Genomic DNA, 65,764 nt, shown 5'->3' on the forward strand with positions numbered 1-65,764 from the left:
GGTATATAATTAGTGCTGAAGGCATTCGACTTGATCTGGCTAAAGTGGCCGAGATTGTCAACTGGGAAGTACCTCAGACGGCTTATGACATTAGATCATTTGTGGGTATATGCCAGGCATATTCCACCCACATTGACAAGTTTTCTAATCTCTCGGCAGATTCACCGATCTGCTACTAAAGGGAGTGAAAACCAGAAGGCAAAAGATTCGAATGACTCCACGAGCATTGGAGGCACAGAACCTCAAGGTGGCTTTGTCAGAAGCGCCTTGTTTAGCCCTTGCCGCATGGGATGAACCATTTCAAGTGATCGCCGATGCGAGTAACATCGTAATTGGAGGTGTATTGCAACAGAATGGTCATCCAGTAGCTTACATGTCTCGTAAGTTACTGCCCGCCAAAAAAAACTACTCAGTCTATGTGAACTCCTAGGGGTTATACAGGCCTTGAAACATTGGAAACATTTCCTGTATGGCTGTGACTTCGAGGTTCGCACTGACCATCAAGCATTGCGCTGGATTCAAACGATGCCAAGTGCATAGTGGAGTGATCGACAACACCGCTGGAGTCAGATATTCCAGCAGTTCGGTGGTATGATTGAGTACCTTCCAGGAAAGGCCAATCCAGTGGCCGATGCGTCGAGCAGGAAGGGACAAGTATCTACGATTCAGACCACTAGACTTGACCTTGTTGGTACAGGACTAGAAGACATGAAGCACACGTACGTGAATTCCGAGGAATTCGGTACTCAGTGGAAACAGGCATTGGATGCCACAGGACCATGCCATGTTTTGATACGCGATGGTTGGCTTTTCTACAAAGGCCATGAAGTCATTTCGGGCAGCTCTTCTCCATGATGCCCATGACGCCATTACAGGTGGTCATAGGGGCATGAATTCGACTATGGAGAAATTAGAACGGCAATACTATTGGCCAAAGATGAGGCGTGATGTGTTTACATATGTACAACGCTGTGACATTTGTCAAAAGGTGAAAGCTCCTCGTGGTGGAAAGAAGATAGGGTTGTTACAGCCTTTGCCAATTCCTGAGGGTCGTTTCCAGGACATTTCGATGGACTTTGTCACAAATCTGCCTCCCAGTCCGAGTAAGCGTAATACGCAGTGCTTAACTATTGTTGATAGGTTTAGCAAATTTGTTATGCTTATTCCGTGCAGGGCCAATGTGACCGCCGAAGATGTTGCCCAGTTATTCATTCGGCATTGGTACCCGATTGGCGGGATTCCTAGAACCATAGTGTCAGACTGAGATGCCAAGTTTACCAGTCATTTTTGAAGGGCATTGTTTGATAATTTTGGTACTAAGTTGAGTTTTTCTAGTGCATTCCACCCACAGACAGATGGCCAGACAGAGATATACAACCAGTTGGCCTTTGATGTGCTGAAGTGTTATGTCCACGATCAGCAAGGTAAGTGAGAATCGTTTTTGCCTTTAGTTCAAGCTGTTTTGAATGACTCTTTTTCTTCAGCTATTGGCAGGACTCCATATGAGGCAGCGTTTGGAAGACCTTTCCAGTCATTGTTAACCAGGACTTCGTCTTCAGTACCGGCGGAGGCAAATAGAGTGACGGAGTCTTACCAGGAGATCCTAGAGTCAGTTAAAGACAGATTGGCTAAAGCGCAAGAGGCCTACACTCGATAGGCCAATAAAGACCGAAGGGATATGAAGTTTTCGGAAGGGGATTGGGTGTATCTTCGGATTATGAAGCAAAGATTGAAGCAGGTGCGCAAGCGATGCCCAAAGTTGTCTTTCACGAGCTTCGGACCATTTCCCATCCGGAAAAAGATTAATGAGGTGTCTATGCAGTTAAAGCTACCTCCGAGTTGGACTATGCGTGATGTATTTCATGTCAGTTGGCTAAAGCCATATGCAGGTCCACCCCCTTCAGAGGTCAAAGACGAAGCGGAACTAGACATTGTGGATGAAGCAGAAGTAATGGTTCCAGAACAGATCCTTCTGCACCATTTCAAGCATGGCTTAGGCCGAAGACTACGACAGTTCCTCACGAAGTTTCAGGACCGAGGAACTCATGAAGTGGTATGGCTCGACAAAGAATTTTTCGAAGACTATCCGACATTAGTGACGGATTATCTGGAGGCTATGCAGCTTTCGTCAAGTTAAGCAGAAGAGGATGTCACGTGCATTCCGCACTTGTATACCACGTAGACATTTCTGTACAGAAGGTGCAGGACCTAGGATGGTGAACTGGTCCCATGTGAGCCCAGTCTGGGACGAGTCAGCCAGGGATCCATCTCAGTCGTCCGAGGTCAGGTGTGCATTGTCCTGCACATGAGTCCAAGGTCAGTCCAAGGTCAGGTGTGCACTGTCCTGCACATGAAACAGTGCCAGTCTGCGCTGTGAGTCTCCCTCTAGAATGATGTCAGTGGTTTTGTGTATCTGGTATGGTACCAGATGCCAGATCACTGAGTAGACTATGTTTAGGACAAGGGGCCAGCCCATAGGGCTACCTCGGAGCTTAGTATGGGCATGGGAATGGTGTGAAACCATCCCCATGTGGGCCAGGAAGGCCCAAGCTGAACCCACCAGCCATGGAGGGGCTATAGGACAGCCCTAGGGCACAGATAAGGCAATCTCCAGAAGATTACAGCCTTTATATGGCTGTAGGGCATGTATGGGGCAGCCCATACAGGCTGCCTAGCTTTGGGATTGTGGGCAAAAGATTTGCCCAGCCCTTAAGAAGCAGGTGCCTGATGTCCAGCCAGCCAGGAAGTGATGCACAAGATTTATGGGAATTTTTCCAATTAATGGGATTTTTTAGCATTAAATGCTGAATATCCAGTCGTGGGACATATCTGATGCTGGCCGCCTACCCTTATGCTGGCCGACTGCCCCTGAAGGGTAGTATAAATAGAAGAGAGCCATAATCCCATCATTCATCTCAGTTTTCACCAAGTGCTCAAGCCAATCAAGGGCCAGTCAAGCCAAGGAGATTGCCAAGCAAAGGGGTGGACTTCTGAAGGTCAAGGGGGGCAGGGATTTTCCCAGCCAAGAAAGGTCAAGTTTTTTGTATTTGTTTTCAGATTTATATCATTCTAATAAAGCAAATACACCATCCGTGGTAGGGGCCCTACAGAGGGTAATTGGGACCCAATACTGTGTCCTCTCCATCTCCCCCCTTCTCTCTCTATTTTCTACGTTAATTACTGTGGGTATTGTTGTTGCTCGAGTCATTCTCAACTCAGGTTGCTGAATTTGCTTCCTTCTCCACAACACAAGTGCAGGTGGGGGGTTTGTCCTTTTGGGGAGTTGATGCTGAAAGCTCTTACCTTCTTTTGTATATTGATACAAACCTATTGTGGCGTCTTGTCATTGATTTTCTTTTAGGTAGCAATAATGTTATATTGCCTTGATAGTAGCCTTGTGCTCGCAGTAGGTCCTTTTGGATCCACTGTTGACAGTAGTCATAAGGCTTCTGCAAGTTCTTGACCTTCTGCCACTTTGTAGGTGGTGTCAATGGTTGACTTTTGAACTGGGTTCTCTCATGAGAACGTTCATCATTCATTGGTTCCTTCCTCTCAGGTTGACCCTTTGGGTGGGTATGTACTCTTGTATATTGGGCTTTGTGTACGCAATTTGAACACGATGAGTGTAGATTCTGGTTTCTGAAGTACCGCTTGTGCAGCGATTTGTTTGCCCTGATTTACCAAGGTCCATAATGGTATGGACATTACTTTTGTACTGATGGTTAGCGATGTTGTTCTGTCTTCCCATTGGATATTGCACTTGTTGGCATAGATCCAGGATCGTCCTAAGATCATTTCCTCTTCCATTGTACCTGCTGCAGGCATTACAAACACCTTTCCAACCAAGGGATTATTACTGATGGAAATGTTAACATTTAAATACCCAACGGTCTTTGTGGTTGTTAAGTGCACACTACGAACTTTTGCATCTATGTGTTCCAGGTTTGGTTTCCCTAAGGCTACCCAAGCATCATATGAGATTAGGTTATGGCTCGATCTTGTATCTATCAATGCAACACTTGTTGTAATACCCTTATTTGTTGTGAGTCCCAACTTGAGTCTTGCTAGTTCAATGTTTAGATCCTCTTTGTCCACCATGGTTATGGACGCCATATTGACATGAATCAGGTCCTTCTACATTTTAGCTTTTACTTGCCTAGCTTTAGCCTCGTCTTGCGCTTGCTGGATCTTTTCTTTTGCTAATTGCTTCTGTTTTTTTGAGAGGTGTCTCCTGGGTTAATGATCCAAAGTATTTTTTTAGTTTACTCCCATTGACATCGCCCTCCATTTGGATGTTGTCAATTGTCTCTATTCAGACAGACCCTTGAGGTGTGATTTCTGATACTACGCGGAATGGTCCCAGACCGCGGTATTTCAGTTTCTTTTTCCTGGCACTTCCCACACCATACATGAGGACAAGGTCCCCTGTTTTTAACTCTTTTTGCTTGAGGTTTCTATCAAAACAATGTTTTCTGCGTAACTTTTCAACCATGAATCCATGTGATGCTATCAACTAGGTTTCATCCAGTTTTTCCAAGTCAATTAGCCTTTCAGCTAATGCATTTTCAATTAGATGTTCTTGTATAGCAATTCTTAAGATGGGGACTAAGTATTCCATGGGCATAACTACTTCAACACCATAAGCTAGACGGAAAGGAGTATATCCTATTGCCACCTTATAGGATGTGTGGTAGGCCCAAAGAGCTGTTGTAAGCTTATGCTCCCAATCTGTTCGACTTGCTTCCACCGTTTTCGTCAGGATGGTACACAAACTCTTATTGGTACTTTCTACCTAACCGTTTGCTTGAGGGTAGTATGGTGAAGATTTACAATGGATTACCAAGAATCCTGCAAGCAATTGATTAATCACCTCATTACTGAAATGTGAGAAGCGGTCACTCACCAATTCCAATGGGCATCCGAATCGTGATATGATTTGCTCATATACAAATTTTACAGTTGTTCGTGCATCCGCTTTCTTAGAAGTTTTGGCCTCCGCCCACTTTGTGAAATAATCAATGGCTACGATTATGTAGTGGGCTTGTGATGGATGAGCCGTCGGACTTATAGGCCCCACAAAATCTATTTCCCATTTCTCAAATGGTTGCCTGACAATGATGGGGGTTAGTGGCATTTTGTCTCTTTTTTGCGAGATCGCGAAACGTTGGCATTCCTCGCATCTTTTGACGAACTCATTGGCATCCCCGAATAACGTGGGCCACCAGAGTCCCAGCAGCTTGGAGCACCTTTCAGGCTGTAATTTCTCTGGCAAAATGCCCACCTACTATCCCGAAATGAGACTCTTCCAGTATGGTCACAATTCATCCTCCCTTATGCATCGTCTGAGCACATTGTATTTGCCCAGTCTATACAACTCTCTGGCAATCAATTGATATGGTGCTACAAGCTTGATAAGCCTTCGCATCTTATCCTTATTTAAGGGTACATTCTGAGGGAAGCCATAAGCCAAATAATCTAAAATCTCTTCACTCCACTCCGGTACCATATCCAATTTGAATAGACAAGCATCAGGGAGGTCATCGTCTCAACACCAATTGCTGATTCTCCATTTGGCACTTTGGACAGGTGGTCGGCCGACACATGTTGTTTTCCCTTCCTTTTACCGTGACAGTAAAGTCAAATTCCAACAACAATAGTAGCCAACGTGTGATTCTTCCTGTGGTGCAAGGTTTATTCACTAGATATAGCAAAGCTTGATGGTCCACAAAAAATAGGGACAATCTTTGATCAGATGATCAATTCCACACTTAGTGTGCAAGTGAGCACTGGCATGTCATTGGATGTGGTCACCACTTGTTTGTTACCATATTATAGTAGTGATGTGTGTGAACACACTTAGGACCGCCGGGGCACTTTTTCCCTCACTAGGAGGTTTTTTCCCCCGTGCATTGTATATACGCCCATTATCTTCTAGGGCTTGTTATCTTTCATTTTTGGCACTCATAATACACTACTGTGTTGTGCTCAAGCTTCCTCATCTTCTTGAAGTTGTGTGTGCATTCCTGCAACCCTAATTCCAACAATTGGTATCAGAGCAGGCTTCCTCCTCCCGGGCAGCATCACCGGCACCTGCCGCTTCATCTCCTCCGATTGCAACGAGGTTTCACGAGCGTCTGCAGGTTAGTATATGCCGTGGGAGAGCCCGTAGGGCTAGGTTTTTTCAGAATTTTGATCTGGAGTCATTTCGCCCTCCGTTTTTGCATTCCAAGTACTGCGCAGGCAAAATCGTCCTACTGTGCAGATTTTCTGTCAAGATTAAAATCTGCAGGACAGGTGCCCATTCGTCTGTTTTGGGCTGTGCTACATAGCACAGGTCGATTTTATACAGGTTTACCTCTTACAGACAGCATTTACATCTAGTAGTACAGTCATTGGCCATGGCTGACAACAATGATGTATTCCGCATGTTGGCTGCTGAGGATAAGTTGGATGGCACCAACTATCCATTATGGGCATATATGATGCGACATGTATTGGTAGCAAAGGGGTTATGGAACATTGTGCAGGGTATTGATGCACGTCCTATTGTGGCTGGGAATGCTGCAAACACATCAGAAACAGGTACTGTTGATGATGGTGCAGGCACAAGTGCTGTAGCAGCTGTTCGAGAACCACCACTTTCAGCAGAGCAGATTCGTTGGGATGGTAGAGATGCGCAGGCTCATGCCTTGATTGCGCTGTCTGTCAAACGTACCATTATCCCACATATTCGCTCCTGCAGGACTTCTAAGGATGCTTGGGATGTACTTGCCACATTGTATCAGGCAAGAAATGAGGCTCGTGTTGCTTATCTCCGAAAACAGTTGGAGAATGAGCATATGAACGAAGGTGATTCTATGGATAGCTTTTTGACAAAGATCAAGGATTTCAAAGAGCAGCTCGTTTCTGCAGATGAAATCCTGTCAGACAGTTCACTTGTGCAGACTGTTTTGAATGGTCTACCAGATTCTTATCAGGGTTTTGCTTCCACTCTTCGCTTGATGATGAAAGGCAATCCCAATGCCTTATCATTTGAGGAGTTAGTTTCTGTTTTGCTGCAAGAAGACCAGTCAAGGCAAAACAGGAATAGTATGCGTGTCGCAGATCAAGCTTTCGGTGCTAGTCAGAGAAGCGGGAAAGGTAAAGCTGGCTTTTCTTCTAGTAAGCAGAAATCTGCAAATGCTGCGCAACCAAAGAAGGAAGACAAAGATGAGAAGAAGGGTGACAAACAGAAGACATTTTGCAAGTACTGTAAGGGAAATGATCATGTCATCAAAGCGTGTCCTAAGCTGGCTGCGAAAGAGGCTAAGAAGAAAGAGGCTGGTATGGCTGTTGCAGATGCCTCTCCTTCTAACAATGAATCTGCTAATGTTGTGCTAGATACAGAATGGGCATTCAATGCGCAGTGCAGTTATGACCCATCTTTGCATGACACATGTATGTCTGCAGTAGATTCAGATGTATGGTACTTTGACAGTGGTGCCACTAAGCATATCACCTCGCAGCGCAGTTTATTCACTTTCCTTGAGTCTGCTCCCACAGGGAATACTGTCACTTGTGCCAATAACTCCTCTTATCCCGTTAAAGGAGTTGGACAGATTGTGCTGAATGTTGCAAATGGCAACACCTTTACACTTTTTGATGCATTGTATGTGCCAGGGATCAAAAAGAATCTGCTGTCAGTCTCCGCATTTGCCAAAACAGGTTTGGTTGTAAAATTTGTGGATGACAGATGTACTGTTCATGATCTCTCTTGTGGTGACATCATTGTAGCATCTGGTTCACTATGTCGAGGGCTGTATAAGCTCAATATGGATGGCAAATGTGTAGAGGATTCAGCATGTGCTATTATGGATACGCAGGCTATTTCAAATGCAAAACTGTGGCATGCACGTTTTGGTCATCTGAATTTTGCAAGTTTGCTGCGCCTGCAGAAATCTGAAATGGTGTCTTCTTTGCCTAAGCTTGAGGCACCTGTCAAGCATGTTTGTGAGGGCTGCATATTGGGTAAAATGCAGCGTGCTTCCTTTCCCAAAGATGGATCAGTGAGAGCTGAACGCAGATTGCAGCTTGTTCACAGTGATGTTTGTGGTCCCATGCAAACTCCATCATTTGGAAACTACCTTTACTTCGTGACTTTCATTGATGATTTTACCAGGCATGCATGGGTATATCCTTTGAAGGCAAAGTCCGAAGTGTTTTTGTGCTTCAAACAGTTTTTGGTTATGGCTGAAAATGTGTCAGAAAGTAAGATGGGCACCCTCCGTTCAGATCGAGGGGGGGAGTATATGTCTTCAGAATTTAATGCATTTCTGGCTGAGCGTGGGATAAAACACCAATGTACAGTGCCGTATACACCACAGCAAAATGGTGTGGCTGAGAGAAAAAACAGGTCTCTCATGGAAATGGCAAGATGTATGGTTAAGAGTCAAAGTCTACCACATGGTTTTTGGCTTGAGGCTGTCATGTGTGCCACTTATGTACTAAACAGGTGTCCCACCAAAGCATTACAGGTTGTCACTCCATATGAGGCATGGCATGGCCGCAAGCCATCTGTTGGCCATTTACGTGTTTTTGGTTGCCTGGCATATGCATTAGTGCCTGTGCAACATCGCAGAAAATTGGATGACAAAGCTGTCAAATGTATTTTTGTTGGATATAGTGCTGAGAGCAAAGGCTATCGTTTGTATCATCCACAGACAAAGCGCATTTTGGTTAGCCGTGATGTTGTATTTGTGGAAGATGCAGTTCAGCCCTTGGTTTCATGTACTAAGGAGACAGATATCAGCTCACGTGATGTCTATGATACATTGTTGCCTCTTTTCAGTGGTGCACAGTCAAGTGCAATACCTCATGAGGCAGTTTTTCAGCCTATGCAGGTTTTAAATGATGGCACAGATCAGCCTATATCTGATGCAGATGTGCATGATGCACTTGAGGATGAGAGACAAGAGATTGAGGGCTCTAGGAATATGCCTAGATGGCTGGTGCAGACTTTGCGTGACAGCAAGTTGGATGCCCCTTTGTCTAGTCGCACTCGTTCTGGCTCTCATGGTGCCTCTTATGCGTCAGATTGTTATGCATTGGCTGTTTCTAGTATGTGCGATGAAAGTGAGCCTGTTTCATTTGATGAGGCACAAAGTTCAGAAAATTGGATGGCTGCTATGCAAGCAGAATACGATGCTATTATGAAGAATGGTACATGGTCTTTATGTGACTTGCCCCCTGGCAAGAAGGCCATTGGCACTAAGTGGGTATACAAATTGAAGCGTAAGCCTGATGGCACAGTGGATCGCCATAAGGCTAGGCTTGTTGCAAAAGGTTATGCTCAAGAGAAGGGCATTGATTTTGATGAGACTTTTGCTCCCACATGTCGTATGACCACTGTTCGTAGCATCTGTGCATTAGCAGCTCATAATGGTTGGAATGTACATCAGCTGGACATAAAGACTGCGTTCTTAAATGGAGATTTGCATGAGGAGGTGTATGTATCGCAGCCTCGTGGTTTTCTTCAAAGAGGGCAGGAAAACAAAGTGTGCAGGTTAAAAAAGGCTTTATATGGTTTAAAGCAAGCTCCACGAGCTTGGTATGAAAAAATACATGCATATTTGACTGCACATGGGTTTCAGAATAGTCCAACAGAAAGCACTTTGTATGCTAAACGTGTGGATGGTGTACATCTAATCATTGCTCTCTATGTCGATGACATGCTGCTCACAGGACCAAATGAGAGTCATATTGCTGATTTTAAGGCTGATTTGAATGCCTCTTTTGAGATGTCAGATTTGGGGCATTTGCATCATTATTTGGGGATACAATTTAAGCAGTGTGATGGAGGTATTGCTTTGTGTCAGACAAAGTATATTGAAACATTGTTGCGGAGATTTGGCCTTGAAGACTGCAAGCCTATTGCTACTCCAATGGAGACAGGTTTGAAGTTGAGTCTTCATGACGCTGGAGATCACTTTGATGTCACACTCTATCAGACAGCTGTTGGTTGCCTCATTTATGTATGCATTACGAGGCCAGACATTCAGTTTGCAGTCTCACAGGTGAGCAGATTTATGCATAGCCCAGGCATTAAGCATTGGCAGGCAGTGAAGCGTATCTTTCGCTATTTGAGTGGTACTCGGCATCTTGGGTTGTTTTATCCCAAGGGGGGATCATTGCCGCCAGATTTACATGCTTTTTCAGATTCTGACTGGGCTGGTTGTTATGACACACGCGTGTCCACGAGTGGTTTTTGCTTCATGCTTGGAAGCTCATGCATATCATGGTTGAGCAAGAAGCAGCCTACTGTGGCCACTTCTAGTTGTGAAGCTGAGTACAGGGCAGCTTTCACAGCTACGGTTGAGTGTGTGTGGCTCAGACGCCTTATGGCTGATTTGGGTGTTGGGCAGCCATCTGCCACCACCATCTTCACTGACAGTCAGAGCGCATTGGCAGTTGCGCGGAACCCAGTGTTCCATGCTCGTACGAAGCACATTGAGGTGCACTACCATTATGTCAGGGAGAGACTCTCTGCAGGAGAGATCAGTTTGGCTTATGTGCCAACACAGGATAACCTTGCAGACCTTTTCACAAAGGCTCTGCCTCGTGAGAAGTTCGAAGCTTTTCGCAAAGCTTTGGGCTTACTCCCTTTTGTGGATTCGTCCACATAGCTAGACACTTCCCTATACATGAGTGCTAGCTCTTGTTCACCGCATCACTCCAGGGGGGATTTGTTACCATATTATAGTAGTGATGTGTGTGAACACACTTAGGACCGCCGGGGCACTTTTTCCCTCACTAGGAGGTTTTTTCCCCCGTGCATTGTATATACGCCCATTATCTTCTAGGGCTTGTTATCTTTCATTTTTGGCACTCATAATACACTACTGTGTTGTGCTCAAGCTTCCTCATCTTCTTGAAGTTGTGTGTGCATTCCTGCAACCCTAATTCCAACATTGTTGTGGCTGGTGTGTATGAGTCATATTCTTATTTGGGCATTTAGCTACTCGATGTGGCCCACCACAGCCATAGCATTGTATAGGTTTGCTTCTCAGATTTGAGTTGATTTCCTTGCCCTTCGAGTGTACCGTGGTTTGAAACACAGGTACTGGCTTGTTATTCTGTAGGACATAATACTCTTGCGTGACATCACCCATATCCTCATAGTATTCCCTACTAAATTCTAGTTCCCATGCTAGTTCAATATCTTTTGATGGCTCTTTAATCACTACTTGATTGATCTTGGCCTGTGGTGGTACAATTGGTTAAGTAAATTCTGTCATTTTAGTTATAAAAATGGGCATTTTTCGCTTTGCAGAGTCAAAGAATTCTTCTATGTGGAGGATGATATAGAGTTTGGGAGGGAAGCGGCCATTCAGGCCAGGTTGAGGCACCCAATTGTAATACACCTTGTGTACATCGGTATGCATTTCCATAGGATAGCAAGAATTATGCAAAGGCTTCCCTAGAGCTTGTACATGCAGATCTCTATGGTAAAACTCCAACCCATTAGGGCAAAAAACGTTAAAAAAAAGGGGGTCATAGTTTAATCACTTGTACTGGATTTAGATTAATCTTTGGACCAATAGAAATGCGACATTCAACCATAAATATGACATTGGGTGTCATATCCACTTTTTACTAACTTCACTAGTTTTGGCTATTTTAGTTGGTTATCACCACTTTAATATGATACGGCGTGGCTATTTCAACGTCACTTTAGTGGGTTCCAACTTCAAGGGCACGTCCCCACGTGCCAAATGTCAGTAGTACTTCAAAAAATAAAAGTTTAAAATTTTAGTTCTCCCCAAAATGAGTAAATGCATTTGAAAGTCCCTAATCTACCGTGATTGCAGATTTTTCTAGTCATCTTTTTGTATAATTCTCTCCTCTATTCATCATCTAACAATGTCGAGACAACAATCTAACCTCAAGCGTACTCCTAATGCCATTTAATGTATCCTTCATAATGTTAAAGATGATTAGGGTGTGTGGAAAGGTATAAACTTCAAATTAAACGATTGGGTGACTATGCAACCATCATACAAAGGTTATCATAGGATAAAAAGGCAAAGAAGAGACTTAGAATATTACCATTGGAAGGGACGTATCTTGGAATTCAAGATAGAAAAATATGGGTGGAAGGCAAAGGTGCAACATGTGTACACGACAAGAGACATGCACATGCATCCTTCTACTCTAGCAAGCTCATTGTAAGATATATTTTTTAATTTTATTTATGTTCTTTATGATTCTATGGTTTATTTACATCATGTGTTGTATATGTGATAGATGTTTATCCATCAACAAGCATTGAGTGGCAAATTGTGGAGTCATTCACCGGGACTTTCGAAGCCATGCATGTTGATCTTGGAAAAGTATTATTTTTCGATCAACCATCTACTTTTTTCATTAATAAACAGATATTTTTACACAACGCTAAGTATATTGTCCCTACAAGACCAAAAGCTTATGGAAGACTGGAGAGTTTGGCTATACCAAGCCTAAATTCATTAGATTAGGACTTTCCAAACAAAGGTACTCTATTAGCATTTAAATCCAAGATTGTCTCGGATATTTAGAAGTCTACGAAAGTATGAAGGATTTCTAAGAGGATTAGGCTATCATGGTTTATACCTCTCCATGTATTTGTGGCATGTTTTCGAGAAGCAAACATGAAGAGGACAAAAGTAATGTGGCTATCTACACATATATCTGAGTCTCAATTGGATAATGCAGCTGGAGCAGAATGGAAAATGAGTGAAGTCATCCATAGGGGTGATCTTATAAAATATAATGCTTGCATTGATTCTGTGGTGATGGCATACAACATCTCTCGACAAACCTTGTACATTAGCTTAGAGTATAAACGATGGAAATAGAGTAGAGGGACTTAGATGCCATTGGATTCAGAGGAAAAATTTATGCAGTATGAACTAATGATCAACTTGAGTGATGATGACAATAGAGTCATTCCTATAAATGTAAAATGGACATTGAGGGATGTGCGTACATCCTTGGAATTTCTATTAGATGCCATACCATCAAACTACAAGTTTAAGGTAGATGGTATTATGGTGGGAAGAAGATCCGAAAATACTTTTAGTTGTATTAAATGTTTCACCTGTAATCTTGAAGTTTTCTTAATGCAATATAATTTTGCACCCATCTATCTTGTCTTGTCGATTCATTTTGTAGAATAGTTATTTAACATTATTAAGACAAGATGACTAATGTTAAATGAGAAACTAAACTCAATATTTATTTCACATATATATTTATTTTAATGGTATTTATACAAATTGGTTGCTTACAATGTATTTATACAAATTGGTTGCTTGCAATGTATGAGAAAAAAACAAACTATCTACTTTGGTGGGTTAGTGTCCATAGAAGCTTTGGCCTCTTCGCCTTCCTTGGTAGGCTTGGACTTCGATTTCTTGGATGTTTTCTCAGACGTGGCCTCTTTTTTCGTAGAATGTTTCTGTTTTCGAGAAGCCTTTCCCTTCTCCGTGTCTATCATTTTATTCTCTAAAGATGACCTGAATTTCAATGGAGACACTATGGTAAGTCCTTTCTTTTTCAATGGCTTCTTTGCCATCATAGGTGGGATTGATGGTGGTGGTGAATCTGATCTGTGGGAAGATCCACACGATTGTTGAGCATTAATCTGATTACCATTTCTCTCATCCACCAAATGTATGTGTCTATATAACATGAAGTTTTGAATTGCAAAAAATTATGATGAAAGTCTTAGTATATATTAGTAGGATATAAAAGTTAAAGAAAAATATATAAAATTTTCACAACTCTTTTTGATGTGTCTGTCGAAAATACTCACAACTACTCTTTTTGATATGTCTACTGGAAATTTTGATTGCATGTATCTCCATGTGTTTGCAACCACTCTCCATCCACATGAGCTTCCATTAGTTTGTAATGTAACCTATAGCAATGATAGTCCTTGTTTAGACTTTTAACTAAAGCTTTATTACAAACTTAAAAGTTATCATTGATATTATTATATCTTACATGCAAAATGAAAAACTATTGTGGAGTTTTATTGTCGAGGAGTGGAGGAGGATAGAGTGTTACTAATGTGCTTATTATGCGTTTAGATACCCTGCAAAATAACAAACCACATAAATTATTCAATCTAATACAAATTGAATCTTAAACATAATCTCTATTAAAATTAAAAACTTACAATTTGGCTTCTCCATGTGTATACCAAATATGGAATTCAAGAAATATGTCTTTCTTTTCCTTATATCAATTATAATTACACTCCAATGACTCTTACAAAATAAAGAAAAGAAAAGAAAAAACAATTGATAGAGATATATAAAAGGGCATAAAAAAAAGTAAAAAATATGTTCATTAGTCTAAAGAATGAATTTTATACAAGGCTCATATTTACAATTTCTGTTCTTATTAGTTTGAATTATATACAAGCCTCATATTTACAATGTCTATTCTCATTAGTTTGAATTATATACGGGTCATTGCAAGATGAGGTTATCTAGTTTTGTTCAGTGGACACCCTTGGATTTAGCCTAAAAACAAGCAATTTTATAAGAAGAATAGCTAATCTGTCCTAGTTAGCCAAGGAGTCTCACTTCAAGGTCTTCTAATGAAACATCACATGCAAAGTTGGGCAATTAAAAATATAATCCGATCGAATATCCAATAATTGCAAAGCCCCTTTTGTTTGCGCAAAAAATTTGTATATACCCGTGTCTCGCAAGTTTGGACAGGTATACTAAATGTGAGTAAATAGTCTATAACTTTTACATTATTAGTCATATGATATTCCCACTTTGCATATCATAAATTCACATAACATAGAACTTAAATTGATTTATCGAGTAATTTTTTTATGTGTTTTACTATTTTCTATATTATTTAAAAGGCTTTAGAATTGTTTAAAAATGTACTATTTTGTCCTCCTACCACATCTACCATTTAAAATGCTCAATTATGTGGATTTAGTGAGGATTGGATTGGAAAAGATTAGTGAAATGTGGATCTAACGGTTGGATTTTTGTAGATGTAATTTGTAAAATCTGTCATGACTGTTAGAGGCCCATTAAATCAATTGTAATTTAATTCTAAAAAATAAAATATCAATTGTAATTTAATTCTAAAAAATAAAATATTGAATCTTTTGATCTAAAAACTCTAGGGATCAATATAATTGTTACCATAAATTTATTTAAAAAAATTGACTTAATTTGAGTATGGGAGTTTCATTTTTAATCTTCCCAAGTGAAATTTTCCATATTGAGTCCACTCTCTTCTTTTCAAGTCTTAAACCATATTGTGTCCACTCTCCTATTTTCAAGTCTTAAACCAATCCTAGTGAGGTTTGGAAATATAGGCTTGGTAATATTCAAAGCTTAGAGATCATGCCATGTGTGAGCCTTGAGTGGGCACAAATCTTATATGTACATGCCACTTTATGTCCACATTAGGTTAGAGAGGATCCACATAAGCACCATGCCACCTCCACCCTCCATGTCAACGTGGTCAACCTAGTTAACTTCCCACCTCATCCTCATTAATGTCACATCTTCTTGTTACCTTTGCATGCCACCTCGCACTTAGTGACATGGCATGCCACATCATGGTGTCATGCATCATTCCAGATCACCCCTCCATATGTCAACCCATGTAGACATGACATCAGCCATAAATAGTGGCATATGTCAAGTAAATGCTACATGGCATGTACGCCTGACATGTGGCACCTCCATCCCACCTTCCCATTTTTTTGAAAAATATTATAAAAAATAAATTTTGAATTAATTTGATATAATTTTCAATCTTTAAAAAAAGAAAATTAAAATATAAAATTTTAAAGAATAAAATATATATAAACTTATACATATAAACCATTCTTCCAGCTTACTAAAATTGGTGCTGGGTTTTCTTACATACAGAGAGACTATAGGGTCTAACAAAAAAAAAGGATAATAGCCCTCTGGGGGTAGAGTGGCCAAAAGAAGCCTACAAAAAACAAATAAGAGAATAAATTAGGCATTTATCTTGAAAAAACAAATCAATAGATAAATTTTCAAAAAAGATAGCTTACATACTTGAGAGATATCAATATCGCATCATTTATTTCTCGATTTCTCTCTAACAGCATATATGTATCTAAAGGTGCTATATCAAGATATTTCTCGATTTCTCTCTAAAAGCATATATGTATCTAAAGGTGCTATATCAAGATACTCTGAACCATCAGCAAAATCTTTCACTTGAACAAGTTGTCCAGGTACCTTTTTTAAATCCTGAAGATTATTTTCCTCAAGGTCCATTAGCTCATCTCCCATCATTATTTCTTCATCAATTCTCCTTTCTTCCTTAGAAGACATTTGTTCTTTGCCCTTCTCAGTCTTTGCTTAATCTATAGTCCTAGTATCCCTATCATGCGTAACATCCTCAATCTTAATACCTATGTCCTTAGGTTTTCTAATTGGTGGTGGCAGATTCAAGATATTGAATGCCCTAGAGTCCGTCAATGGTATAAGATGCAATAACTTCTCAAATCTGTATCTTATAAGCCTCCAGGTGTGCATGTCCTTGTCCATAAGAGTTACCCTATGTGCATGGGCAGAACAAATGTAACTATCAATTAAAAAATATATAATGAAGTCTTTTGTAGCCTCTTGAAGGGCACATACTGCATTGCCAGCCCATCTCATCCCAAGCTTCCAATCATCACAAATCTGTCTTGCAACTCTTATGAAGGTAAGCTTAGGTATGAGTAACTCGATATGTTTCTGGACTTTCCTTATCTCTCTCAGGGCATTCATGTGTTGGTTAGTTCTTTTTAAAAAAAAACCTTTTGCTTTGATAATTTGTTTTCATTTGCTGCTGCTTTCTCTGCCAATGCTGGACTTGATCCAACCCTCCTTGCTATTTTATTTGTTCTAGCCATCTATGTCTTGTCAATCAAACACAAAATGAAATACGACTTTATATAAGAACCTGCCTTTGGATTCAAACATTCAAAATTAAAGGGTAAAACAAGAAGAACAAAAGATAATAGGCACATAATATATGTTCACTTTATATAAATATACAACATGGAAAGATAGTGCGATATGTGCAATATGCAACAATTGGATTTCTCATATCACGTTCGTCTGCGATATGTGCAATATGCAACAATTGGATTTCTCATATCACGTTCGTCTGCGATATGTGCAATATGCAACAATTGGATTTCTCATATCACGTTCGTCCTTCCATTTAGTATATTTTGACATAAAAAAGACAAATATAGGAAGCAGCAACAAGCAGCTATTTTGGCTCATGTAGTTCAAAGGATAGAGCATTCCTATGTATCGAAAAACTAATTGGGAAACACGCACGTGCACACACACACACACACACACACATACAAACACAACGTAGACGTCTTTTCTCTGCAAAGATGGGGTGCTTGAAAATAAGAAGCATTCAGTGATTCCATGCAGTGGGTACACGAGAGCAGAGACACCCATTATATATATGGCACATTAGCTTTGTGTCAAGGGTGTATTCTGGATAACAAGTGATGTGTCCTTGATTTTAGTAGGGTAATAAGGGCTAGAATACTTGTGTTTGATCTTCAACCTATCCAAAAGCTCCTGGAGAACATCTGCCCTAAACCAGGAGAGGTTGGAAAAAAGAAACACATAATTGATATTTAAGGTCTTATAGACTGGGACATTGTTGATCTCAGATACACCAAGTGATTTAGTGAATGGGTATGCAATGTAAACCTAGTACTTCTAAAGTAGTTCATGTAGGACCTCACAATATGGGAAGGACTCGAAACCCAAGAGGGCGAAGAAGGGGGTGCATGTGGCCGGTGCTTTGACTACGTACATGGTACACCGGGATGTAGAATCCTAGGGTTTGGAGATAAAAGGGCCAACATGTACATCATGCTCGTGTCCTATTCCTCCACCACAACCACCACTAGCAGCAGCAACTTCTGCAGCAGTGTAACGCTACGCGCGGTTGAGGACTGCACCCCCGCACCTCCTTTGTTTGTATAAAGAGAACTTTTCTCTTCCACATAGAAGCAAGATGTGTATTTTGCAATCCCACGCGGCATTCTTCCGTCACCTTACAACTTATTCATTGATGTGCTACATGCTACATGCTACATGCTTTTGCTAATATTTGTTTCGACCTCAACAAACTACCCGCATCAACTCCTCATCTCATGATACTCCCATCACCTCATACACCAATGGAAAGCTGCAAGTGGTGAGAAAGGCCCATGCTAGCTAGAAGAGCTTGGGAGAGCGACATAATATAAGATGCTATTGCAATAATACCACGACCGCTGATAATTTGAAAGTAGATATGGCTATACATAGGTTATGAAACCAAGTAAGGCAAGGAAAGCAAGAAAAGCATACCTTTTGGCCTGATGGAAGGACGATGCATAGAAGGAGTTATGATGTCTCAAGTTTACTGAAATCGTATCGTAGTTCTATTGAGACATGTGGTGTGGTCTTGGTGGTAGTTTTGAAGAGCAACGAGGACCTAGTGTAGGTGAAGAGAAATCAAAGAAAGATTGTGTGGTCTTGGTGGTAGTTTGAAAAGTAATTAGAAGCTGGTGTAGGTGAAGAGCAATCAAAGCTAAACCAGGAGAGCTTAGTGAAGGTGAAAAAGTGCAAAGAGCCGGTTGGTGCGCCTCGTCTTTCCACGTACGGGTAATTTTTTTAAAAAAATCCCCACCTATTTATAGAATATGTCTATTAAGCCATGTGGCAATACAAATTATGGAAATTGTACGTCGACACGTGTCGCCACGTGCATTCACACGTGCGAGAGTACGTGCACATGTGTATCCACACGTATGATAGTTACACATGTGCATTCACACGTGCGAGAGTATGTGCACATGTGCGACAACTACATGTGCACACATGATCCACACATGCGACAGCGACACACGTGTGATAACTGCACACATGCATTCACACATTCACATGTGTGAGAGTACGTGCACACATGTATCTGCACGTGCAACAACTACACAGCCCCTTGAGTTGCCCCAACTGCCCCTTGCCCCAGCTGCCCCACAATAGAAAAACAAAGCGACTATAGGGATCTTTTTGCCTTGGAGTTCACATTTCACTTCGTGTTTCCAACCTTCCCTGCCTACCTCTCCTAAGCCACCCACTTTTCACTTAGTTGTCCCACTTGCCCCCTCAACTACCCCCAGTAGTAGTTGTGTGTGCCCTAGGCTACCCCATCATTGGTAGAAAAATGGTGCGAGTAGAGGGAACCAGGTCGATTGGATTGTAGTAATCGCGCCATCTTTCTAACCTTTTCCTAAGCCACTCAAGGCTTAGCTCCTTTTGTGTGCCCCCTAAGCTGCACCCTTCCAGGGTTATTTACAAGTGCCGTTGGTTGGATCCAAAGTTTACTGAGTAGAAATGGGATCAAGTGATGAAGGTGTTCCTGTGTGATAGAGGAAACACTAGCAAAGAAACTTTTTGACTTTCTGCAGCTTGTAGGGGAACGAGATTTGTTTGAGTGTCCTATAGGGAGTGCTTCAATGTAAGATTTGACATGCGTTCAATGATTGATCACTTCAAGGAGTATTGCGAAGAAGAAATGCAAGCTTTCTTTACATTGATAGATGATAGTGCTATGCATATTGAAGGTATGAGGTTTTATCATCTTAGCATGTTGGCATAGACATCTTCAAAAAAGTCCAGGTTGCAAAAAAAGTATGATATACTTCTTGAGGATGTGAAAGTCACTATGGAGCAGTGTAGGTTACATAGTAGGAAATGCAGGCTTCTTCAGCATCATGTGGTTTTCCTTTTCTATTTGCATGCAAAATCAAGAATTGAGGATGCTGAAAAGAGCAGTCTTGATAGTTTCAATGTCTAGCCTCCTGTAGCATTTCTAGGGGACATTGAAAATCAAGAAGAAATGCATGATGTAGAAATGGTCCTGGTGGATATACTGAACAAGAAGAAATAATGAGCAGGGATTTTGATGCTGCAAATTTTTTAAGCAAGTTTAATTGTTCCAAAGGAAAAGGATGTTTCTATAGAGGTTTTAGAGAAGGAGATCATTCTCCCATGCCTAGCATCCTTTCCACTAAAGGACAATAAGAGTTTGTACTCCTGAAAGATATCCAAAAGTTCTTGAATTTAAGGGAGGACTATTGTCTTGCTTTAATAGCAGATGGATGTCAAATTGCATCAGATTTTTTAGATCCAAATAGCATTGATGAATTTTCAGTGCTTGATACAGAAGCAACATGTGGCAATTTCTTCGGTGCACCTAAGGCTATAGAAATGTTCATAAGAAAGATTGAAGAATAGGAAAACACTCTTCCCCATAGAAGAAGAATTTTTGGCTATTTAAGAAAGCATGGGAATCTCTAATATGGGAAGGGAGCAACCAAATATTCCATGCTCAGAAGGAGAGAGTCAATTGACTTGTGGGAGGATAGGCGACTTGTTGATGATGAGAATAAAAACTTATTTATAAGAATAAATTCATAACATTTTTTTAAAGATTTTTGCTATTGTAAAGTAATTTTTTTCTTTGTTTACAGCTTGAGATAGCAGATGAAGATGGATTCCTCAGTCAACGTGGAGATAAACAAACTTTTATATATTGGCAGAGACTGAGCCCTCAGCCACTATATTTTAAGGATACCTCTAGACATACTGATCATTTACTATTTAAAATATTCAGATGATCCACTCATTTCATTGATGGCCTTAAAGGTTTTGTCAGCATACTTAGGATATGGAAGGATACAAAAAAATGCAGAAAAGATAATGCTGATAGAGAAGTAGGAAGATATTTGTATTTTTGGATATGCAACAGGGCTGTGGGCATCGAGGGCAGGGTATTTTTTGTGTTATGCAGCATATGCAAAGGTAATTCCTGATTTGAATACCCATGCTCTTGGAGGCTCAATGCCAAAAGCCATTAAGGTATAGAGGTAAACTACCTGAAGAAGACGAGGCTAAACAATTATCTGAAGATGAGGGCAAACAACTGCCCAAAGAAAACCCTAAAAAGAAGGGGAGTCTCTTTGAGGAGACAAACAGTTGAAGGAAAAAAGAAGACTTTTTTAAAAGTCTTTTCCTATTGAGAACAAATTTTGTTACAATTTATGTCACCTTGACTTTTTCTCCTTCTCAATCATCATCCTGCATAAAGATACGCTTTATTTAGCCATGATGAGTGTTTATAATATATTGATGTTAATAATAGTGACTATTTTTGTGTGGTATAAACTAACCTATTTTTTAAGAATTTCATTGTATCGTTGCATTTTCCTTCGGTAAAATGTGTAGAAAAGCTCTCATAGTGCATTTGTTTTTGTTTTTTTCCCACCATGTCCAGTTGAACGAAAATAGTTGATACGTGCGACATAGTGTGAATTTTCCATGCCTTGAGTACTCCATGTAGCAAGAGGCTCTTAGCTCCTCACAAAGTATGGGTCATGTGCAAACAAAATATGTTTCACATATAAAAACACATATTAATAATTACTTTATTCAATGTACAAATTACATGAAGCAAAAAATCTTACTAGGTAGAAGGTTATGTCCTTGTTCCCCTAGGCAGTCACAATTGTTTCCACAAGCATCTTGATTGCTGTTTCAAACTGACTTGCGTAATTGCCTTTAGTTATTTGCTTACATCGTAAGAGTTTTATTAAATTATCAAGCTCTATCCAGACTCTCATACGACGCTTTGTCATCCTTGGATCACTAGCTTTGTTAGCTGTTGTAACTTGTTTGTTCTCATAGTTTGACAACAACCTCCTAGCTTTGGCTCCTCCCATTGACACATCTTCCAAAACATCACCAGTGGTACCTAATTGCTTGTCATCCTTTTTAAGTTGCACATATCCACCATGAAAGCCCATGTTAGAGAGTAAATCTCACATTGCTCTAAACATGCATCCGAAAGCTCTAATGGAAAAATGGAATGAACATAGTCAAGATGAGGCTTTAATAGTTATCCAGTATTCTAATTTCTGCATGTAAAGTACAAATGTGAAGTCTCTCTATCTTTATAGGAAGTATGGGATTCCAACTGGACTCCTTAGGCAAAATACATGGTTCACCCTTGAATTTGGCTATTTTTGTTGACTTTCCCTTACTCTTGGTCTTTGATTTCCCTTTAGCCTTGGTTTAGTCTTTATCACCAGTTACTTCCTTTGTCTTGTCTCTAGATGGAGGCTTCGTACAATCCATTGTAGGGTTATACCATTCTGGATTGTTCATGCATGCCATGCAATAGAGGAAGGGTTTGCACATCTAGGACCACCACACACCCCATACATGCACTTCAATGCTTTCAAGTCATTACTCATGTGCCACTCAACTGTAAAGTTTCCTACCCCATCCGCTGCCACAAGAGTGTCTCGCCTTTATTCTGAGCATCATTGATGCTTGGAATGTTTATGTGCCAAAACAATCATTTGAGAGTATCATGACTCTCATCTGGCACTTCAACTACCCCTATGTACCATAGTTCCATCTCTGATGGCTAGTCTTCCTTACCTTGGGCATAATTTAAAGCTTTGTTCATCAGCCCTATACTGATTCTTTCCATTTTTTTATGTTTGAGAATTTGTGCCTCATCAAGCTTGATTGAAAAAAAATAAGATTACCCTCACTGTCCTCTATTGTGCATTGCTAGAACTTCACCATGGCTTATTGGACCCTTCTAACATATGTAAATATGTTATCATACATGTCATACTTAAATATTGATTTCTTTTTTTTAAAAGGCTTCTATACAGTCATTAAACCACGAATGTGTTTGTATTCACCTATGAACCCTGGAATAGCCAAATTTTGTTGGTGTCGTGCCATTACTACAGTATGTGGTCGGGGTAAGCCGATCAGGCGAAGACGAGATGAGGATTCATACCTTGGATGAGTAGCTTTAATATGTCTCTATATCCCTTTTTGCTTATTGAAACCTTGTCACATGCCTCCACCACCTCATCAAGCTTGACCAAGTCACGAAAGTCATTGAAAACTTCCTTGACTACCGTCCTTCGAAGCCCTGCACACTACGAGAGCTTAAGCATTTCAATCATGTCATTGTTTTGATAGAAGACTTGATCATATAAATTCTATCTAGAGGATTATCCAAGCAGAAACCTCCCACACTATTCATGTAGCTTTGAGCAAGCCTCGTTTCTTCTTAGCACCCCCATGTGGGGCTAGGCATGTAACACTTTTAAACTATCTAAATCTCACTCTTAACACCCAAAAGGAGTGCTTTTTAGTTGGGTTTTTTTTGGAGTGCATGTTTCTCCAATTTTTGGTTAGTTTGTCTAAGCTCTGTTACCTCTTCCTGAGATGACTGAAGTAGCCTTTATAAACCATTTACATGTTGAGTTTGTGAGATTAAGATGTCTTCTAGTCCTTTAATAGATTGCTTGTACACACCAAGCATAGTTTCATTAGGAACTCAATGGAGTCTTCTTGGGCCCTTTTATTTGGCAGTTTAAGGGAGTCAAACCTTTTCTCTTAAGAAGAAACGTTTTCTAATTTGAAGCTTCAAAACGGCTACTTTATTCGAATTTGAATTTGGGGGGAAAAATGGAATTTAAAATCTAGCGGATAAAACCATATCATGTAACATATCTATGGAAAGCTCTTGATGCGTAGATCATGGATCTGTAATCTCTGCTCAGATCGGAGCTTGTATGTAGAAGTTATGGAGGTCCGAAAATTGTAAAATTGCCCCCTCCCCTTTTTGGGGGAAAAAGTGCACCCTTTGACCACTCTTACACCTCTCTTACAAACCAATGGTTTTTGCTTACATGGCGGGCTCCTATTTGTCGAAAAGTTAAACGTTTCCATAACCTCATGGCAAATTAAAGGGCCCAAGAAGACTCCATTGAGTTCCTAATGCAGCCATGTGTGCATGTTGATAATGAAAAATAGTATCTTGATTATTCAATCTTGAACAATATCCAAATAAGGCTTCTCTACCATCCCTAATGAATCGAACAAGATCATGGAAGGTGCTAAATGATGGAGGCTTACCAATTGATGGGTCAAGAGGGTATGACCTCCTTGAACCCACAAATCTACATGCTTCTTTCCTTCTGCATGTAGCCTTTGAGCTTCAGCCTCATCATGTAGAGCTTTGTGATGAATACTTCTCCACATGCAACATTCTTTATCAAGCACCAAGTTGATATGGTGTCTTTTCTTTAAGTGTCGATCAACCCTTGGAGTCTCCATAGCAATAAAAATGATCCAAAGAGAAAGCAAGAGATGGTGGGGAGAGAAAAAAGAGAGTAGAAAGAAAAGAGAGGGAAAAACTCACGTTATGCCCTATGGAAGAGAGAAGTATGTTATGTATTCAAATATTTGAAATAAGCTTATTTTAGAAAATGTGTACTAAAGTAGGTAAGACGGCCGCCAAAAGGATAGGTGAATCAAAGACACTGTAGATACGTGATGGATGGCATATTCAAGACACTCTTCTCTAAATATAGGTAAAAGAGATGCATTTAATATAGCTATTTGTCTCTACTATTAGTTAGATCACTTTGATTAAAAAAGTTAATCCAATCCTTACATGGCCCTTTTTTTAAAAAATTTTGGCCCTAATGAATGTATTGGGCGGTTCTTCCTACTTCTTGTTACTAGGAAAACAACCCATTTGGGCAACTCGAGAGCCTACTTTGGCTGATCACCATTCGCAGAGCTTAAAATCTTTTGACAAGATGTTAGAACAAGGAGGTAGACCATACAAAGGACCACTCTCATATCAAGCATGACAACATGCAAGCTTTCCTTCATAGAATCCCCGCTAGCTAAGAATGGCTCCAAGGCACTTTTTCTAGCAGTCACCAAGGGACTCAACTATCTTTCGGGTACCTTAATGATATCAGATTGCATCGGTCCAAAACCATAAAATGTCAGGTTTTTTTAAATGTTAGGTTTTTTTAGGATCATAATTGTTCAATCCATTTTGTCAATATCCTTGAGGATTATCCATAGTTTGTCTAATCAAAACTATGTATCTAAAAGCAAACTAAAAATAAATCGAAAATCTTATCCCAGTATGATTGAAAGCAACATACCCTGGTAATTGGAAGTAGATAATCCAAACAAAAAATAGAAACAACATAAGAGACCCGCACATGAAGAATACATACCCATACTAATTTATAAACCTATGTGTAGAACCACACATCACTAGGTAAGTGTTTATATCCAAAATAAGGACCGTAATATCAAAAGTGTATGTCAAAATATCAAGTACATAAGTTCTAAACTGGTAAATGTGAAGATTTATACATACTAGTTGTTGGCTTGGGGAGGAATCTTACACAAATCATTGGCTTGGAATAAGAAGAAGGGGAAGTAAATCTAGCATGACCATAGAGACCAAATTTGAACAAAAGATGCTAGCCTTGTTGGACACACTAGTGCTACTACACAACCTCATGTCTCATTTTACGACATGGTGTTCACTAGGTAGACAAACACTCACCCCTAGTCAAGAAAAGGTTAAAACTAAACCACTTTCCCCTATTACAGAAGAACTTTGTGTAGAATTGTGAAAAATTATATGTTTCTCTTGTCAGTATATGCCATGCATGTTCCTTCATCTTGGCCCATGCCATTTATATGTTTCACCTGCTAGTGCACATTCCGTCAGCAGATGCCATGCATGCTCCTTCATCTTGGCCCATGCCATTTAGCTAGCACATTCCTTATTTTAGCCATGCACATTCCTTCAGCTAGCTACGCATGTTCCTTCTTTTGGCAATGCATGTTGGTGGATGTTCCTTCAGCTAGCCATGCATATGCCTTTAGCTAGTCTTGCATGTTCGTTCAACTGGAGATGCATGTTCCTTCTGTTGTGTCCACACATATTCCTTCAGCTAGCCATGCATGTTCCACCTCTGTGAATGCACATTCACCCATCTGGTGGTCCACGATAATTTATTCATCTATGAATACACATTTTCCACCCTTTACACATGTTTGTTCCTCTACTATTGGCCTATGACACACGTGTGTTGCAACATGTAAATGCACATTCCTTCCTATAAACATAAATTTCCTCACAAGACCTATATAGAGTAGGTACCCCATGCCCATGTTTTCACTATTCTCTTTGTTTTTCTAGCCAAACTCTTGCTCACATACTTCACTTTCTTAGCCTTTTCACACCACTCTAGGGCTATGTCTTTTGAGTTATTTGATGGTCTCATCTGACCACCATCATAGGCTAAGTAATAACCCTTAACTTATACCTCTCTTTTGAGCCAATCAAATTGACTCCCTCAAAGAAGAGGAAGGTCTTTGAAGTGCACTGCCTAATGGAATACGTCATCTTAGCCAATGAAAGCTCCCCCCTAGGCCTAGCCCTACTTTATGAAATAGGTGGCCACATGATCCACATCAAGATCATGTCTTTCAATAAGGTGGAGCATAAGCTCACATGCCACATTATGTTGTGCTGCTATGACATTTCTTGTCGGCCAAAGGTGATGACCTTCCTAGATACATTGGGATCTATTTGAGAAGGAGCTTAAGGAAAACCCAAAGTTACAGTAGTTCAACTTTCCATGGATCCCCACTTTGAAGCCATCAAAGCTCCTTGATGAAGCTTGGATTTTGTGCATCACACGTAAATTTATCTAGCAATACAACCTATTGTGCCCAACCTAGATATCTTCAAGCTCATCATCACTCTTTTGGTCGAGTCTCCACTTTGGCACTGATATGACAAGGGACCCAAAGGCCTCACCTTTGACATTAACAAAGAACTCTTTGGACCTCCTACCTATCGATGTCCAGTCAAGACCCTGCACTTACGTGGTTCCGAACCACCTAATCCGCTCCAAAAGAGCAGCGGGACTAATGCAACTATGCCCAATGCAATGAGCCAATGCTAGAACGTTAAGCTACATGTCTACCTAAGCTCCGGGAGTTGATCATAACTACAAGCAAGTTAGTTCCTAGGTCTATCATGAATCTGGACAAGAGTCCACTTAACACAAGAGTAATTGTAGAATAGACAAAGCTATGCAAAGTGTGTAATATGCCCATCTTCAATAATAATATATGTCCACTTATTAGATGAAATTATGGTCCTTCTAATAATGTAAAAATAAACATTTTAACAATTGAGCTATTTCTACTTGGAATCTTAAAATTCTGAGTCCAAATTAAAAATCGACACGTGATTTTACCCTAATATAGGATTTTATAGCACTCAAAACAGACACCAAAATAAGCCTCTACGTAAATTTTTAGTTAAATTATATTAAACTTCCGACCTTAATAAATATTGATGAATAGACTACACCCCTGCGACCAAAAAAACACCCTGAATAATTTCATCAAAAAAAAATTTGGCGACTGTTAGACACGTCGAAAAAATTTCACCTTTTTTTTTGGTAGCCGTCGGGCGTGCCGGCACGCATATCGAGGTCGACACCCCAAAAAGGGATCCTCGCCCCAAAAGATACCTCCTTGGGAAACGTGCATCACAGGACCTTACCCTAGACCATACACATACCAAGGCGCCCACACACGGACAAAAAACCGACCGCTCTAGTGTATGGTCTCCATTGGTCGTCTCGCCACATGGACACCCATGCGACCACTGTCCTGGAAGGTACATGCGTATCCCACCTTTGGCCCACTTATTACATGCACCACTCTTTCCATAGACCCATGCAACCACATGCCTACATACTTTCATGTACATCATCCTTTCCACCCCTCTTTGCTCTCTCTTTACCCGTACCCGTACTTGTACCTGTACTCGTATCCGTACCCATACCCATACCCGTACTTGTACTAGGCCCTATATAAACCCCCCCCAACACTCCCCTCTATATGCCAAGTGGCGGCCAATCCTCTGAGTGGAGACTCTCCCCGAAAGCCCTCTACAACCAACCTCCTAGCAAGCCCTTTTTCAGCCAAGCTCCTTGGTAGCCTCCCACTCCTTGTGTTGTGGAGGGGGTGTCCTACACTGCTCTCTCTCTCTCTCTCTCCCCCGCTTGTGAATAGACTTAAGGAGAGAGCCCTTCTCCTCCCCCCAACCCTCTGGTTTTGTTTCCAGCTAGCCTTGCTCCTAGCTTAAGAACACTCTACTTTTTGCCCCCTATATAAAGAGACTTAAGCAAGCACCCTTTAGCTCTAAAGCGATGGTTTTCATGGAAGAGTCTTTTTCTCATAAAGTGAGCAAACGGACTCCAAACCGCAATGCTTCTAGAGAATTGAGTTCATGATTGCATGAGCTACAAGAGAGTGGACAATATGGCTCCTCCTCAAAGACGCCAAAATGTTACCTCGGGATGCGTGCACGACACAAGAGGGAATGCTCTGAACGCAGCCCTAGCTCTTCCCTTGGGAGTCCCTCATGGAGGCAATGGCTAGGTTAGCTTGATAATCATCTGAAAAGATGTTTTTGGGATTAATCTATAATGTTAGCATTAATTAAGAAAGATAAAGGATGCTACTTTTCCTTGTTTTGAAAGATAAAGAAAGATAAAGGATGCTACTTTTCCTTGTTTTGAAAATATCAAATTTCTTGTAGAATTGTTGCTTTCTCAAAAAGATAATGTGGTTTCTCGTATCTTATAAGGTTGGATTGAACTATTATGTTGCTATCTTGCTTAAATTAAAGTACTGGCACATCTTCTTCCCGCCTGACGCTAACCCCGTTTCTGTGATTATGTAGCCAGGCGGTGATGTTAGTGAGGCTCATCGGAGTTAGCCGAAGGTATCCCTTATACCATTAGGAAGTTGGAACTCACCGGTTTGGTGAGAGTTATGGATGCTTCCTAGTTCTATGGGCCCAGGCTAGTGTGGTAAATAAGCCCACCCTAACGTGTGTAGAAATTCCTGGTCCCGTAGGGATTGCCTAGTTTATGGAAATTTGAAGACCAAGTTCTAGATTATTGGTGGCGAAATAAAACTTAGAATAAGAGAGCCTAGATATGGCTATAATTGGATTTGAACCTTTGTAATTATTATTTTTAATTAAATCCCTTGTTTTCTAGCACTGTTGTATCCTTGTTTTAAGTTAAGTAGCTATTTTAATGAACACCGTGTAAGATCCCTAATTAATGAACTTGTTTATATATGTCACACAATGTGGTAGGATTAATTAGAAAACAAAAACGACGAGTGAGTTGGGTGGAAAGTGGGAGGGTGAAATGACAGCACCATTCTATGAATGGGTGGACCCGATCAGTTGGGTAGCTTTCCAACAATCGTACTACATTAGTCGGGTAGCTTTCCAAAAAAACTGGGCACCCCTGGGCAATTCTATTCTAGAGGACTAGGTCAGCGGTGCCGTACGTTGCTTCTAGGAATCAAGGATAGAGGTTGCCCAAGATAGGTCGGACACTCTATGGGTGATTCGATTTTTAGAATCATTTACAAGACCACGCTCCCCCTGCAAGATAGAGCTAGCTAGGTCTTACCTAGTACTCATATCCTCGTATCTCTACACGGTCGAGGTGTCCATGACTAGGAAATTCTTTCAAAGACTTAGTAGACTATCTTAAGGATTCTTCTTTTTAGATTCGGAACCTTACAATTGGTATCAGCAACAAGTTTTAGTTCCTAGGATTTGTTATTTAGGGTTGTTTTGAAGTATATGTTTTACCTCAATTAGATGTTACGTGATAAAATACCTTACTAGTACAACTTGGTTTGGTGAACAAATGATTGTAAAAGGAGGAAGACGTTTACTCCGGATTTCTAGTCTTCCAATGCATCTTCGAGACAGCTTGTCATTCCTCAAATTTCAAACTCTGCGATACGATGATGCAAATAATCGAGAAGTTATCCTCCCTCATCCCTTTCGTATCCAAAGAGAGTGGGGTAGAGACCACTTTTGGAATCGTGGGCCCAGGTACTTCATCATCCAAGTAGACCGAATTGGGAATCTCACCATCGATTTTAAGTAGGTTCATTGGATCGAGCAGCTAAAGATGGTCCGCTTATTTTGGTTCATGGGTACCCCTAGGCCCCAGACAATTACGTGACCATAGAAGGGAACCATATATCACAGAACCGTTGTCTGTATGACCAAGTAATACCAGCGCCGACCAAGTAGCTGTTATGGAATGCAATACAATCCATAGTCTACCTCCCTTACCATCAGTTTTCCATATCCTAAAAACCACGAGAGAACCCCCATATTTCACCTATGTGAACCGCTTAAGTCTTATGCCCTAGTTAAGCCTAAAAGTATTTTTTATGATAAATAAGACTAAATGCATTAGTCTCAAATCCTTGTAATCAACCTTATCCTTGTAAATATTTGAATTGAGAAATAAAATAATTTCAAGGTTTTACTTTTATATCATGAGTATAGTATAAAGTATAAGTCTTGTGATCCTAAATTTAATCTTGCAACCAATGATCTCCAAGTTGTTTACGAAATTAAACCTAGATCAAAAACCAATAAGGAAAATGGTTGTAGAGCTAGCTAATGGGAAGGAAGTAGTATCTCACCACTTTGTAGGAAACCTTGATTTTGAATTGGATAGTGAACAAACTCGTGGCCATTTTAGAGTCCTACCATAAGGCATTTATGATGGGATCCTTGGGATGGACTGGTTAGTTACACACAATGCTAGTATTCATTGTAACCAGGGAAGTCAAAGCAAAACATCTTCTCAAGGGAGCACGTAAGGGACAACAAGTTTTCCATGTCAAGCTCAACAAGGCTGTTGAACCCAGTAAAGAATTAGAACCCTCTTGACTCTAAGAATTCTCTGACATCTTTCCTGATAAGTTTATAGGACTACGAGCCCCTCGAGAATTCGACCATGAGATTGAGCTAATTCCTGGTGCTCAACTTGTCTCCAATCTGATACTAGCCATACCTTAAATCTATCTTAGAGAAAATCTTAGCTCCATGAAGCCTATCAAGAAGCTCGTCAATGCGAGGGATAGGGTACTTGTTCTTGATAGTTTCTTAATTTAGCCCTTGATAATCTATGTAGAGACAAAGAGTGCCATCCTTCTTCTTTTGGAAATGAATGGATGCTCCCCAAGGAGGGCTGATGGGGTGCACAAATCCTTGCTTAATGAGTTTGTCCACTTTCGATATCAAAAGTGCTATTTGGAAAATAGAGAAAGGGCACGTTCTCCTATGTTTATTAAATTTCAAGAAGGATTGTGCCAACTCTTCGCCATACTTTTACTTCGCTCACACAAACGAGCACGAAAATCCTATGACTTTATAAATGACATGTAACTCAGATTCAAATGTGGTAATGAATTTGGAATTATCTACCTTGCGATGTACTTTGAGATGTCCATTGATTCCTCACAACGTTGAATATAATCATAGGCTTGATATTTATGCTCGTAGAGATGCAAGCAATCGAGAGGATAAGAGTGCCCAAGCATTCTAGTTCTTTTTTGCAATCATGTTTATGTCATAAGCATGGATGAGCTAGAAAAGACATGCAAATTTGAAAACAAAGAAAAAGTCTCTTTATAATCATGTTTATGTCATAAACATGTATGAGTTAGAAAAGACATGTAACCTTGAAAACTAAGAAAAGGTCTCTTTGGTGAGGTGCTTAGACTAATAAGTTTTCACATAGTTTGTTTAGGAGCTTAAAGTAATATAGCTTAACCAAGATCTGGAAATTAACATCTCCTCTTAAAAACCTTACCTATTGGAATCAAAATCAATAAAGAGACCCAAAATGAGGGCTCATCAGCTTGAGAGGCCTCTTGAAGAGGGTGCTGTTAGAGTTGAGGGGTCGATGCATGCACTTAAGAAGCCTCAATCGAGGAAGTCGGGTGCCTCTGGGTAGAGGGCTTCTTCTTGTAAGGGAAGGGGTAATAACATCTCGGTCTCCAGTAAATACTGAGAGGTGTAAAGCAAGGTCTGCCACAGTTTGCAGAGCAGGCCTCCCCACGGTGGAGGGAGAAGCAGATTCACGTGCTGTAAGAGAGCCGGCTCGAGGCATCCACGATATCACCATCCTCAAGAGGCCTAAAGTAACTGGCTGTGAGTTTGAGGCCTAACCATGTGCAATGTACTATTTTTACCATATAAACATTATGATGAATTTAGAAATTCTTTTCTTTTTAAAAGAGGAGTGTATGTGTACCACCCTGATTTAAGTGATTTAAGTGGTGCATGTAAGTGAAAGATAAAGTGAGTACTTGAACACCACTAGATCCGTAGTTGAGTGGTTGGGAGGATATGCTAGACCTAGGATGATTGGATGTGGCTAGGCTCAGCCAATGGATCTAGGAATAATTATGGAAAGATAACATGGGTGACTCATTGGGTTAGAATCTATAGGTTCTTAGGAGGAATCTCCTACATTTCTCCTAGTTGAGCCTCAGGGAGTTGTTGGGATAGCTAATCATTGGGATAATTTAGGGGAGCCCCGAGTAAGTAACTTACCCTAGTAGAATAGATGATATTAATGGGTAGGGGTCTTACAGCTTATATCAGAGTATTGGTTTGATTTTTACCAAGGGAATATATTTTCTCATACAGATGGCCCGAAACCAAGATGCAACTAGACCTTGCATGTCAAGGAAACCATGGATTATCACTGAAGGATGATATAATAGTGTTTGCCTTCAATTATCCCACCTCCAAGAAATTTGAGGATTGTGCGAAAGTGGTAAAAAATTTTGAGGGATTTTTCTTCCCAACACCAGAAGAATAGAGACTCAAGTGGTGGATTGGACAGGTCAAGGAAACATCACCCTCACAATGATCTTAAGAAAGCTCGGGGTTGTGGATAAAGCAATTTTCTATGAGCCCCTAATCCATAACCTGCAATAGTACCAAAATATGTACAAAATCCTATTTGGCTTATACCTCAACAAAAGATTGTAGCACCTATGAGCATCTCTGCGTCAATCTATCGTGGTGTGTCACCTAATAGCTATCGCCGCACCATGAGAGATAGAGCTTGAGTTGGCAAGACTCTCTTGTACATAAATAATAAAATGTTTTGTTCCAAACATTGAGTTGGGATTCCTTTTGAAATTTATGTCCTCCGTTATTGAATCCAATATATGGCTCAAAACCAATCCCTCCGTACATGTTGTACTGGAGCACTTGACCACTAACAAGTTAAAGGCTACCAAATACTACGTGAAATGTAGGATACATTATTTTGCTCAACCCTATCAATATCCTTTTATGTGGATCCATAGGTGGGATTTGGACAAGGAGATGTTTATCTTAGAAATTGATTTGGGCTATCAACCATATTAGGCCACCAACTTAAAATTGTTTACGATCATGGAAGATTAGATTCAGCTAAAAAAAATGTAAAATTTATAGACTATGTTGTTACCCCCTTGGAGAATATCTTTCTAGGACTAATCACCGTACTTTATATCTACCCCATGCAAAATTTATAGACTATGTTGTTACTCCCTTGGAGAATATCTTCTAGGACTAATCACCATATTTTATATCTACCCCATGCAAAATTTATCTATCAAACTCCTTACTATTATTTTAGGTTGTTTGGTTCCCAAGGGTAAAAATTTAGTTCATGTAATAAACTCTTGAGATGAATAAGATATTTTTCCTTGCTTTATCTTAAGCAAAGATTATTATACCTAAAGCTTTACTATCAAGTTTATTTTTCTAGAGCAAGAAAAGAAGTGTTATGTTGTGATGATCTTCTCTTGACTATAATCTAAAAAATCATGAGTCGTCCCTATTGCAATACTGGACCCGCCAAGGAACCCCTTGATAATGATGTCAAGAAGGTGCTCCAAGGCCCAACCCTATCCATTCAAAGGAGAGGGGAAGAATTTAGGAGAATCAATGGAAATCTAGGATTGATTCCATGGATAAGTATTTTCACATAGCCGAGTTTAATGAGAGAAGCAAGATAGATTTTGCCTGACTAAAGATTGTTAGAGTAGCTCACACTGTGGATGGAGAAATTATTGTGATTCTAATTGCTTGGATCAAAATTAGCTAGGATGGGTGACATAAAACAGTATCTACACCAAAGGTTGTCCCTCATGAATTCATGACGACAAAACGAATAAATTCTTAGATTTAGCCTAAGAAGATAAACCATACCATCGGGCCTTTTCTACTCTCCTCGGATTTCCCACAACAATGGATGAAGTGGCCCTTCTAAATAAATTTATTCAAAAGCTTGATGAACATAGTTGCCAAGCGTTTCATGAAACGTGTTTCATAAACGTTTCATAAACATTTCTTTCATTTCCCAGACGTTTCATACAAAAGGGGAGGGGGGGGGAGGGAAGTATAGGCCCCAAAATTTATATACAAGTTTATAATATGTAAAAAATAAGTTGCCTTCCCTGCAAAACAATATTGCATCATTTACACATTAAAACATGTTTACAAGCTAAAACTAAAGAATCTAGGTGATCCAGTTATAGTGGGCACCCAACTGACCAATGGGCATAAATAAACTGGCAACATCAAGAATCAAGATCTGCATTCCATCATCAATAATGAATAATGGCAACTGCTCAATAATGGCACTCAAAGAGATCACAAAAAGTCTGAATCTTAAGCTGATACAAAAAAAAAAGAAAACTGACATCTGAAATACACAAAGTAAAGCATGCCGATAGATGCAATCATGCATGACAAACAATAAACTAGAGGAGCTTGATAGCCCCAAAGACTAGAGTCCTCAATCTAGAGTCTAGGCACTCAATCCTATCACTCTCAGAAGAGGACGATACTGCCTAAACTGTCGCACTCGTCTCAGCTACTACCTACTATACAAGTTACAACAAGAAGGCAATTAGTTGGAAGCTCAAAATTCAAACTTGGCATGTTCAATACCTCTCATTTGTCAAGAGAGTGCATCAGTTAAGAGCCTCTTCAATCTGGTCCATGAACTCGCACAAGAGTCCAAGAGTGCTGCCCTCCACGTCAGTCATGCGAAGAACACTATAGATTGGTTGAAGAGCGTTCAACAAAGCCTCTGCCTCCTTCCACACCAACTTTCTTGCTGCTATCTTTTCCATTCTTGTAGCTTGGCTTTGATGTTTGTAGACACCAGTTTGCATGAATCAATGCCTTCCCCCGGTTAAACCTGTGAAATGGGCCTTAACACGGATTATGGACCCTCCTGAGCAAACCCTACAAAAATTGCATTTCCACTTTGGGGTGCCTGAACCACCATATTTTAATAAAGGAGTGACATGGGCCCGCATGGCATCCTTAGTGCGAGGCATCTTGACAAAGGCAAGGCTGGATTGACAACCTGGCATGAAAACCCCCAAATTTCAAAATCTATATATATATACCTAGATGAATCCAGGAACATGCCCAAATTCACCTTTTAGGAACGTGCCTGTTATACTTCCAAACCCCCTCCACTAAATCCCAAGAGTTTCATTCAAATCCCAAGAGATGGGAAGGTTTAGTTCTAGGGAATGCTTCCAAACCCCCTCCACTAAATCATAAACAAAAATAGAGTTTCACTCAAATCCCAAGAGATATGAAGCTTTAGGCCAGAGAGAAGACCTTATTCCCGACCGCCAGATTCAGATATATATCCCTCTTATGACAATGAACAGCTTGATAGGCTCCACATGGAAAATAAATGTTCTTGATGTCAGCAACTAGGCTATCAAATCAGAGAGTGCCTAAACCCACCTAGAAATCAGGGGAAATTTTAGATGATTTTAAGTAAAAGAAGAATTCAGATAAATACAATTAAAACACCACATCAGCATATTCAGTCTTTGAAGGTTTACATCCTTGCCTTCACACACATACACTCACATACGCGCACACCCCTCAAATTGCAATAGCTGTGTGCAATGCCGAAGTCTATGTAAGAACTTGTACCACTTTTTCACCTATGTTGGTGGAAGCCAAAGATAGTCAATCCAAGTACAAAAGTGTTAACTATATTTCAGGATTGATCCCCTATGGCCCAAGGCATTAATTAATGTATTCAAGGAGAAGAACCAAAAATGGGTTTAAGCCATAAGAAGAAATTGGCCACCACTGCAACCCTTGGCTGTAGCTTCTGGATAACCTAAATGCGCAGCCAATCTTGGATGACATGTAGCAGTAAGAGTTCTTACAAAACCCTGGCAATCCAACCAGCACATGAACTTGGAAATATAACTATCCAAAACAAGAAGAACTCTACACTAGCACAAGAAGGGCATCCAAACATTCTCTCGGACGAGTACTTGGTGACATGGTGTGCATAGATGACATTAGGTTCTCACAAATAGGGGAAACTTTTAGAACCATATTCAACATGGGATATGTGAGAAAACAAAAAAACAAGATTGGCTCAGGAAGTTCATGTGATTACATACCAGGAATAGAATTTAAGGGTTAACAATACACAGTCTTGACTAGGCTTCAGGCTGGAATAAGCAATGATTGTAAGGCCTTCACAACAATGCTCATATTCGGGCGAAACTCTGCTTCATACTGCACACAAAGTTCTGCCAATGCTGCCATCTGCATCCACGTACACAAGACTGGTTAAGAGACAGAGAGAGTATGCACCTAGCCCTTAATAATGCTTCACTTTTGTCATATGCTTGGCCAAATGTTTATTTTCCTTCTATGGTCTTGTTATCACGGCACAACATTAAAAGAACTTGGGGAGTTGGAAAAGATGCCGTCTCTAAGAAAAGGGCTTTATGAAAGGTTTGAAACTTCCAAGTGTACAGTTTGTATGTGAGAAGCTTTAGGAAAGGCCACTATGAATCGATCTCTATGGGAAATCTAAAAACGTGGAAGGAGCAGCTTTTCAAATATAAAGTGGATAAAGTTTCTGAAGTACACAATATTTTGTACTGAAAAGTGGTTAGAATGAGTTTCAAAACAGCCAAAGACAAACTATGGATGGCAGTATGGAGTTCCATTGGCACACTTTGTCCAGACACACTCAAAGAGATGTCATCTTTAAGAGAGACACAAAGAGAGGCTTGCCAATAGTACGCTACACTTGGGAACTGGTCTACAAAGATCAGACTGACATGGAAACCCTACCCGCTCTAAAACAATCACCTCACCCAATCTTTCCACAAAGCTGCCCACAACAATCCATTCCTTATACTATCAAATCCACCACCTGTGGGCTCAACTGTGCAAAATGCATGGTCTGACGAATGCAAGACAATACGTAGACGTCACAATGAGCAAGCCTATCAAGGACATCCTTGTGCATGTGTCAAACAGAACAAGAATACAAATGCTTGGTCCAACACAAGGTGTATATTTGAGAAGCCAATGAGTGACTTCTTTCAAATACTATATAGCACTCTTAAGGATTTATGGTTAAGATTTCGAGTTCAAAAATCATCACCCCTTACAAACCCAATGATTTGGAAATTCCATACTGAGACTACAACATATCAAACCAGCCCATACCCATGGTCTTCTGCTACATCTTTTCTCTCCACATATCTATCACTGGAGTCATGGATAACTTTGAAAATGGAAGAGCTAAGGACCACAAAGAGCTTCAGTCACAGCTCTTTTATCATGGTTGCAAGACTACCTGTCTTAGCAAAGCTCTTTAATGAGGTTGTTTGCCATGGCTTTCTCATGTAGTGGACCACCAACAGGATTATCCCTACCCATTAAGGAGGAGACCCAATGGACCCACAAAATTACCACACTATTATGGTTGGGCACTTGACGGCCCAAAATCTATGGTACTTGAACCGTATGTGTCAAAACGTCCCAATGGAATGAAAACAGAAACCCCTGAAGTGTTCTGAAAATGGCAAAAGTGACAACAAAAATGGATCCCAATGTCATAAGGTTAGCTACATTCCATACATAGATGAGCAGGACCAAGTTGATGGATGTGCAAGGTTACAACACTTTAAGATACACCCACATGCCCTCTCATAAAACTCTCGGGGTCTGTCGTTGGTTAGCGTAAAACTGGGCACAATCCTGAACCCTCTTTACACTTTCCCTTGCAACTTTCAACATGTCCTGCATCATATCTTGCCAGAAATCCACTGCTAATTGCAACTTGACCCCCCTGTAGCCCTATGGCAATGGGCAACTTCGGCTAATTGTACACAAGTATAAATGGGCTAAAACCAATAGCCACATACTTACTACTCTTATAAGCAAATTCCATCTGTGGAAGATACTTTTCCCACTCAAACTATCTCTTGGAGACATACGCCCTCAGCATATCGTCCATAGTTTGGTTCGTCCTCTCCGTATGACCATTCAACTTGGGATGATCCTAAGATGACATGCTCAAGCATGTTTCCAACTTGGAAAACACTGATTGCCATAATTGTGCAATGAATTTGGGATCCCAGTCATTGACAATCTCCTCATGCAGTCCATAAAGCTTATACAAGTGCTCTACAAAGAGCTAAGACAACTCGTGACTCTTTACCGTCGACTTGATAGGGATGAATCTAGCCATCTTCATCAATCTGTCAACTATGACCAAAACTGAATCTAGCCCCTACTTATCCGGGGTAATCCAACTACAAAATCCATCAAGACACTCTACCACTTATTCTCAAGACACTCTACCACTTATTCTCAAGAAGCAACCACCCTCCAACTCTAAGCCTTTCAGTTTATTAAGATGGCACTGGGTACACTTCCACACATAATCCTCAACAAAGGATTCCATGCTGCACTAATAGAAATGCCCGCCAACCAAGGCCAAGGTTGCCATCCTTGAACAGTAATCCACCTCTAATGGAATACTTCTCCAATATCTTTCTCTCAGTAACACTCATTGAAGTGTCCAAAACACTCGGATCTCGTGGGTTGCAACCAGCATGGACCAATTGCCACATTCAACCAACAAGGGAATCATGTTGGCAACCACCCTTTTGTGGTATACAAGCCGACCTAAGGGCTGTAAAAAACGCTCAAAAGATCTATGCACACTACTGGGATACATGGCCATCTCAAAAAAGCATGTTCATGGGTTATTTTGGGCACATTTCGGTACAAGTGTCCTTTATGCTTAAAAAAGGTGGGGAAAGAGGACCAAAAGCTAGTGGCCTTGTTATTTTTGGGGGTAAGCTTGCTTTTTAGAGCACTTACTCATAAAAACCTCCATGCTTGATGTGTGGGCGGAAAGTAGACCTCTGTGAATTGTGCTTTTCAAAAGCTGGAGCTTATACTATCTACCCACTATTAGCGACCATCTTTAATCCCCTACACTCCTTAATTCCCTACACGTTTGTTGATCTTCTGCATCGTCTACTCCATGGCGGAACAAAAGCATCTTCTGGGGTTCATGCGGATACTTTTGATGGCCAGCCCACAACCATGTCGTTTGTGTACGACCTCGTGAACGATACTAACACGTAGCCTGCATAGGTACCACTTGGCACTCAAGTACACATGACTAGTGTTGATCCAACTAAGGTTTGTAAGGTCCTAAAATGGCCTATTCCATGGACGATTAGGCAAGTGAAATCATTTCTTGGTTTCAATGGCTTATTTAGGAAGTTCAATGAGGCTTATGCAAGATTACTGCCTCCCTGACTAAGCTTTTAAAGGGGGTGAGGAGCAAGAAGGGCAAGTTAAGTCCTCCAGTGGTTTGGAGTGACAAGCTAGATTAGTGTTTTATAGCAGTGAAGGAGCTAGTCACCTCAGTGCCTATGTTGCAGATCATGGATCCTAGTAAACCTTTTGTGGTTGAAACTGTTAGCAGTCATCTCCTGTCTATACACTATGTCTGGATATTTACACCATGTCCCCTGTTGTGTGGGTGTGCCCGCCCAGTTTAGGTGTTTTCCCATTTTTCCCCACCTTCCATATTTTTCCCTATTTTTCCTGATGTGTGGAGGGTTGTCGGCTGCCCGCTTGCCTTTGTGTGCTATCCGACTTCTCTGTGGGAGCTGGCCAACAGGTTTTCTGCAGCCGCCTACTGAGCTGCTGGTCGACTGGCTGCCCTGGGGCCATATAAAATGGCCCCTTGCTCCCCACATCCATAGTACATTGTATTCGGGATCTTCTTGTGTATATATCTGAGTCACCTCTCTCTCACTCTCTCTCTCTCCCAGTTCTGCGTTTTTTTCTGCTGTGCACTTGCTCTTGGAGTTTTCAGTTCTTGTCTTCATTTCCGCTACATATTCTGACATGGTATCAGAGCTCTAGGCTCTTGGCAGATCTCGGGAACTGTGTGAGCAAGAGGGGGGTAGTTTGAAGTGCTGTTTGGAGGACTGTTTGGTCTTTGAGGAAATAGGAGTGCAAGCGTTTGGCGGGCTGAGTGCTGGACAGCCACTTGTTGTTATTTCTTATCTCATCCACCTCCTTTCACAAGACTTCAGGGCTGTTTTGGGTGGTGTCTCGGCTGTACGGGAAGAGAAGAAGCAAGCAAAAGGCAGGCCTTGGTGCTGGACAGCCACTTGCAGGTTTTGTTCTTCATTTTTTCCCACCCACCTTCCCTTTTCAGTTAAACCCTTGCAATGGCAGATTTGCTTGAGATGGCTGAGAAGCACGTGAAGATTCCGACACTCCCCACGTTCCCGGTGGACCGCCAGTTGGACGGGAACAACTACGGCATTTGGAAGGTAATGATGGAATCTGTTTTGGAGTCCTATGACCTGGCTGATTTCATTGTTGTTGGGGTTCCACGGCCGGAGTTAGAGGAAGGGGTATTACCCTCTATTCGGAAAGAACAGGAGGCACATGCACAGTTATGGGATCGTGTCAATGCCAGAGTCCGTTCTTTCATCTTCCTCAATTGCACACCATAGGTGATCAACCACATAAAGCATATGACGCTGGCCAGAGGTATTTGGCAGCATTTGGCTTCTCTCTACAACAGGGTGTCATCCATGAAGAGAATCTCCTTGGAAGTTCAAATGTGCGTGATGAATCCTGCAAAGTCGTCGACGATGCGGGAGCACATCAACAAGCTACAGGCTCTTCAGCAGCAAGTTCTCCAGGCAGGGAAAGAGATCGTCAGAGGATATGGCCATAATGTTGCTGTCACATTTGCCCTCTCAGTACTCAGCCTTTTACTCTTCGTTGATTACCAATGGCAGGCTCAGCACCATCAAATGCGAGGAGCTTGTGTCCATGGTCTTGGACCAGGAAGAGCGATTCACGAACCCTCCACAGGGTGGAGGTTCTGAGGCCTTAACTGGCCACCGATCGAAAGGCCATAATAACAACAACAAGGGCAAAGGGAAGGCTTCATCGGAGAAGTCTTCTGAGAAGAAGCCCGACTTAGACAAAGAGAAACTCAAGGCCGAGAGGACTTGTGATGATTGTGGCGAGAAAGGCCACTATTGGAGGAAGTGTCCCAAGCGGACTGGGAAGAGTGCTGATCCTTTAGCTTCAACTGCAAAGACTCCAACCTTTGTGCACTTGGAGATTTTGAACACGAATGCTTCATCTTCTTCGAGCAAGGAGGCAGTTGGCTTCACCGCAAAGGATACTTGGGAATGGATTCTTGATAGTGGTGCTTCTAGGCACATGACTCCTTCTCGTGACTTCTTTCAGGATCTGAAGCGACAGTCAAGTCGCATTTTCATTGGCAACAATTCCACCATACCGATACACACTGAGGACCGGATGGAGATCATTCTCGATGGCAGAGAGGAAAAGCATTCTTCTCGTGTTCTTTACATCCCCGCATCTAGTTTTCATCTGTTGTTAGTGCATGAGGTGTGCAAGACTGGCTTCCGAGTGGAGTTTAAGGAGCATTCTGTTGCTCTACGGGACCGCGAGACTGGCCAGGTAGTTTGGAAAGGCGGCGTGGAGAATGGTATATGCAAACTCTCTGCACTCTCCTCTTTGACAGGTTCTCAAATTGGTGACTTGTGGCACTTTCGGATTGGCCACTTGAATGTGGATGCGCTGCGGCGAGCTTTCTGGGACCGGATAGTGGTTGGCTTGCCAGATGTTGGCAACAAGCAAGGATGCTGTAGTTCTTGCATTCGTGGTAAGCAAAACACGAAATCTTTTCCGAAGCAGACTTCCAGGCGGGCTTCGAAACCTTTGGAGTTGGTACACACTGACTTGTGTGGACCTATGCAGACTGCGTCCTTGGGAGGTTCTTTGTACTTTATGCTGCTTATTGATGATTGTTCCAGATTCACATGGGTATTTCCTTTCCCAGAAGGACCAAGCTTTTGCTCGGTTCAAGGAGTGGCATGTGATGGTGGAGAAAGAGTCTAGCTTGCAGGTGAAGACTCTTCGGGCTGACAAAGGAGGTGAATTTTCTTCCAACGCTTTCGTGAGATTTTGTGAGGAACATGGCATCAAGAGGGAGCTGGCCAATGCAGGTTCGCCGTCAGAGAATGGAGTAGTTGAACGTAAGAACAGGACTGTGGTGGAGATGGCGAGGACGATGCTGGAGCATCGTCGTCCACTTTGGGGAGAGGTTGTGGCTACGGCTGTCCGTATCCTCAACCGTTCTCCGACGACTTCAGTACCGAACATGACTCCCTTTGAGACATATTTTGGCAGGAAACCTGATGTCTCCCATTTCCATGTGTTTGGGAGCAATGCATATGTTCACATTCCGAAGAAGTAGAGGGGGAAGCTCGACTCAAAGTCCCAAAAGCTTGTCTTTGTGGGATATAACTCTCTTTCCAAGGGATACAGGTTGTATGATCCTGAGAGGAATGAGGTTGTTGTCAGCAGGGATGTGGTTTTTGATGAGCATGTTCCGGTTTCCACTATTGATGAGCCCCCACTTCTTGGAGACCCAAAAGATTCTGATGATGATTCCCAATCGATTGTTCCAGCTGGACAACCTCAGACAGGTGAAGAGGTTGAGCCCACAGCTGGAGATGAGCCCCCGCAACAACAGGAGGCTCCGCGTTCTGTTCGAGTACCTAGGTGGTTGGTGGACACCCTTCGAGAGTCGGGTGTCACAGAGCTTCCCTCCGAATGGACCATAGAGGATGGACCTCAAAGATCGCACAAAGTCCGTGATAAAACTCATTCAGCGGAGCTTTTACAGGTAAACTATGCTTTGATGTCTCGTATCATGCGGGACAAAGAGCCCACTTCCGTCAAGGAGGCCCTTGCACAGGATACTTGGAGGAAAGCCATGCAGGTGGAACTAGATGCCATTGAGAAGAGTAACACTTGGGAGTTGGTACCGAGGCCGTCGAAACAGTCTGTCATTGGTGTCAAGTGGGTCTTTAAGACCAAGTATACGTCAGATGGGTCGGTGGACAAACACAGCCAGACTTGTGGCTAAGGGTTATGCTCAGCAGCCTAGCATCGACTCTGAGGATACCTTTGCACCGACAGCGAGGACCACGATTCGGACCGTTCTTGCCCTTGCTTCTTCTCAGTGGTGGCCCGTATATCAGATGGATGTTAAATCTGCGTTGCTTAATGGTGACCTGCAAGAGGAGGTGTATGTTGTGCAGCCTCCAGGCTTCGAGGTTCCAGGATGAAAGGGAATGGTTTACAGGCTATGGAAGGCTTTGTATGGTCTTAAACAGGCTTCCAGGGCTTGGAATCAGAAGATTGAATCTTTCTTTCTACGGAATGGATTTCAGAGATCGGTTGCAGATCCCAACCTATATCTCTTTCAAGAACGCGGCATGGTCACGTTGATCATCCTTTATGTGGATGACCTCATTCTCATAGGCTGTCATATGGAGCACATAGCAGTGACGAAGACTGCCTTGTCAAAGGAATTTGAGATGACCGATTTAGGCTTACTCCATTTCTTCTTGGGATTGGAGATGTGACAGACCCAGAGGGGGTTTTTTGTCTCTCAACAGCGGTATGTTCATGAGTTGCTTGAGGCCTTTGGGATGGAGAATTGCAAGCCTATCACATCGCCGATGGACCCGAACACGAAGCTTACAATGAATGATCCTAATGAGCCAGTTGATGCCTCTCTGTACCGGAAGCTCGTTGGTTCATTGATCTAGTTGCTGAACACCAGATTGGACTTGAGCTTTCTTGTGGGGCTGTTGAGCTCATTCATGCAGACACCGTTGAAGTCTCATTGGGACACAGGATTGCGGATCTTGTGGTATCTGCAGGGTACGAAGGATCTTAGACTCTTCTACACCACTGGAGGTGACACAAAGGAACAAGTTCGACTCCACGGATGGAGTGACTCAGATTGGGGAGGACATCCAGACACGAGGAGATCCACATCAGGCTACAGTTTTTCCCTCGGCTCAGGAGCGGTTTCATGGAGCAACAAGAGGCAGCCAACTATTGCCTTGTCGTCGATAGAGACAAAGTAACGCGCTGCTTGTGGTGCTGCTTGCGAGGTTGTGTGGCTGCGGAGGTTGCTTGGCGAGATTGGGTTTTCACAGAAGGAGCCCACGGTCATCCAGTGCGATAACCAAAGCTGTATCGCTATTGCTCGGAACCCGATCTTCCATGGCCGGACCAAGCACATAGAGATACAATATCACTTTGTTTGTGAGAAGATCTTGGCTGGTGACATCTTGCTTCTTTATTGTTCAACGGAGGACAATGCGGCGGACCTCTTCACGAAGTCTCTACCTCAGGCTATGCTCCGGCGGCACTCCAGCTCACTGGGGTTGGTTCCACATCCAGGAGCTGAGAGGGGGTGTTAACAATCATCTCCTGTCTGTACACTATGTCTAGATATTTACACCAAGGCCTCTATTGTGGGTGTGCCCGCCCGGTTTAGGTGTTTTCCCATTTTTCCCCACCTTCCCTATTTTTCCCAATGTGTGGAGGTTTGTCGGCTGCCCACCTGCCTCTGTGTGCTATCCAACTTCTCTGTAGGAGCTGGCCGACAGGTTTTCTGCAACCGCCTACTGAGCTACTGGTCGGGTACACTCAGGGGGTTGTCGGCTGCCTAGGCAGGCCGACTGGCTGCCCTGGGGCCATATAAAATGGCCCCTTGCTCCCCACATCCATAGTACATTGTATTCGGGATCTTCTTGTGTATATATTTGAGTTACATGCTTCTCTCTCTCTCCCAGTTCTGCGTTTTTTTCTGTTGTGCTCTTGCTCTTGGAGTTTTCAGTTCTTGTCTTCATTTCCGCTGCATATTCTGACAGAAACATATGCCAGGGATTATGCAATAGGTGATGCCGTGTTCTAGGATGGAAGGCCCATAGCCTTTGAAAGCAAGAAGCCTTCAGAGACTCATGGTGTATCCTACCCAAGAAAAGGAGCTTCTAGATGTTATCCATGCAATGAAAATCTAGAGATACTATACTATTTGTATGGGTCTCGATTTGTAGACTCGACGGATCACCACTTGTTGAAGTATATTTTTGATCAACCCGACCTAAAGGATCGAAAGGCTAGATGGGCAGGAGACAGTGGAGTATGTTGACTCATACACATATCTTGGAGTGGTGTTCACTGGGCCCACATTTTCCATGAGGGGGGCAGCAGAGGCAAGATTGACTAGAGGATTTGCAGCACTAGGAGGTCTAGAGAGGATGTGCTCACAGGTACAGTTTCAGGAGCCACGCACTAAGCTGTGGCTTTTTGACACGCTGGTCACATCGGCTATGCTATATGGAGTACAGATCTGGGAGCCTAGCCTAGATCGTCACAGTCGATCAGGATGCACATACGATGGATGGAGATCGATGGAGAGACCACTTGTGTCCATGATCTCCAAGATGATTCGGGCTAAGGCCTCGGTACCCCATGAGATTATTAGAGCCAAGATGGGAGCACCACCGATCGTAGTCGACGCTCTTGCCAGATCAGTGTCCTTCATTCATAGCACCTAGGAGCTTCCCCAACACCGGTATGCACAACTTGCTTTAGAGTCCTCTCATCAGCTAGCCATGGAGGGAGACACTTCATGTTGGTATGCAAAGATAGCATCCTGGTTTGAGCTCCACGGGTTCAGTTTAGACGGACTTCCACCCTTCCAGTACTCTCTGGAGACACCCTCTCTCACCTTGACACATTTTGAGATTAGTAGTCATCAGACAGGACCTCATTTAGTTGGACACTAGGAGGACATGGCTAGAGCCCTCATAGGAGTTGGGGACGAAGATGGCTTTCTATAGGGACCATCTTCTCCGCACCACTGAGGATGGCTTTATACTTAGACCGAGCTACATGGATACCCATCTGTCTCATGGATTGAGGTGCGCCATTGGGCAGATCCGCACCTCCTCACATCAGTTAGAGATAGAGACAGGTAGATTTAGAGGCATACCTCCAGGGGACAGGATTTGTCAGATTTGTTGGATAGAGCCATGAAGGCAATGAAGGCAACAGAGGTGTTAGGGTTAGGGTTTAGAGAAGCTTCAAACAGGCGTGGAAGCCAAGAGAGAGAGAGAACACGACTTTTGGTATTATGCTTGATAGATAAGTGAAGTACAATAGCCACATAATAGTGACCTAAAGAGATGTGTTCACATGTCCGGCCATAAAATGTGCCGGGTGGACCAAAACACCTATAAACTGCATATAAGTGAAACTGAGCTAAACTGGGGGAAAAAACCTCCACTAACTGAAGTAAAAAGTGCCCCAGTAATCTACTGATGATCACTAGCACTCCTCTGGGTACATACACAGCATAAAACCCAACAAACCCCCCTGGAGTGATATGTGATCACTGTACATCATCCACCAAAAGGAAACAAATTCAAAGCACTACGGAATGCTTCAAATTTCGGACGTGGTAATGCCTTGGTGAAGATGTCTGCCACATTCTGATCTGTAGGACAGTAGATCAGACTGATATCTCCTGCCTGGAGTCTCTCCCGAACAAAATGATAGTGAATCTCAATGTGTTTCGTGCGAGCATGAAACACAGGATTCCTGGCCACAGCAATGGCACTCTGACTATCAGTATAGATAGGTGTAGGCTCCTCCACTGAAATATCCATATCAGTCATGAGACGACGTAGCCAAACACACTCAACAGTAGTAGTGTAGGCTGCTCTGTACTCTGCCTCACAAGACGAAGTGGCCACTGTGGTCTGTTTCTTGCTTAGCCAAGAAATGCATGAAGAGCCAAGAAAGAAACAATTTCCACTAGTGGAATGTCTGGTATCAAAATCACCAGCCCAATCTGAATCACTGTAAGCGTATAACTGCATATCACCCCCCTCAGGATAAAGCAATCCAAGAGACAAGGTACCCTGCAAATAACGGAATACACGCTTCACAGCTTGCCAATGTGACAACCGCGGGCTGTGCATGAATCTGCTCAACTGAGAGACTGCATACTGAATATCTGGCCTTGTATTACCCAAGTAAATGAGGCACCCAACAGCCTAAGCATATGTAGTGGCATCAAAGGTAATACTGTCATCTTGTAGTGACAGTTTCATCCCAGGCTCCATAGGAGTACTAATAGGTTTGCAATCCTGAAATTTAAACTTCTCCAGAAGTTTAGCAACATACCGTGATTGCAACAACCCAATGCCTCTGTTATCCTGCACAAACTGTATGCCCAAATAGTAATGTACAAGCCCCAAGTCAAACATGTCAAAGGTTTGTTGCAGTATCTCCTTAAAAGCTGCAATTTTGTCGTCATTTGATCCCATGAGCAAGAGATCATCCACATAAAGACTGATGACCAGCAGATCTGTCTCTTCTTTCTTTACATACAGAGTGGCTTCTGATGGACTGTTCACAAATCCCTGAGTGAGTAGAAAAGCATCTATTTTTGCATACCAAGCTCGTGGAGCTTGTTTCAAACCATACAAGGCCTTTTTCAGCCTGCATACTTTCCCCTCATGACCGTGTTCTTCAAAACCCATGGGCTGAAATACATAAACTTCCTCCTCGAGGTCCCCATGTAGGAATGCAGTCTTTATGTCCAACTGGTGAACAACCCAACCACGATGTGTAGCCAATGCAATGACACACCTAAGTGTCGACATACGGGATGTAGGAGCAAATGTCTCCTCATAATCAATGCCCTTCTTCTGTGCATAGCCCTTTGCAACTAGATGGGCTTTGTACCTGTCAATGGATCCATCTGCATGTCTTTTCAACTTATAGACCCATTTAGTACCAATTGCTTTCTTGCCTTTGGGCAGATCAACCAAATCCCATGTTTGATTCCTTTTAATAGAATCAAGCTCATCCTGCATGGCTTTGTTCCAATGCACATTATCTCGTGCATCCACAAATGAATCAGGCTCATCATCATCCTGTAAACTGGCTGCCATAACCAGATTCAAATCCATGATGTGTGCATGCTCATTGGTCCTTGTCTCCCTACGAGTACGACCAGCAAGAGGACCCTCTAAATGGCTGTCCTGTAATGTCCTCAAATACCATCTAGGTATGTGTCTGACCTGTGGTGCCTGCTGCCCCATATTTGGTTCAGCTTCTGGCTCATTTTGCTGCTGAATTTCTGCACCACCTACATCATTTGCTGGCTGTCCTGTACCCTCATGAGTTGGATCACCAACTGTGGAATGAAACTCCATAGGTAGTAGACCTTCAAACACATCATTTTCAGCCTGATTTACCTCATAACCAGCCATGGATATTTCTGATTTTTCATCAAAAATCACATCCCGACTAGTGAATATCTTCCTGGATAGTGGGTCATATAACCGGTAGCCCTTGCTCTCACGGCTATACCCAACAAAAATGCATTTTGTGGCTTTATCATCCAGCTTCCTCCTCAACTCTTTGGGTATGTGTGCATATGCAAGACACCCAAAGATACGAAAATGCGATACAGAAGGCTTGCGGCCATGCCAAGCCTCGAGTAATAGAAACCAATGCCTTTGTGGGACATCGATTCAAAATATGACAAGCACACATGACAGCTTCCACCCAAAAGATATGTGGTAGCCTTTTTGCCTTTAGCATACATCTGGCCATCTCCATGAGTGACCGATTCTTCCTTTCTGCAACCCCATTCTGCTGTGGAGTGTAAGGAGTAGTATACTGATGTTTTATACCTTTACTCCCAAGAAAGGAATTCAGCATATGTGACATATATTCCCCCCCTCGGTCAGAACGGAGAGTCTTGACCTTGCATCCTGACTCTGTCTCAGCAAGTGCTACAAAGGCCAAAAATGCATCATATACCTGTGATTTCTGTGTCAAAGGATAGACCCAGCATATACGAGAGAAGTCATCAATAAATGTTGCAAAATAGAAGCAACCACCTAATGACTTCGTCTGCATGGGACCACAAAGATCACTGTGTATAAGCTGCAACTTTGCAGTTGCTCTTAGAGCCTGATCACGTGGGAAGGAAAACCTATGCATTTTTCCCAAAATACATCCTTCACAAATGTGATCTGGAGGCTTCTCCATGAGAGGTAGATCTGTAAACATGTTATGTCGCTGCATAAGCATAAGACTACCAAAATTTACATGCCCCATGCGAGCATGCCATAACTCCGCATCAACCATAGCTGGAGTAAGAGTGAATGCATTATAAGCAAACTGATCCACTTGCTGAAATGCATCCAACTGATAAAGTCCATGACATAATGTACCAGTAAGCATCAAGGTCAAGGCATTAGCTTTGTCTCTGACCATGCATTTATCATCATCAAAGTGGACTTGCATACCACAATGTGCTAAAGAAGAAATGGACAACAAATTCTTCTTTATCCCTGGTACATATAAGGCATCTGTAAGGCGGAGAATGGAGCCATCAATGGCTGTGAGCTGAATCTCCCCAATGCCACGAACTGGATATGAAGCATTGTTGGCACACTGAACAGTTTTGCCAACAGGGGCAGGGCCAACATGACTAAACAAATCCCTGCGAGATGTGATATGTTTTGAGGCACCACTATCAAAATACCAAGTACATGCATGCTCTGTCATACTGAGTGCCTGTGAAGACCAAGAGGCATCATAGCTGCATGTATAAAAACAGTAATCCCTGTCCTCAACAAAAGAAGCAGTCTCTGGAGGAGCTTTAGAAGCATCATTAACAGACATCCCAGCTTCCTTTGCCTTCTCTTTGGCAATCCTCTTCCTACATTCCGTGATGTAGTGACCTGGCTTCTTACAGTAATGACATTTGCCCTTCTTCTTGGGCTGTCCATCACCTTTCTTGGTATCCTGTGAAGAACCACCATCACCTGAATTTTGATTTGGCTGAGTTTTTCCTTTCCCCTTTTGACCTGTAGTAAATGCTTGTTCAGCATTTGTGTTCATATTCATATTCTTCCTCATTTGCTCCTCTTGTAGTAAGAGAGCAACAAGTTCCTGATACTTGAGGGGTTCAACAGCATTCCTCATGCTGAGGTTCAAAGAGGTATGAAAAGCCAAGTAAGATCTTGGCAAAGAGTGCAAGATGGTGGACACAAGCTGTGTCTCAGGAATAATCTCATCCACATTGATGAGTTGCTCTCTCAAATCCTGCAGCTTGTTTAAGTGGCTAGACATATCATCTCCTTCATTCATTTTCTGATTTTCCAGCTCTCTTTTCAAAAATGAGATCCTAGCCTCATTACGAGCAGCATACATCTGCTCCAAAGTCACCCATGCATTCTGTGAAGAGCCAGCTGAACGAATATGAGGTATAATGGACCTCTGTACTGACAATGCAATGAGTGACAAAGCTTGTGCATCCCTGGCATCCCATGTCTTTTGAGCATTTGTTCTTTGAACAGGCAATGGCTGTCCTGGAGCCTGTACCTGTTGTTCTCGTCCACGAGCACCCCCTTGGGTAGGAGTCTCTGGAGCCAATGGACCTGGACGTGGTTCATCACCACTAACAAAATCCCAAAGACCTTTTGCCACAAGCACATTTTTCAGCATAAAACTCCACAAGGAGTAGTTCGTGCCGTCCAATTTGTCTTCCTTAGACAAATACGTGAATACATCACTCTGCTGTTGATTTGCCATTATGCCTACGCACAATGTTGTACCTGTTTATCAAAAAACCCAATAGCAAAAACCCTGAAAATAACTGTACTCCACTGAATACAATTCACCCAAATATGCCTGCACTCTCAATCCTCTGAATGTGCAACTCAATGCACCAATGACTGAGTAGAGCAGCAAATGGCGTACACAATGCCAAAATGCCCCAAAAATGCCCAAATTTACTGCACCCAAACTGTGCAAAAAACCTGTATAGTTCTTTGCTAGAAAGTCTGCCTGTATTTGCCTGTAGATTTTCACAGAGAAAATAAAAATGCCCAATATTCAAAACTTGTAATGCTTACCACAGTTGTACTGAGTAATGAACAAGTACAGTTGACTGTACTATGCAGGTACAATCTACTGGTTCTGTACGGAAGCAGGTATGGAAGTTGCAGTCGTATGCACAGCAGGTACAGTCGAAGCAGTACAGTACTGAAGCTTTAGTCGAATGTACAGAAAGTACAGTCGACTGGTACAGAAGCAGGTACGCAGCACTGAATGCTGCACGACTGTCTGCGCAGGTTTGTACGGAGGACTGTACAGAGCAAGGCGACCAGATGCTGAAGGCGGCGCTGACAGGTGCAGTACAGAACTGAAGGCGGCGCAGTCTGTGTACGGGGCAGGTACAGTACCTGAAGGCGGCGCAGTCTGTGTACGGGCAGGTACAGTACCTGAAGGCGGCGCTGACTGTACGGAAGCACCTGTCTTGCTGCGCAGAGATGGAACAGTACGGGCAGGCAGAGTTGTACGGCGAATGACAGTAGCTGTCAGTGAATTCGTACGGACAGCTGACGGCGAGGGTGTTTGGTGGCTATGGCCTGTACGGATGGCTCTGATACCAAATGAAGGCAATGAAGGCAACAGAGGTGTTAGGGTTAGGGTTTAGAGAAGCTTCAAACAGGCGTGGAAGCCAAGAGAGAGAGAGAACACGACTTTTGGTATTATGCTTGATAGATAAGTGAAGTACAATAGCCACATAATAGTGACCTAAAGAGATGTGTTCACATGTCCGGCCATAAAATGTGCCGGGTGGACCAAAACACCTATAAACTGCATATAAGTGAAACTGAGCTAAACTGGGGGGAAAAAACCTCCACTAACTGAAGTAAAAAGTGCCCCAGTAATCTACTGATGATCACTAGCACTCCTCTGGGTGCATACACAGCATAAAACCCAACAAGCCAGAGACGGAGGAGCACTACATCTGTCGTCGCTGCACAGCATATTATGAGATTCGAGGGTGCTACCATTGCCTTTTCAGAGAGGGATTTGGACCACTGGCTAGAGTCATGGACTATTGTGATCAGCGATGCTTGGGTTTTTATCTCCCGGAGATCCGCAGGCTCAGAGAGTCCATTATCAAGAGCAGACGCCCGACTGGCAGGGAGTCCACACATAGACAGATTACTGACTACTTTAGAGGGACTACCCGGGAGGACACACAGCCGACAGCCCAGCAACGGGCACCCCGTGGGACTCTAGTTGAGAGAGCTATCCATTTGGGCAGATCTAGACGCCTGAGGGTTCGCGGATCCTCACATCGGAGACGGTACCTACACCAGAGGATTCAGAGCATCATTGCGAGGCATCGGGCTCATCCGACCAGGCATCTCACTATGGCAGATATCCAGGCCATCCGGCAGAGACCCATGCTAGAGCTCCTAGGATGATTACGACTCCAGCCATATACTATTGTACTCACTGTCACTTTTGTACTCCCCCATATTCATGTATTCATGTATCCATGTACTCATGTACCCCATTTTGACTAGTAGCATTAGCTTCCCACTCTCCCTCCGGATGCCCCCTACTACTGTATTGTGGGGCTAGATACTTACCTTCAGTTCTTTCTTTTCTTTTCCAGACAGTGTATCAGATGTCACATGGTTGTAACTTTGGTCTCATAGGTCACTTTGGCCTTTTGAAGACGTTAATATAACATTTCATTTCATTTCATTTCTCTCTCTCTCTCTCTCTCTTTTCCATGCGTCTATTGTCTGAAAATGGCATGTTGTCCAGCCCTAGAAAGGGGATTTTATCTGGACTTTTTTGGATTTATTCGATTTTCCCTTTTTCTGTGTCTTGCTGCTGGCCGACCAGCAGTCCCACACACTATATATAGCCTTGCCTCATCACTTCACCACTTGTACCACTTCATAGACATATTCGGTACCACTTCTGCTGCTGTTGCTGCTGCCAGGGACTGCACATCATCTGCTTCATCATCATCGGCTCTTCAGGTCAGCACATTAGCGTTTTACATCAGGCCACACCTTGGGACAGCAGCCCACTCTCTGCTACAGGTCAGTACATCAGCGTTTTATATCAAGCCACACTTTAGGACAGTAGCCCACTCTCTGCTACAGTAGAAGACTTCTGCGTTTTTCCTCAGCTCATGGAAAAGCAGCCCACTCTCTGCTACAATTTATCATCGTTTTTCTTCTTCAGTTTACCTTGGGACAGCAGCCCTCTCTACTTATCTTCACCATCGACACCACTCGGGACAGCAGCCCTCTCTGCTCCTCACCATCACTCAAGTATTGCAGCACCCTTGTCACCAGAGCTTGCACCACCACCACTCAGGACAGCAGCCCTCTCTGCTCCTCACCACCCCTCAGGTATTGCAGCACCCTTGTCACCAGAGTTTGCACCACTTAGGTCTGCTCTTCATCACCACTCAGGTACCGCAACACCCTTGTCACCAGAGTCTCCATCCCTTCTGCTGCCCACTACCACTACCACCTCGGAGTGCCTTTGCATCCACCGACGAAAGCCTTCGACACAGACCACCTCACGGAGTGCCTTTGCCTCACATCGACGCGAGCCTTCGTCATCAGTCTTCTACTCAGAGTCACCTCACATCAGAGGGCTCTTGTACATATTTTCACTCACTGTCATATATACACTCACTCACCCATTTCATGCTCTGTTGTTTTGCTCTGATCTCTCGTACATCTGGTCCTTTTGTCCTTTTGCCCTCACATCTATCTCCCAACAAACACTAACCCTTCATGCATGCAATAGGGTCACCCTTCGTGCAATCGTTTCTTTTAGGCTGAGGTGCTGCTGTTCACAGCCATACATAGAAAAAACATCTAGTAGAGTCCCAAAAAGCATAAACTCCCACGCACAACCAAAAGTGCAAAGAATTTAGCTCTCTACAAAACTCAACCAGATCTCTTTATAACACTGCAAACAGTCCCAAAACCTCCTGTCCATGAAAATGACTAAGGCCCAAGGTTGATCTCAAGCAGACGCATATCATGTATGTCAGAAAGCAAGTAAATGCACACAAACATAACAAAAAGCTCTTACTTTTTCCATAGATACGCAACAATTTCAAAAACCGTCTGAGCATGCCCAACCATAGCGTCTTCTCTCTTCACCTGACGTTGCTCCGTCTTTCACCCTAAGTGTCCCATACCACCAGGCGTTGGAAGACAAAAAGCAGCCCAGAAATAAGATCCACGTGATGGATTTTCTCCTCTTTTTTCGGAATGTTTCCAGCTTAATTCTAGCAGGTCTGGCTCTAACACCAACGTAAAGCCCCCAAGCTAACAGACCCTACACCTAAGGAATCATGCATTGACATTTGCACCTAGCTCACCGCCCAACCATAGAGCCGTTCAGGCTCACCCCCGAGCACAAGGAGATCGTAGCATCCGAGACATGGCTCCATGTGCGGCGTCCCATACCACCAATACATACCCGTGGATGTAAGCACAAAGTAGTCTCAAGGCCTCGAGTCCAGGTCTAGTCTCAAGCCCCTACTTAAGATGCCTAACCCCTAGGCTATGGTTAACCTAACCCAAAGGTCTTAACCTTGATCAGCCTTCGGACGTAACAACATGGCTATTTCTGTAGATCAAATTGTACATGCAGGACTCACATAGTACGTGGGTCTTGTTCTTTGGGTGGCTAGTTTTTTCTCCTTTCATGTTTTGTTAGCATTCAATTACCCACATATCATAGTTTTGGTCTCACAAACCCTTTGGGTCTTTCATAGACGTAAAAATATCTTTCTTTTTTCTGCCTACATATGAGCTAGCTGATTTTTATGGTACACTAGGAGGATAGGTATCCAAGCTAGGAGAGACATTGGTCCCAATCTACTCTTATGTGGATAACATGGTAACTTGTAAGCATACGGAAAATAATGAATGCTACATTATATTTATGGCACTTCCTTCAAGGAGACAAACGAAAGTCCCTTCTACTAAGGGGAATTTATAGCATAATCAACTACAGAATCCACGTAGAAGAACATTACGATACAAAAAGACAACTAGTTTGGCATAATCTACTACTGCAGAATCCATGTGGCAAAATGTTAAGACCCGAAAACATATAATTTGGCTTTAATGGTGAGGTTACTTTAATGATAATTGTTGGGCTCTAATGATGGGTTCATGAAAAAGTAGTCAATTATAAGTTAATAATCCTAATCTCTCTATGCATGTTTTGAAGAACATACTACATGACCAATGGATACAGTCCAAAATACCAACGAAAACTGAAGAAGGTAAATCACCTTGGCAACTCCTTTGATTGGGTAATCCGTCTTAAGCTTGGGATCCACACACTGCTTAACTTTGTCTTCGCCTAGCCTTGGAGTTGCCTGCATTAACGCATCATCGCTTCTCAAAAAGCTTTGACAGATAAATTGATAATTATAATGATTGTCCAATGGTGCTAATTTATGAACTAGCTAGGAATGCATGTCTCACCCATGTAACCAGACCGACTGATTTTCTCCCTGTGAGCAGCTCCAATAAAACCACTCCAAAACTGTAAACATCACCCTTCTGCGTCAACCGTTCTATCATTGCATACCTGAAGGTAAAGATTTGTCAGCCTGTAGAAAAGAGAGCCTGTGTTCATGGATCTGGCATCTATGTGTAACCAAAACCTTGCTTTTTTCATATATAAAAAATCACAACACCCCACAATTTGAGCCAGGATGGCACTAGAAATTGGTCCTGTACAGAATATAATTACTCTCTTTCGCACGACCCTAGCTGGTAGCACCATTTCCCTTCTCCCCACTTATAAGTGATAACCTATCTAGCATATCCTGAATCTTTGTTCCTTTGGGGGCTTGCCTGTGGACCTTATTTTATAATTCATCGTGAGCTTTCAATCATCTCAAGCATAGCATTTTTCATTTGGCTTTCAGCCCAGGAATTTTAATTGTCCATGTATTAATTGGCTTTGATCCCATGAACCTTGGCATGTAATTTGGGCACATAACAAGGATTACCCTAAGAATGGCCCAAAGACATTTAAATGGCTCACTTAAGAGAACTAGCCATTTGCAATTGTCCCTGACGACATGACGACAGTGCATCTAACCAACCGTGCATCTAACCAACCGGGATCCTCCAACCAGAGAAGCCTAGGGTAATCACCTCCCACCTCAAGGCTCCCAAAACAAGTGGGAGACGATTCACAGCTTGACTGCATGGCATATTTGAAGAGAGAAATGCACATCGTAAGAGTGATAGAAGACACAAAAGTATCCAATGCTAAGAAGGCAGTATCATCTCAAAAAATTTTAAAAAAAGGCATTAAAAAACATATAGACAACTATGTGCACAATCTATCGAACATCAAAAGCACTTCAAGCGAGGCATTTAAGTAAGAAAGCTCTGAACCCTTACTCTGGAGGATGATAAGGAAAGGCCAAAAGAAACTTGCTTGGATGGAAATCAATCGCCTTGTCAAATACGTGATATGGGAGATTGAGTACTTGATTTGAGAGATTGAAATCAGCAATTTTTGCAGTGTAGTCACCAAAGAGTAGAACGTTGCTAGATCTGATGTCACCGTGGATTTTGGGAGGCTGCACTGTCGCATGATGCAAGTATTCTAAGCCCCTTGCCGCTCCGACTGCAATCTTCACACGTTGCATCCAATCAAGGACAGGCCCGGGCTGGGCGCCTAGGACACCTTTTCGGCCTTTATGAAACAGCAAATATCACCGTGTCAGTTGATATCATTATGAAATTGTTGGTATAAGCTTTAGAGTAGTATTCTGCATACTTAGCAAAAGGAGAACAATTAGCCATCAATGAAACTCACATTGTGGACAATGCCTACAAGTTTTTTTTTACCATGTAAGATATCATGTAGAGATCCCATCGTTGCAAATTCATATGCCAATACTCGTAGATTGCCATCAATGTAGGATCCAATAAGCTCCGCAATGTTTTCATTCTTCAGCCTTGAAACCCTTGAGGCCTGTCGTAGAGCTTGTTGTTCAGTGTACAAAATGCGACAGGGCAGGTCTCAGTGTGTGACGGTCTTACCATGACTCCTGACTACAGGAAAAACCTACCTCAAACAAAAACTTCTCGTCGGATGACTCGTGATTTGTGCCGTGGAGTTTCTTAACAGCCGCAAATCTGCCATTACTCAGCCTCGCCAAGTAAACCCGTCCATACAAACCCTCACCTATCAAAGTATTTGCTCCAAAATTTTCAGTCGCCTCTCTCAATTCATCCAATGATACAGCCAGTTCTTCTATAGTCTGGACGGTTTGTGTAACCGGGTTCCGAACTGCCAGATTAGCCTTTTCGGTTGCAGGATAACCCTGCACACTTCGCAAAGCCTCTCTTTTTCGCAACCAACCTTTCCTAGAAAATAATTTCAGGCAGAACAGTGCTGCAAAACTCATGGAGAGTCGAGTAAGATCACAAGAGTTTTTAAACATGGTTACTTTTAAAAGAGAATTCACTGAAGTGCAACCTTATTCAAGTAAAATCACAAGAGTTTTTAAGAATGGTACCTTTTAAGAGAAATGCAACCTTATTCAATTTTCTTCTATACAAGCATCCACCATCTTGTTTTTAAACAACCAAAAATAAGGCCCTCTCTGCAGTAATTTATATTCTTTCATGAAAAATGAAGTTTCTAAGGTTTTTTGGCGTTTATCTTTTTTAGTATAAAATCTTTTTCAATCACCCTCACAGGCATGGTGAAGTGCATTATAGATGCCCGCTCCGTCGTAGAAGTGTGGGCTTTCTAAGGTTATCAGTGCTAAAGCAGGACATGCTTTCTAAGGTTATCTCTACTATGAGATGGATAGCGGGGTGACCCCCTAATTGTTCAGTTGTGAAGACCTTCGAAATGATCGGAGCCTAACCAGGCAGCCGGCTCCTCTCCCTGCGTATGCCGCTAGCCCTGCCCTCCCATCCCACGCACCCTCCTGCACCAGCTCTGCCCCGTCCCTTTCTTTTGCTTCTCATCATGGCCAAGCATCTCCCGCCCACTCTGTGCACCCGCCTCCCTTCCTCCCCTCTGCTTGCTTCTATTCGCCTTTCACCCTCCTTTCCTTTTCCTTTCCCCACGTAGACTAGCCCCCACCGATTCCTTTATAGAATTTCCTCGCTGCCGAACCCTACTCTACGGACAGTACGCAGAGCAAAAACAAGTGAGCACTTCATCACAATAAAAGCTTCAGAAGTATTTGACAATTCAAAACGAGAGATGCTGACTTTGCAATTGGACGAACATGCACACCAACACATCTGTGATCACCTGGTTGTTCGCTTCCAGCTTCATCTCCTTCTTGTAGAACTATTCTGCAGCAGCAGTACATCTCCAAAGGTATGTTCAGTGGGTGGGGATGGAGAAAAACACCTGGCTCCTTAGAGGACAGCTCGATCATTTCTTCCATGCGGGTCAGCATGCCACTGGAGAGAGTGTGCGATAACCATCGTGCTTCGCCACGACCGTCATGGTGATCACCTAGAAGAAGAATAGAGGCCTTGAAATATCGGAGCATTCTGCAGATTTGTTGGAAGGTCGGTCTTACCGAGGGCTCCCCATCCCAGCATTTCTCAATGTAGCTCGCCAGTGCAAGCGGACAGTGGTGGGGTAGCTTGGGTCTCTCACCTCCCCTCACTCTCCTGCGGATATTGCTCCCTTCAAAGGGTAACTTTCCTGTCAAGATCTCATAACAAACCAATCCAAAGCTGTAGACGTCGGCCTTCTTCGTATATTTTGCCTTGGGATCACCTTCCACCTCGTCCTCAGGGCTGGTCTCGAAAACCTCGGGAGCTCTCCATGCAGTTGTGCCTGTCTGTCTTGTGGTGTACTTTGAGCTGGCTTGCTTGGCTTTGGACATTCCAAAGTCTGCAATTTTAAGATGTGCATGTAGACCACCCATCATGGTAAGGTATGGATTCGATTGGCCAGAATGTGATGGAAAGCTTACCAGAATGTTGAAAGATTTAAGATCTCGATGAATGATGCCGAGGCTGTGCAGGTACTCCATGCCCTTGGCGATCTGGAGCATGAAGTCCACTGCAACCAGGAGAGGGAAGGGAGGATTCAACCCTTTCCCCATTCTGTCCATCATCAGAACCCGAAGGTCTTGATGCATCAGTTCCATCACTAAACTACACTTCTTGAGAGCCGGGTTCTTTGTGCAGCACACAAGGTGTATTACATTGGGGTGCCGCAACCTGGCCTGAATGACCGCTTCCCTCCCAAACTCTATGTCATCTTCCACATAGAAGAATTCTTTGACTGCAAAGCGACCCCCCAGCCAATTGGTCTCATGGACTGTGCCAAAGCCACCCGTGCCAATAGCATTGTACTTTGTTTTCAACTCCTCTGGATCTACCCAAAGGTATGCTGGCAAACCATCACTTGCCACACCTTCCAGATCTGAGGCGTGGGACAGTTTCTGCGAAATGATATCAGCAAGGCATGACATGTCTCCTCCTTCCTCTACCTTCACACTAGCCAAATACTCCAGAGCAGAGCTTAAGTCTTCGCCCGCACCTTCAGCTGCCCAAATCTCGCCGATCCTTCTCATCTCCTGCATCAAATCCATGCTGTCAAGATGTGCACCCCTCAAGGCCTGCTCAACCACATAATAGCACCAAACCAGGTCGTGCAGATGAAGGTCCACAACATCCGTGCTTATCCCTAGCTTGAGTGCCTTGTCTACCAGCCATATATGGTTGTCTGAGCTTCCTCTGATGCAGTCGTCCAGACATCTTTCCCCTTCTTGCATCACGTGATAGAGAGCCTCCAAAGGCCCACTTAGCTTGTGAGATAAGGTCTCCTGCTCAGATGACCCCAACATGGAGCAAGCGTGTTCTACTTGCCGTATGACTGCATCTAGCACGACTGAGTAAGACCTTGCAAGGCATCGCCACTTGCTGCGATGCAAAATTAGCAACGAATTGCAGTCGAGTCTGCCTTGAATCCGTTGGCATAGCTGGCTACATGTGTTTCTGATATGGGCTGGCCAGATAGACGACATCGCAGAAAAGCTCTCTGAGTCGATATCGGGCAGCTACCTCAGGTTGCCACACATTCTGGGATCAAAACTCTTTCTTTACAAAATTGAGTTTCAACACACGGCACTCCAGCAGTGGACCTTCATCTACACGACCTGGTTTCAAGGTTGAAATTGTGGAATATGCTGCTTATTATAGTTAAAAAATCGAACTACCCCAACTAACTAAAATCTCAAAATCTTCACTGTTAATTTCAAGGTTTAATCAGTTTTTTTCCAAATTGAGCCGTGAAAAATAAACTAATGGACGGTTTTTAATACACTAAAGGACATTGCATGCTTTCCCTGATTTATTCTTTCCGAGGCTTGTGTTTCATATTTCCTCTCTCTCTCTCTCTCTCTCTCTCTCTCTCTCTCTCTCTCTCAGCCCCATATCACTTTTTGTCTCGTTGACCTTTGGGGTCTTTCATACATTAATATTACTTTGTTACTCTCTCTCTCTCTCTCTTCCCCTCACCTTGAGCAAAGGACACGTTAATGTGACTTCTCACTCGCTGACTCCTAGCAAATTGAATGGATAATGTTGCCTAGCAATGCCCCTAAGCATCATCAAAGTATAAAGTATTGAGTTGGTTCATCTCCCCTTATCTTCATTCACATCATTTGCCTCATGTTAAGTTTGGGAGTATGACTACATTTCATTAGGCAAGAAGATACTGCAAAGCAACTATGGTGATGGATTTAAAAGGACTTATAGAAAATCAATATTCATGGATTTAAAAGGACTTATAGAAAATCAATATTCATGGTAGATGAGTGACCGTTTGGACAAGAAAGATTTGCAAGTCCAAGCAATTAGATGATATGCCCTATGCTCCCCTCGTGCCCCTCTATGAGCAACCAACCTACATACAAATATAAAATTGCCCATAAGTAATCCTTATTATTTAATATCTTGTTGTCCCTTTATGGGCTAGTGTTATAACCTTAACTTCCCCCCTAGCTAAACACACATGGCTACCCCCACCACTCCTTATCCACAATTGTGGTGTGGCCAAATCCCTCAAGCACCTTGCTACTATGATCCCCCCTCCCTCATTGAACTAGCCTTCCCTATGTCCTCCATTTCCTCAAGTTGGTGTGTGATCCCCGACCCTTATATCCCCTGCCACCTCTCCCATACTCCCTCCTCCTTGACGCCCCCCATCATCATAGTCAACCAAGAAAAGACACAACAACTAAAAAATAAAAGAGGCTTGAAGAAAGAAAACACAAAATGAAGAGCCTTAATGTGAACACAAGGGCTTATCACAATCACATACGACCAAACACAAACTCGAAGAGAAGGCTTTCTAACATGATAAAACCACAATATAGAAACAAATTGATTGAATAATTTTATTATTTACGAGAGGCTAGATGATGGAATACAAGCACATACATTTATTATAAGCCCATAACGTTTGATAAGATATGAGATTCCACAAAATAATGCCTACTAATTGACAGAATGAGATGAGCATGTCAATTTTGGGGGGTGAAACTTCTCTAAAAAACTACCCTTCCGTCAAAAAAGTATCAATAATAACCCTTCCTTCCATCCATTTTGACAAGATGAGATGAGCATGTCAATTTTTGTGAAACTACTCTAAATAATAACCCTTACTTGAAAAAGTATCATCCATTTTCGTGCTTCTGTGTCCGCGTCTTCTCCCTTTTGCTTTAGTTGTGCTCATTTGAGTTTTTTCACTACCCATAACTTTGTGCCTCTTAAGGCTCTACATTACCAAAGGATTGCAATCTTATCTTATTTATCCTTAAATGTGACCATTACATGCATGATACTTGTATGTGAATTGTATCTTGGATATAGCTTTTGTCTCTCATTTGATTATAGGTGTGGCGCGTAACACTTCACACGTCAACATGGTTTCACCCACTCAACCTACCCGCAAGGTGCTTTATCATCTTACCCACTTGAACAAGCACCTATCTCTTGTCTGGAAAATATCTCTTGTCTGGAAAATATAAAATGACCTTACCATGAGCTCAATGTTAAATAGGGAAAGCCTAAGGACTTCATGTACATATACTTGCTTAAGACTAGTAATAGCGGTCATACCATTTTTAAGTTTTTTTCGGCCTAGTGTGAACACTAGTCACTTGTATATAAGTGAAATTTAACAATTAGAAATATACATTCATTCCCTTGTAATAGAATACTTGTGAGCTCTTCACTTGTCTACTCTTGCTTAGTTCTATTGGATTCTTGTATAATAGATGGTTTGCCTACTTGAACTAGTTTGCTTATAGACTGCTCCCTCTCATTAGCTTCTTCTTCCTCCACCTTTTTTGAGAGATAACTACCATGAAGGCCATTCTCTTCTTGCCTCCATCTAGGCATAGAGAGCTTTTCCTTCACCCTCATAGTCGTGGAGCATTCTAGTGCAACAATAGAGTGAGGATGTGATGGAGAAGCTATTGCATGCACATCAAGAGCTGCATTACAGCTTGAAGACCCAAGAACACATAATTTGGCAAGGCTAAGGTATGCACTTACTTGAACATATTTGGCACCACCAATGGGGACTTTCCTAAGGCTTAGCTTCATACTTCTATTTACTCCAAGCTATTAGAATCACTCAATATTTTGTGGTGTTGATTAGGAGGCTACACTCTAAAAACATATGGTTTTGGAGCCTTGGATGTGTTTAGTTTGTTTTTTTTTTAACTTCTTATTTGCATTAGGGCATTCTATTTTCCTATCTTGGAATTGTGATTTCATTAGCCTTTTGCATTGGTTTTGGTGTTTAGTTTATTGTTTTTTAATTTGTTTTGAAGCTTGTTTGCATTATGGCATTCTATTTTCATAGTTTGGAAGGGGAAAATCGTGATAAAATGCACCTTTTACATGATTCTGAAGCTTATGAGGCTTTGATCTTATTGAATTAAGCCAAGGAATAGCGTAGCAATTGTGAATAGGGTGGAACCCACTCCAAAAATATAAGCCTTGAGCTCCTTTAGGTGTAAATATAGTGAGAAAGTTGTGAATTTTTGTTCGTGCATTTCATAATTTTTGTTTATGCATGGTGAAATCAGTAGCTAAAAGCATGTAAAATCAAACAAAAACACTTAATCACTTGCATAATCACCTTAAACTAGGATTAGGATCCTAGATCACACCAACCATTAAGTCCAAAAAAAACTCTAAAAACTTTAAAAATTAGGCCAAACCATCTTGGTTGGGAGACGTGCGCCACAGTCCCGTGAATATTAGCCAGATATGAGCTTAGAACTGACACCAAGCAACAACATGGCCGAGGTACATACAACTATATCAGCATCGAGCTTGCGAGTAGAGTCTTCATAAAAAATGTGTGCCTCCTTCAAAGTTTGTCGTTCTTGTTATGAAAAGGTAATTCTCTCCTGAAGAGCAGTTGCAATAGTTAACACTCCTTCACTCCGATGCAATCTAACTTTTTCCTCCTCCAAGGCTGATGTAACCTTCCCAAGATGTTGTCTTCTCTCGACAAGTCTTTCCTTGGCTACCACAACCATGGCTATTGCCATTTCAGCATGTTTTGCATGTCTACAGCATTGTCATCTTATAATGGCTACTGGCAAACTGACCTCCCTAAGAGGTGTCAATGTTGTCATCCTACCTCAGCCCATGAGATAATGACATTGTTGTTACTGCCTTACGGTAAATGGGAGTAGGAATATTACTCTCATTCATAGACATCCATCTTTCTAACTTTTTCTCTAACATGTTCTCTTTGGTTATATTAGTGTCAACACCCTTGACAATCTTAGCTCAAGTGATTCTATGCATTTCCTTGTTGGCTAAATCTTGGGGTGCTTTGTAATTGTCAAATCCAAAGCCTCAAGCAAATGCCACACCAACTCCATTGCTAGGGGGGAGCTCTTAGGGTAGCAAGTCCTCATAGAACACACGCCTAACTGGTTTTTACACTTAACCTTATAGTTTTTCGAATTACGTAGCTAGGTAAAAATGGTAAGCCACTCTCTCTTTAAGATATTGGTGTTAAGAAGGCTAGCGTTGGGTTCTTACCCGCATCGAGCTGAGACCATATTGATCATGAAACTCCTCTTTTGTGTGGCATAAGTACTTCTATATGGGGAATTCCAACACTTTTTGCATGTTTATGTGACATACCTTTAAAAATCAACAACCACACATCATATAACAATGTATGCAACATTGAACCAACATACTGCTACAAACTACTACAAAAGGCTATCAAAATTAAACACTATAAATCCTTTATTATTTATATATATTCAAGATATCCCACAAATACAACTAACATGCTTATGCCATCAGCATTTAGTATTGGTATGGTATAGTGTACAATTGGGCAATATGGATACATCTATAAGTATATATGTTACACAATAGGTACAACAAGGTACAAGTGGTACACACTAGAAGCTACATCAGGCATGGCTAGTCAAACTAGTTTTGAGCCCAAAATACTAAGTTTATTAAGAAGGTTGCTACACTAGGGAGTGTACAAGCTACAAGCACATGTGTACAGAAGTAGAGAGTGGTGGAGAGATGCACAATTGTGTAAGGAGAAGTATTATATGCAAATGATGATTTCTAAGAAAAAATGCATTCTAATAGGCTCCTAGATCAAAATGCAATCTCATGAAGTTAACTTGAGATTCTTGCCTGTTGTTGTAAAATGAGGTGATGTTAGTTGCTAGCTAGGTCTACTATTGTCGAGGTGAGGAAGGTGCTAGCTACAAGAAAGAAGATGGACAGAGCCTGCAAAATAGTCAACCCAATAGTGCAAGGATGAAGATGCTGGATAGGGGAACATGTTACAAATTGCTTGAGAAATAAGGGAGGAGGTGCTTGACTGGTTTGTAGAGATGAAAGGTCATGATATGTAATGTGAATAAAAGTAATACGTGGAAGGTTATGGGTCTTTTATATGCTTTTTATTGTGCTTCAAAAAGTGTCCTTGAATGTACTTTTTTGCTGCATTGCAACCATGTGCTTTTAAGCACAAAAAGCATACCACCTTAGCATGCTTCCACCGAGATGGAAATCAATATTTTTGAATGGCTATCTAAAGGCATAGATTTATATGGCACGACAACCCGGGTTTAAGATAGTAGGCCGATCTAGAAAACAAAGTGTGTAGACTCTAAAAGGCATTTTACGAGCTAAAATAGGCCCCTCGGGCATGGAACTAGTGTGTAGATAGATGCTCTCTTTGTAAGTATTAGTCTTTCTAAATGACCATCAAATGCAAATTTATATATTTTCTCTAAGCAAGGCAGGTACATGGTCATTTTCCTATATGTGGATGACCTTATTATAATAGGGAAAAATTAAGAGAAGATCTTGCAGACACGAGATGGTGAGTTTACATGACAAACCTTGGGCTTATGTATTTTTGTTTGGGGATTGAGGTTTGGCAAGAATCAAATGGAATCTTCATTCCTCAACAAAAGTATGTAGGAGAAATTCTCAGCAAAAGTATGAAGGCATGTGGCATGGCTGAGTGCAAATCAATGCTTACACCCATGGAGGTTAATGCGAAGCTGTTTGTGGAAGATGCTTCTCCACTTGTTGATATAAAGGAGTACAAAAAGTTGGTTGGGGAGTTTGATCTTTCTATGCAATACATGGCATGACAACAACTTTGCAGTTAATGTTCTTATCAGGTTCTTAAATCAGCCCTAAGAGAACCATTAGAAGGCTAGGAT

General features: G+C 42.1%; 1 protein-coding gene across 21 annotated transcripts; it reads right to left on the reverse strand.

The window, feature by feature from the left end:
• Positions 1-34,268: 34,268 nt before the first annotated feature.
• LOC147628398 (uncharacterized) lies at positions 34,269-60,312 on the reverse strand. 21 transcript variants are annotated; one of them, XR_015268093.1, is made up of 9 exons: positions 58,309-60,312; positions 57,107-57,432; positions 56,883-57,009; positions 56,430-56,727; positions 55,497-55,602; positions 55,301-55,387; positions 36,333-36,480; positions 35,521-35,573; positions 34,500-35,086 (listed from the first exon to the last, which is right to left on the reverse strand). XR_015268093.1 is itself a non-coding variant. In XM_086813507.1 (8 exons), exons 1-7 carry the CDS (start codon positions 60,044-60,046, stop codon positions 36,379-36,381), a joined length of 2,784 nt encoding a protein of 927 aa, XP_086669633.1. In that variant the 5' UTR covers positions 60,047-60,312; the 3' UTR covers positions 34,273-34,474; positions 36,333-36,378. The 21 variants fall into 21 exon arrangements, 6 of the variants coding, with proteins under 6 accessions (XP_086669633.1, XP_086669632.1, XP_086669630.1 ...); XR_015268089.1 differs by having other exon boundaries at positions 34,500-35,257; XR_015268091.1 differs by having other exon boundaries at positions 35,521-35,582.
• Between the last annotated feature and the right edge of the window lie 5,452 nt (positions 60,313-65,764).

This window comes from Cibotium barometz, chromosome 19 (genome assembly GCF_041138505.1).
Source record: "Cibotium barometz isolate CiBa-2024 chromosome 19, ASM4113850v1, whole genome shotgun sequence".
Taxonomy (NCBI): Eukaryota; Viridiplantae; Streptophyta; class Polypodiopsida; order Cyatheales; family Cibotiaceae; genus Cibotium; species Cibotium barometz.

What these genes read in the sequence shown, in the direction of transcription:
- LOC147628398 (XM_086813507.1), bottom strand. Translation starts at nt 60,046, where the DNA reads ATGTCGTCTATCTGGCCAGCCCATATCAGAAACACATGTAGCCAGCTA. An exon ending in ACGAGAAGTTTTTGTTTGAG is followed by an intron (nt 57,010 to 57,106) that starts GTAGGTTTTTCC and finishes GCTCTACGACAG; the next exon opens with GCCTCAAGGGTTTCAAGGCT. An exon ending in TTTCCTTATCATCCTCCAGA is followed by an intron (nt 55,603 to 56,429) that starts GTAAGGGTTCAG and finishes CTTTACCTTCAG; the next exon opens with GTATGCAATGATAGAACGGT.